General features: G+C 33.7%; 3 protein-coding genes across 5 annotated transcripts; all 3 read left to right on the plus strand.

The window, feature by feature from the left end:
• The first annotated feature begins 17,263 nt into the window (after nt 1-17,263).
• LOC123548116 (acanthoscurrin-2-like) lies at nt 17,264-21,135 on the plus strand. The gene is made up of 4 exons (XM_045335352.2): nt 17,264-17,352; nt 18,253-18,316; nt 18,975-19,448; nt 20,935-21,135. The coding sequence occupies exons 2-4, from the start codon at nt 18,253-18,255 to the stop codon at nt 20,952-20,954; spliced, it is 558 nt and encodes a 185-aa protein (XP_045191287.2). The 5' UTR covers nt 17,264-17,352; the 3' UTR covers nt 20,955-21,135.
• A 15,291-nt stretch (nt 21,136-36,426) lies between these two features.
• On the plus strand, nt 36,427-39,365 carry LOC123548117 (ctenidin-3-like). The gene is made up of 4 exons (XM_045335353.2): nt 36,427-36,490; nt 37,928-38,015; nt 38,523-38,846; nt 39,206-39,365. Exons 2-4 carry the CDS (start codon nt 37,949-37,951, stop codon nt 39,220-39,222), a joined length of 408 nt encoding a protein of 135 aa, XP_045191288.2. The 5' UTR covers nt 36,427-36,490; nt 37,928-37,948; the 3' UTR covers nt 39,223-39,365.
• Nucleotides 39,366-42,716: 3,351 nt separating this feature from the next.
• On the plus strand, nt 42,717-48,726 carry LOC123547435 (glycosyl hydrolase YngK-like). 3 transcript variants are annotated; one of them, XM_045334544.2, is made up of 4 exons: nt 42,717-42,792; nt 46,130-46,205; nt 46,875-47,102; nt 47,440-48,726. In XM_045334544.2, exons 2-4 carry the CDS (start codon nt 46,142-46,144, stop codon nt 48,618-48,620), a joined length of 1,473 nt encoding a protein of 490 aa, XP_045190479.2. In that variant the 5' UTR covers nt 42,717-42,792; nt 46,130-46,141; the 3' UTR covers nt 48,621-48,726. The 3 variants fall into 3 exon arrangements, with proteins under 3 accessions (XP_045190479.2, XP_045190478.2, XP_045190480.2); XM_045334543.2 differs by lacking the exon at nt 42,717-42,792 and adding an exon at nt 45,431-45,566; XM_045334545.2 differs by lacking the exon at nt 42,717-42,792 and adding an exon at nt 45,484-45,566 and having other exon boundaries at nt 46,130-46,344.
• Nucleotides 48,727-59,560: the final 10,834 nt, after the last annotated feature.

A 59,560-nucleotide genomic window follows, 5' to 3' on the forward strand; every position in this document is an offset into this window, starting at 1 on the left:
TAAGAAAATGAGTATTATACTTACATATTTCGTTCGTGCGATTGTACGAATTTCACTGCTAGGCACACAGCTAACAACAAACGTGTGAAAACAAAAGTGATATCAAGATATTCGCCGAAATACGAAATATTCTTACACGATCCGATTAATTTTCCTATTAAACAAAGAAGGCAGAAAACAGTGAATTATTATACAACAAATCACTGTTCTGACTTCACAATTATTACGTCATGGCATCAAACGGCATAGCGGCGCGCTGGAAAAGAAACCGATTGAAAACGGGCAAATACTTAATGAATGTCATCAAGGATGTACTTAAAAATCCTTGGTAACGTGATAGAATCGAAATAATATATCTCATTTAGTGATTTGCTCTTGAATAAATCATTGTTTGTCGTTTAGATGCGTATTATTATATCACTCGGGCTGCGCCCTCGTGTTATAATTCCTTCGCATCTGAACTCCAAACAATAATTTATTCAACGACAAATCACTGGATGAGATATATTATTTCTTAGATAAAGTACGAACTAATAAAACTGCTTAATGAAAAAAAAGGCTTTTTTTAATCAAAGAAAGGTAAAAAAAACAATAGATGTAGCATATAAAAAGTTTAGGATAAAATACAAGTCGGAAAGAGGACAATCAACTAAACAGTGGTCTTGGAAAAGAGAATTAATGGTTACACACATCTTTGGCCTGCGAATCACTGATCATTTTTACACAGGTCGGATGTTTCGTGTATTTAGTTTTACGTTGTTGTGCTCCTTTGAATATAGAAATTTAACCTTTAGCCTGCTGCCGACAGTGAACACACCTTTGAATGATAAGTGGTACTACCCAGATTGAATGATGGACCAGTCCATTTTAGAAATATAGCAGGGTAAAGGTTAAGAAAGGAAGAACAAATTCACAAATTCCGAATGTTGAACTGACTCCCATGCATTTTACTGAGGGATATGTTTTTTTCTGGAACACCACAGGCTTAAAAGAATAATATGGTAGGCGTAACTGTCCCCAAAATGGCTCTGCTGTAATGAAAATATCTCTAAATAATATTCCAATTTCTAATAACGTTTTGTTTGTCGTAAGCAAATCTATCCATTAATTATCATAAAACATATTCATAAATATGACTACCCCTTCGAATGTTAGTTACTTCATCTATTATCCAACTATGAAATGTAAACTTTGATTCCTGTCAAATACTTGATGAAAACATACATGAATCATTGTTTGTTCTTTGCGATAAGTATCAACATTCTATTTTGAAATAGAGCAAAGTCATACATGAAACGAAACGGAAAACCTGTTAAAACTACTATGGAAGAAAGAAACGAAGAAGTTCTGAGCGTAAAACCTGTTTTAATGTTTCGGTATCGATCTCATGGTGTTCGTTAAGCTAGCAACATTTTGCATAATACAATACACGCTGGTAGCTTTCCAAAATTGTTTTAGATTTTGACAGGAATCAAACCATAGCATTTAAAGCTAAGTAATACGTTTGAAAAAGGAAACCAATTATCTTAAATAATCTGCGTCTAACACCACTACTTACACAAATTTTAGAGAGAAGTAATTATGGGCATGAAATCCGACCTTCCTCTTGTGTGTGTGTGTGTGTGTGTGTGTGTGTCTTTTTCAACAATTTTTCAGTCGGTGTCTACTTGTAGGCCATTCATTACGCATACACTTCATTGAATGGAGAGTAACAGAATGGATTGGCCAATTGGAAATAGTGAAATCAAGAAATCATGAAATCGTGAAGTTTAATGGTAAAATCGTGAAATCGTGAATTCGTAAAGTGGAAGTCGTGAAATCAAGAAATCGTGAAATCGTGAAGTTTAAGCGTGATGCCGTGAAATCAAGAAATCGTGAAGTTTATTCGTGAAGTGAAAATCGTGAAATCAGGAAGCAGAAATCGTGAATTCGTGAATTCATGAAGTGGAAATCGTGAAATCATGAAGCAGAAAGCGTGAAATAATGAAGTTGAAATGTCACCACGGGTCTTTCGTACCCAACTTTAAAGTGCTGCCTCACTGGAATATCACTCAATAAGCGAGCAACGGCATAGGAAGCCGTAATTATATCTATCCGAATAAATCTCACATATTTTTCGCATCAAAGTCTTTTCCCTAAACACATCAAGTACACCGTGCCAACTTACGTTCGCAAATTTTCTTCGCTTGCAATGATTTTCGATGACAAAACGGCGGATGTAAAGAACGTTTTCTCTGGCGGATCCAATGTACGTACATCATGCATGACTTCATACATAGCGACAGACTCCACCCGAATCTTATCCGAATATAAACAAGCAGCTATCGCTGACGAAGAAATTTACCAAATCAAACTTAAATAGAAACCAGTAAATAACTAAGTAGGATTGAACCTAATAGTTTGCATTCAGCCTGTTCTGACTGCTTGTAACGTTATTTTTAATTGGCGCGTGCACTTGATGTGTTTAGGGGGAAGACATTGATGAGAAAATGTGTGTCCCTAAGACTGTTTCATACTCAGGGACAATACCTTTCAAAATGTCTATACAGCTGTTTCAAAGCATATTACCATGAATTATAAATGTTTTTTCGCGATGCTAATGAAATCTTTATTGACACGTGTGGTAAATAAACACTGTACAACTTTGAAGGCCAGCATTGCAAAGTATCTATGCTACAATTAAATGCTACTGCGTTCTTTTGCAGGAAACGGCGATGGTCATGAAAATCTTGTTGAAATAGCTAAGTCTCTTTCAACATATTTTCTGCATTTCAAAACTCGTTAATACTACTGTTTTCTTTGTAAAACTGCATTATTAGTTCGAGAGGTACACTTTTTTTTTTAAAATGGCCAGTTATTCAACTCGTTTTCCAACATATGGTGAAAGTTCCAAGCGAGAGACGTTCTATGTTATGTACCATTGTTGTAATCAAAAGGAATCCTAACTGTTACCAGACTTTTTATTTCCTTTTATTTCAATTTGCGTTTTGACCTTAAGGCCATTATCAGTTTAGCAATATTCAAGATACATCATTGTTGTCAAACAAAGAACAGTGAATGCTTTTACACTCTCTATTTTATTCTAGTTTTTTTTCTTACCTTTCGGCCTTAGAGCCTTAAAGAATGTAGCAATATTCAACTACAAACCTAAGTTGTACATCACTGTTGAAATATTAACGAAAACTAAATGTTATTAGACTCTTTCTGAAATATTCATGTATATTTACTACATATTCACTTTCTTTGTATACTATGTTGATTAAACTGACGTGAACTCCATCCATTTTGCACTAACAATTTCAGTCAGAAATCACGAAGAAACTTTGACCAGTGTTGGGTAGGAATAAAATGTATTTTGACCCTTACCCTCTAAATTTCTATAATGAACGTGTCTAGCTTTCAATTTGGACAGTACCATTAACTGTTAATAGGAGTGTTACCAAAATGATACTGACTGAATGGCGAACAGTGCAGATCATGATCAGACTGCATGGTCGCAAAGGCAGAATCAATCGTGTCCAGCATGATAAGGGTTAAAGTACATGTACCGGAGAATTATAAAAGTGTACATTAAATTAAACAATCTGATAATCTGTTAAGAGTATTGTAAGTTGAAACATAGTGTCTAAGCCTGAACAGTGTCGCTTTGATACAAGCCGTAAAAATTATACGATAATTTCAGCGAAAATGCCATAGAATAGTTAAAATTGTAGCTTGAATTACGTGGTAAAAGACATTCTGAAATTGCTACATGAAATAGTGCTTCTTATATTTTCATAAAAAGACAGAAAAAGATGTGAGAGTTTTCACATACTTTAGAAAACACTTTCAAGAGTTTGGGTGAAATGGACGAGCAAACAAAACAAAATGACTGAAGACGGCAAATAGCCTTTGAAGTTATACAAATTGCGCGCCAGTACTAAACAACGCTTTTTTTGAATGATGGTTATATACTGCTGTTCACTGAATCGGTCTTATAAGAATCAATGAATAATTTATTTTCAATTTGTCAAACAGATAGATAGATAATGAAAAATAATAAATTATACTACATATCAATCAGACTAATACTAATCTATCAGTTGAAAAAGTACGGTACACTAATTTTGTTTTACTTCAGTCAATGACAAGAACAATATGGCAGATATATTTTTTTTTATATTTCCGTAATAACTTTGAAAAAAAAAACAGACCTGTAACTTGTCATTTTAGTGTAATAAAGCTTTGACGTCGACGTCGTTTACAATATAGGAGACGTTGGTCAAATTGACTTGTTTATAATAGTTAAAGAAAGTTGATTTTTTTATGTTTCGACAGGAAAAGCTAACATGTGATAAAAAGAATATTACATTTGTGATTTTCCACATTGAATTTATTAAACTCGTTGAATAAAATTGATAAAATGCTCGGCAGAGCTTCGCATTTTATTATTTTATTCAACGAGTTTAATACATTCAATATGAAAAGACACTCATGTAATATCCTCTGTTTATTAGTAGTTTGATTTTGAGACTAATGTTATGTACAAAATCCATTAAAAGCGAATGCATTGATGTTTTATTATAGAACACGGAATGTATCACATGATCCCAAATCACAAACATCAAGCCAGTATTTATTTTACGACTGCAGCGTGCCACTTAAAGACTCCTGATATGAACGTTTATCAATTTTATATTTGTTTTGAAGAAATTAAAAGTCCGCGTAGAATACATGGAAACAAAGACAAATATCAAACAGGGAATGCCACGTACCAAAATCGCAACCTCCCCAAAACGAAATCTACAGCACGCAGACGTGCACACCACAAACACACACACACGTACACGTGCACACACACAAAGCCAACACATGAGGACAAAACGAACAAACAAAGGAACACACACACATACACGCGCACACACACAAAGCCTACACAAGAGGACAAAACGAACAAACAAAGGAACACAGTGGAGCACCGCCTTGGAACGGTCAGTGTCAAAACCACCACTGGGGAGCTTGAACCGGTTTATTGGTGCAAACCCAACCTCACTCTTACTCCTACCATGTTCCATAGATACTGGACAATGCAAATAAAAGTAATCCCCTCCAGGCGAATCTCTAACACGGAATGGAAACGAAAAGGCATGGCATGTAAAAAAAACAAAGACAAATATCAAACAGGGAATGCCACGTACCAAAAACGCAGCCTCCCCAAAACGAAATCCACAGCAAGCAAACGTGCACACCACAAACACACACACACACACACGCACACGCACAAAGCCAACACATGAGGACAAAACGAACAAACAAAGGAACACAGTGGGGCACCGCCTTGGAACGGTCAGTGGTAAAAACACCACTGGGGAGCTTAAACCGGTTTATGGTGCGCACCCAACCTCACTCTTACCCCCACCATATTCCAAAGACACGGGACAGTGTAAATAAAAGTCATCCCCTCAAGGTGAATCTCTAACACATGTATTGGTGGCATGTAAAACACAAAAATACTCTTGTATAAATATATAAAAAGCAAACCTTTAGAACCAAAAACGTGAAGTTTCCACTTTTCTCTATTTGATTGAGCCTGTTCATAACCTAGATCTATTAATACATAAATTCTGTTGAAAACTCAAAACCTTTTGAGATCTTTTAAATGATGTAGATCTAAATCTATATATACCTGACCCACAATTTACGAGAAAAAACAACAAACAGTTACGTATTGAATGGACGATTCTATGAAAAACAAAGACAAATATCAAGCAGGGAATGCCACGTACCAAAAACGCAGCCTCCCTAAAACGAAACCCACAGCACGCAGACGTGCACACCACAAACACATACACAAAGCCAAAACACACACACACACACATACACAAAGCCAAACACACACACACACACACACACACACACACACACGCACGCACACACACACACACACACACACACACACAAACACACACACACATACACAAAGTCAACACATGAGGACAAAACGAACGAACAAACAAAGGAACACAGTGGGGCATCGCCTTGGAACGGTCAGTGGTAAAAACACCACTGGGGAGCTTAAAACGGTTTATGGTGCGCACCCAACCTCACTCTTACCCCAACCATGTTCCAAAGACACGGAACAATGTAAATAAAAGTAATCCTCTCCAGGTCAATCTCTAACACACGTAATGGAAACAAAAAGGCATGGCATGTAAACACAAAAATGTTCGTGTATAAATTTATAAAAAGCAAACCTTTAGAACCAAAAACGTATGTACTCAATGCCTTTTCAGAAGACAGAGCAACAAGAGAAACACCCTTAAGAGCCCGACGAATCAGGCCAGAAGACAGGTATCAAAACAGTTCAGTCCTGGTAGGATTTAAAAACTGCTTATCATAGAGTCCTCCTCCTCTTCCGTCAGACACAATCAAAGAGGAATGCGTAGTGTCCAACTGTAAACGGGTTGAACACTAAACATGCGGTATGTCTCAAAACAGTTGGGTCGTAACCTCTTTTAATAAAACGTTTTATAATTTTACCAAATACATTTGGAAAATTACCATGACCCAAGATCTTACGAAGTTTGTAAACCACATCCCCATAAAAAACGGGTTTAGAAATACCTTCTCGCAGAATAGTCTTTAAATTACTATTGAATTTTAAAACTAAATCAGAATTACGATAGTAAAATTTAGCAAAATATTTACGCAATTTGTAATAACGGTAGCCTTGCTGAAGAAGTTTACTTGTAATATATTGATTACGTTCATTGAAATGCTTGACATGACTACACGCTCTGGCAAACCGAATTAATTGAGAAATATATACCCCGTAAGATGTAGCCTGAGGTACATCCCCATCCAAATGCGGAAAATTTACAATACTAAAATCAAAATCATCCCTCTTGTCATAAATTTTGGTATGTATAATATTGTCATAAATAGAGAGATGTAAATCTAAAAACGAAACGTCAGTATCCGAATTGTTAGTTTTTATTAACTGAAGCGTCCTAGGATAAATAGTACCCACCAATTGACCAAAAAACAGATTATCCATATTAAGAATATCATCCAGATAGCGCGATGTATTATTAAATGCAGTTATAATAGCTGCCTGCGTATCTGGAGAAAGGCTCAACATAAAGTCTCTTTCATAACAATATAAAAACAAATCTGCGACAAGGGGTGCACAATTTGTTCCCATGGGAATACCAACTACTTGTCTAAAAACTGCATTCCCAAACCTGATGTAAATGTTGTTCAATTAAAAGGAAAGGGCTTTACAAACATCGTCACAGGTCAACATTGTATAATGTTTAATAATATTGCTAGTAAGAAAAAGCTTTATCAAAACTGCAAGCGAGAAATGTAGCATTCTCTCTGGCAAAAGTCTTTTGAATTAGGGCAGTTAGTTTGTCATTTATTAAGTTATGTGGTAAAGTGGTATATAAAGTAGAAAGTGGAAGCCTCTTCTTGTGCATATTCTAAGACTTAGCTGTTATAAGTTCCTGTAAAATTCGTCCAATTGCTTTAGTTAACCCTTACATGCTGGACACGGTGGATTCTGCCTTTGCGACCAGTGTAAATCATGATCAGGCTGCAGTCTGGCCCCGTGATCTGCACTGTTCGCCATTCGGTCAGTATTTACAAAGATAGTTTCGATTTGCTCCTTACATCATAAAACATGACATGCTATGTTTCAATTTTAAATTTGAGGAACTGGAAAATTTTTCTATGCACAAATGTAACAGAATTATTATTCATCAAGAGATCCGACCTGTAATAATGAAAAAAATTGAAAACAAACATAGTTGCCACATTTCTCTTTAGTTTTTGCCTTTATCATCGTCTTTCCTTTGTGGGTAAGAAAACCGCAAATCTATTTTTCTTCCCAAAATATGCATCAAAGATAACTACCTAATTTTTTATCATTTATATTCGGACAAAATAGTAATTAACTTACGTAAACAGTCAGGTAAAAAAATGCATGGTGGGCGTTGCAACTGTATTTTTTGACAGTGATTATTACAGTTTTACTTTGTGCCAATTGTTTGAAAAAACCTCAAATGATCGAGAATAATGAATCGTTTTAAATGTATAAATACGAAGTTTTAGCTGTGTTACAACACTGCGCCGCTGTTTCATAAAGATAACATAAGGTAAGATGTTTTTTGGGGGAAAAATGATTTACTGGTACAATTTTCAGTAATATATAACTTGATTTACTGGTAAGTTGTGCTCCATAAAATGAGAAGATTTTATTTCATGTAATAAGTAAAATAATCTACTTTTTTTTTCAGATTTTCTATTCAATGTTTGAACTTTACATCTGATTCTTTCATTTTTATTTTATCTAAATGAGCATTTGATTTGAAACATTAAAATTGATTTTTTTTGAAAAGAAAACAAATATTATATTTGCTATCTCAATTCAGGTTATATTGTTAAGTTTAGGATTTTAGCAAAATGTAATTTCTTATTTCTTTTTTTAAACAATCCACGTTCCGAAAGAAGTAATGTTTCCCAGATGTTTTAGTCATGAACAAAATAAACATTCACAAATATCTGTATTTTCATTAGTTCGCAATACCAGATATACATTTCATTAAACTGTGTATAATTAAATGAAGATATTAATCTTTTGTAATAACTAAACTGTGAACGATCAGCTTTGAAACATAAATCTCTGTCTGATTTTATTTTCACAATTTTCAATCAAAGATTACTTGGATACATTGATATCCCAAATATTAAAGGGACTGATCTCCAGATCGTACGACAACAAAGAAAAAAGAAAGTTTTAAGATGCTATATTTGAAACACAGTTATTGATAGATTTAATGTTATGGAAACATAGGAGAATTGGTTATTTACTATTTTATCCATTCAACATTGAAAAGCGTTTGTCACGGTGCACTGAAAGTAAACTGCTTAAATTATAAAGCTTTATATAAACGCTTGGTCAAGATGGTAGGAAAGTTTTTACCGCCGTGGCAGGCCGAGTTCGAGTCCCGACTCAGACATCTTTGCATTTTCTAAAATGGTTAAGAAACAAAAACCTCATGTTCTAATGTCCATAATATGACCAAACTTCTACGTCGAAGAAATATTGAGCCGCACCATGAGAAAACAAACATAGTGCATTTGCGACCAGCATGGATCCAGATCCATGCTGTTCGCTAACGGTTTCTATAATTGCAATAGGCTTTGAAAGCGAACAGCATGGATCCTCACCAGACTGCGCAAATGCGCAGGCTGGTCTGGATCCATGCTGATCGCAAATGCGCTATGTTGGTTTTCTCATGATGCGGCTCAAATATCATTTTAGCCAAAATTTGACTCCAGTCCTTTCAAAGCATACGACGTAAAATAACAAGAAACTTGTTCCAAAAGATAAAATAATAAATTAGTTATGTATCATATTGTAAGGTTATTAAGGCGTAACACGCAAAGTAGCGTACCTGTACATAATTTATGCATTCGGAAATATGCTATCTTCCAAACTCACTATTTTAGCGAGTAAGATATGGAACAAAAAATGGCAGAGATGTTCCCGTTTGTGAAGAAAGCACCAAGTTTTGCATGAAATTACTTTAAGGTATCCCAAATCCTACAAGAGGAGGAGACGCTATATCTGTCCTGGAACCTCCTTTTAAATCAATTTAAAAAAAAGGGAGGTAAAAATGTCTTGGAAAAAAAATAATTTTCCTTTAAATTGAAATTTATCTATAAAGTAATGTTTCATATGATCTAAACATGGATAACATATCATTAGCATAGACAAACAACCATTTGGTATCGACAGATATACAAAGTTTTCTGCAAAATACTCTTATTTCTCAAGATACATACTAAAAAGGGAGGTAATCTTATTTTACTGTATGTTTAATTTCACAACTGCATGTAAAAAGATGTTTCTTATGAAGAAAGCATGAGAGTTTGAATTTAAGTATTATAAGGTATACTGGATCGGAAATGGACTACATATACAAAAATGTTAATTCATTACCTTTACCAATTATAACCCTTGACACAAAATTTATTCAATTACATTTTATACACATTCAATATACAAGACTCAGGAAAAATATGAGGTCCTTAAAGGGGAAATTGTTAAAAATCACAATTTAAGGGCAAATTAATTTATTTCAATCGTTAAATTTAAAAAATATTATATTACTGAACTTAACATAAATAAAGAAACAGAATTCATGGATCTTATGTATAACATATCACAAAAGTAAAACATATTCTCATGTTTAGGTCCACGAGGTTACCTTTATATCTGTAATTATTAGGGGGCAATATCTTTATATCAAAAGAGAGACCCTTCAATAGATTATTTTTGTATGTTATATGTATATGACGTGATCATGTTTTCAAATCAAACGGCTTATCCAAAGATCCATAAAATAAACGAAACTGATATTTACACCCTTTTGATATATATCCAGGAATTGTAATAGGTTTCCCAGCACTTCTCCTATACATTTGTTTGACAAATTTATATTTCTTATACATGAATGTGTTATTGCGCTGGCATTTAATTGGTTCTATGAAGTGTACATAGTAATGAAAGTCAAGTGTCATTACTGGTCAATCCAGATTTAACAACAGAATCAAGCAATACAAGGATCACTATTAAGGTATATAGACACTAAATTGAAAACTGGCGCGGAAAAAAATCATGGTAGTCGCAAAATGGCGCATTTAAAGAGTCCTCCTTCTTTGCTCTGTAAAGGTTTTTTCCTTCCCTTTTTACGTTTTGTTTTGCTGAAATCACATATCAGATCTATCCTTGGCATATAGGAAGCATTTTCGCAATAATATGATAGCATGACAGATTTATTAATTGAAATATTCTGTAGGTCATACAATTTGGGATATCATTTTTACTTGATATTGTAGTTGGTTTGTTTGACTGAAGAACATTACCCGCAATTTTCTTTTGATGTTCTTATTCAGCATCGACAATATTCTTTAATAAAATGTAAAAATGTAAGCTACAGACATTTAAAACGGGTCCTGCTCTGTGCTGTAGCCATTTGAAATTTGTCAATTTTATCTAGAATATGCCAGCTATTTAGTATGTTCATACCTTAATGACTCTCCCCAAACATGGCTTTATAATTATATAAATATTAGAAATGCCAACATGAGGTAATTTAGATGTTTTCATGCTGTCTATTTCCGTTAGAATCTAGAATTTTATCTGGCACAATTTACTTACAGCTTGATACCTTTGTTTATAACATGACCATGTGTTGTTCCAAAAGTTTGAAGTCACAACATGTGGTGCACTAACTTGTATGCGACATGGTACACATTTGTTTGATGCAGATGCATAAAACAAAACCACAAAGGGATAATCTTACGAGCAACCAACACTTATACACACTGTTATTTTCTATAGTAAAGCAGTTTTGCTAGTTGTTAGCTGTAGCTTAATTTGGCCGTTCAGAACAGTTCTGGTACATGCTAACTTATTCTGTGGTAATTAAAATCTGGAAAGTAGATGTAGAAAGCCGTTCTTTTGGAATAAAAACAAGGACAAAAATCAAACAGGAAAAGACACATCAAAGAACTTAGACTTAAAGCTAACATTCTTCATAATGCATCATCTGGTTGTGATACTGTCTCAATACGTTTGCAAGACATGACAACTGGAAGGATAGATTGTTCTATCATGCAAAGAAATATCAAAATGAGGCCAGAGAATATATTTTCTTAAACAATTAGACGTATTAAAAGCAACCCCGTAAGAGATGTTCACGTATGTTGCAAATAACATTGTATCAAGCAGGTTGTAAACAGGCATTTATAGCATAGTTACATTGACATTGCTAATCCTGTCAACTGGAAATGGTCAAAAGAACTGGTACTTTGCTTTGATTATGTAATACGCTTCATAATTAGCTGCTTTATGTTGGAGGAAACTCATCATTGTAACTACAAGAATACATACAAAGGCAGAAATAAATGTATCAAGCCGATCCTGTATTCTTAGACATTTTGAAGATATGTGTACTAGAGAGTGAAATAGGCAAACCTATTACAGTTTTAGTTAAATATTGAAAGGGTTGTTACGCCTAAAATTAAAAGTTGTTTGTTTAGGGTAACCTGATCGTAACTTTTCTTTCAACTTCTGTAAGTTCACGAAAAATGCTTGGGACATTACCCTAAACATGCAATTATTCTAGGACTTATAATTGCGCTACTGAGAGGTATTCCTTACACTGTATTGGACAAAGAGCACAAATCAGGTATGATTATAACTAGGACGGCCTGCAATAGTCATTTTACCGTTGCTGAATGAGCTCCATCGGCTATATCGAGATGCAGAGTATACTCAACTCTGACCCACATGTACAATGTTCTGAATGATCGTTTCTTTATCAGATACATGGTATCATTATTTAGGCCGATCTGAAACCTAAGACAGAAAATACACTATTTTATTATTTGTCAAAAGGCTTAACATGCAAGATAACTGTAGCTCAGTATATTTTAAGGAGACATTGTTTATAAACTAATCGATTAATCTTTACCTTAAAAATGTATATCCAAATCTATTTGGTGGAATTTAGACTGATTCTAAAACTTGAAATCTTAATCAAAGTCAACTAAATTTGGACGTAAAAAAATTGTTGTTTCCGGTATCCCGACCTACCCTAAATTTTTGGCCCGACCCTAAATGTTTTTATGGCCTTGGAGAATATTTTTTTCAACTTTTTAACAAGAAGTTGCAAAACTGCTCTTTTTATGCTTTAAACATGTCCAGTGATGTTAGAAATCAACTTACTGATGCTCTGAAGGCATTACCCCCTTATTTACATTCATTTTTTGACACAAAAATAATTTCTCCTTTAATAAAAAAAATCCAAAAAAAAAAAAAATTTCAGACCTACCTACCCTAATTATTTTGAGCATGTTACCGGAAACAAAGAATTTTTTTAGGCCATATGTGAACTTGTTTTATAAAGTACCCTTAATGAACCTCAGAATATAAAGAATGTTTAAATAACAGTTTGATATAATTGAATACTAAAATTAGTTTTGTTAAACTTTACCTGTGTGATATGGGCCTAATGTTCACACTTAAAAATAAAGTCATCCTGTAAATGAAATTTTTAAACAATTTCCCCCCTTTTAGGGCCTCATCTATGTCATTTGTCAGTGTCCTGTATATTAAAATGTGTATAAAATGTAACTAAATAAATAATATGTCAATAATGTTACTTATTTAGGTTATTAATTAACCTTTTAGACATTGCTTTCAAAAACATATGATTAAAATAAATAGAATATAGGTCCCTTTTCATGGCCTCATTTTAAGCTAATTGGGAATAGCGAACTGCATGTCTCCTCCTTTTTTTTGGATTCAGCATACTTCAAAAATAGTTGCATACAAAGTTTGGTGTTTTCTTCACAAAAGGAAACATCTTTTTCCTATAACCTACTCACTAATCTTATCTCCGTGCTTAAAGCCTTACATGCTACGCACAGACGGGCTGCATACAGAGGTTTAACCCTCCTGGTTAATGGTACCATCACTTATTATTTAAAAAAAACAACAGAAATACGACACACTACTCTACCCATACAGCCTGTACCAGCAAGTATGGAAAACATGAACATTTAGTTTGATTCGGGAACTAGAGTAGATAAAGTGAATAAAAGCGAGGTTATTTACATAGTTTCATTTAAAAGATAAGGTTAACGTGTTTTTAAATTGACTTAGGGTTTTGCGATTTCTCACTTCGTAGGAGAGTTCATTCCACATTTTGGGACCACCAACCGAGAACGACCTATCATATAACGCTGTTTTCGATGTTCGTTTGTGACCGGCCTTAAGGTTCTATTGTTAGAATAGGAATCATTTGTGATCAATCTATTAATGTATTGCGGTGTCATATTATTAAGTGATTTATAGCTACTTTGTCTTTTTTTCCTTCTGTTTTTCTTTAATTAATAAAATGTCATAAATGTCATGTTTTTCCTCCTGTTTTTCTTTAATTTATAAACATACTTATATGTCATTTATGTATTTTGTCTAGGAAAAAAGAGGCCAATTTGCATTTGCTCATTATTCTTATGTATTTCAGAGCTGTACTTGTCAGTCAGTCATTTAACCTTATGACATGAAACTACTATAAAATATAGTTTTTATGATCGAATGCTATTTATGTAAACTACAAAAATCATGATCTAGAAAATTGACATTCATATTTACGTGACAAGAGTCCTCTAAACTCGAACTGAGATACAAAAGAGCTTAAGGTATTGGACCCCTAATAGTAATGTTTAAAAAATGGCATTTTGCTTGATATATTCTTAAAGTTGACCATTTTCGCAGTGTTGCAAATTTTAAACAACTTTTACCGTGCCGTTTTTTTGTAAATTTTGTATAATTTATGGTATTTCCTCAAGCTCAAGTAGAGACAAATTTTAATGTGATGGCCACTATCTAATACGTTTGCAGAGAATTCATTACAGCATTAATTTTGATAAAAGAAACATCAAACTATTGTTAAACAATTATAAAATACAAAATAAAACTGTAAATCTAATTTTTCTAGGGTGCCTCAAATAAACAGATTTAATGAGACAGAATTCTAACTCCAACATTGAAAAAATAAGGTCGAATCCTATGGATCTGCTTTGAATTTTGCTCACTTCATTCAAAAATAACCTTGGGGCAGAAGTAAAACCTACCTGCATTTCTTCCACAATATGTAATCTAAAGAATGAAGGCAAAATAGAAAACTTTTACCACATGTAACCCAGTATTTTTAAAGATGTCTAACTCTACCCATCCTGATTCAGAGGTAAATTCACTTTAAATTGCAAAAAAATCGCTTATAAAATGAAAATTTTCCACTTTTGTACAATATATCCATAATAATTCTTGAAAGAAGTAAAAACTTAGTAGAAAAAAGGGAAAATATGGAGAAAAAATTTTGGTTCCAGTGGGGCTTGAACCTACGCCCCCTGAAAATTGCAGTCAAAGTAGGTACATGGTAGGAATTGAATACTCTTCAAAAAGGAGGTACTCTATTACGTTAATTTAAATTCCCTCAAACACTTTCTACCGCGGTTTCCAGATTTTCAAATTGTTATTTGTGTGTACACCAATGGATTAAATTTTTTATATACGTTTACATTGTATTGTATTTACATTTTTCTTTAATACGTAACTTGTTCATGTTAATGTCAAGACCTTTGATTGCTATACAATTCTAAAAGAATCTATATTTTATTTAATTTTATTAAGTTTTTGTGTAGGGTTTTGTTTCCTGTAATTTTGTTTGGTTACAGTTCCGGTTTTAAGTTGTTTCTGTTTTCAAAAAAAATATGCCAATTTCACAAGAAATATTTCAAGTCATGTCCGAAAATACCCTACAATGTGACATCTGACATATTTATTATAACTGACTTTTATGTATTTTGAAGGGCTGATTAATAACTTGATGATACTTTTCAATGTATTTGTTTTAATTGAATTCCCTTGTATAACGTCAAACAAATGGAAAACGTATGTTAAAATGATTGATTTTAGGGATTGTAAAGTATCATTGCCATAACTGTTAGCTTCCGGTTCAATAATGCACTAGCTGAGAAAATAAACATTATTCATTGATAGTTAAATCTATCGAATTAGGTTCTCCATAGCTGCGTTAAGGTCGCTGACTTCGAATCACTTGCCGCTCACTGCTGTGGGCCCAGACCCTCACTTGAGATGTGGAGTTCTTCAGTGTATAAAAGCTGTCTAGCTGGCTTACGGAAAGTCGTTACCAAAGTGCTCGATCGTGCCTGAAATAATACCAAAATATGTACCTGAGGTCTTCCTCTTCCATCAAAAGCTGGAAAATTCAATAAAAGACTTGAATTGCTACTTTACACCCGTAAACAACAAAACAATTTTATATAATAATAAGCTTATGGAAAATGGACTTTAGAACAAAACGGCCATTTTAATGAAATCACAGTTACTACTTATTCGAAATAGCATTTGATGTCTTTTTACCTGATTTTTACCATTCAATTTCAGAAACAACGATGTTAAAAAAAACATAGTCTTGCCTATATCTTTTGGCATATGACTTAAGATGATTTAGCAGATATAAAGAAGCATATTGAAGAAACAATGCATATTTTAATAAAGACATAGAGCACCTCTCATTTTCAAATTGTAAGAGGTCGAATAAAAAGAAAGTACAATTTAAGAACTAAATAACATAGTTTGAATTGATTTTATCTAATAGCATTCTATACATCTAAGACACCAATGATGCCTTAACACGAAATAATGAATGACAAACAGTGATATTTACAAAAGCTTCTAAAACACATTTCTAATTATTTCAATATGTGTGGATAAGATATAATGTAAATGTGGTAAAATTTTAACTAGCAATGCCGAAACAGAACTCAATTTGTTATTTTAAAAGAAGTATGTGTTTGCAACGAAAAATAGCAGATAAAAGTACTCCAAAGACCACAGAAAACTTTCGAAAAGATTAATGTGAATAATTTTTGTCGGCATAACATTTCTTGGTTTGGCAAAAATGATATTTCGCAAGGACATTTATTCAATCAAAAATGTCACTCTTCAAAATAGAAATTCAAAGACAGCGGTAGCCTTTTTAAAGTTGAATAAAATGCTTACAGCTTAGAAATGTAATATCTTATAGTGTACACTAAATAGTTCTTACTAACTGTTTGTTCATACAAACGTTTATTGACTCAGATGAAATTAAAATATTGGTTCGAATAATGATATACTTAGTAAGTGAATATGCCAAAATGAAAACAAAATATGACATATTACTGACATTGTAAGGAAACAAAGTAAACTTGACAAGAAACTACATGTCTTTAAATGCGAGCATAAAGAAATAATATCCCATTTTCTTACATGTGCAGATAGCATCTTTTTGCCTTTCGCACGCAAATATAAGAGTGGATATATTGCAACCATGACTAAATAAATCAAAAATAATCTATAATTGAAAGTACTGGGCCTAAAATTGACATGTATTGTAACGTTTGCGTCATAAGCATGACCCGACAAATACATGAAAAATACTTTTTCAATATTTATTTTATCAAAAAAATGACGTATTACATTATCGTTGACGAGCCGTCAAAATTAGGAACATACGTTACGTTGTCTATTACATGTAACATAACATTTAGAATATGTAAAACTGACCGCAATCCGTAACGGACAAAAACAACAATGATCAATAATAATTGTTTTATGATTTAATTTGCCATGACTACATAAAAAAATAGGCTGAAAGTATAAAAACGAGCCAACTGTATTTTGTAGAACCAGTTGCTTTCCTGCACCAGATCATCAAACCAAAGGTTTTTGTATTTCTTTCATATTTCTTTGATATTTAGGATGCATTTGATATGTAAATTGTTCTGGGGAATGATTAGTATAATAAGTATAAATGCAAAACAACTGAAAGATTTGCAAGCATTTGTTAATCGATTTGTGTACAATATGAATAATTATTTTATTTTTTCTTTGCCTGTTTCTTAACGTGAATGATCAGACATACATGTGTATTTCACATTTTCATTGAGTTTTTATTCTTAAAATTTAATTAATGAACGTTATTTTGAAATTGTATCCAATTTATATACCGAAACTAATAAATTCTACACAAAGATATAGAAAGTATTGATTATAAAACTGAAACAGCGACAAATTTATACGGTAGTTAAATAAGAAGTTATAACAATTATAAACATATACACTTCGTTAAGTGACTTTTTTTCACAATTATAAACATATACGCTTCGTTAAGTGACTTTTTTCACAAAGTTGGATTTCCGTTTTATATACAAATACTAACATTTAGATTTTCAACTAGTTTTAAGATCACATAAAGGCATCATTCAGAATGAAGCTTAAAAATTACGTTCTTGCTTAAAATCGCGATACAAATACGCTCCAAATCTGTACCATAAAACAATTTAATTTGTAAATGTTTCAGTACATATCACACCATGTTAAGTCATGAATAAATGCAATTTTGGTGAATGTTTCATCCAAACAATACAAACATATATTTGTATATTGCAAAATGTTATTTCTTAGATTATTTTTTCAGTAAATATCTATAATTATGAGATTATATCTTTTTTTTTTCAAAGATGTAAAATTTGCATTTTAAGAATGCGCTTTTGGTGCATGGCATTCCCTGTTTGATATTTCTCTTTGTTTTTATACTATATTTTACTCTTTTATGTTTTAAGATGAAGATTTTGCTAGTCCTAGCCGTTATTGTGTCCACAGCGACTGCCACGTACTATTATGGAGGTAGGTTAAGGTCTAATTCAATATGTAAATCAATTTACTCTCCAGTAATGTTCGGCCGAAAATTGACTTTTAAAATTGAAATCGCCAATTCCAATAGTGACTGAGCGACAATAGCTCATTTCTGGTGATAGAAACATGAACTTAAAACCAATATATCAAAAGCATGGCATGGTTTGCCGACGATTTCTACAGTCTTTGTCGCAATCTGAATCACTTTGTTGGTCTATGGATATTTAATAAGGATAGGATATGATTGATTAATACAATGCTTGGTATTCTTTTGAATAGCGGAGTACTAAGTAGTGATGGCTTAATGTTGCAAAAAAGAGAGTTTTTTGACAGCTCAAAATAGAAAAAACAAAAACAAAAAAAAAAAAAAACAAAAAAAAAAAAAAAACAAAAACAAAATGATGAAAATGAAGCATTGAAGTTGTAAGTGAAAATTGATGTCTATGTGAAACACTCATTGTAATAAACATGGTCAAGTATAAGATTATGGTTATATTATTACATTTCTCAAAACAGAATCCAATTTACTCTCTTGAAAATGTAACAGCGACTAAATATCTTTGGTTTCGGGTTTTGTAATTTATATTTGTTTTGGGTTTTATTAAGCTTGAAAGGATACATGTACTATGTTTCAAAATATCATTCAAAGGAATGGGCGGATATCGCGGAGGAATGATGGGCGGATATCGCGGAGGAATGATGGGCGGATATCGCGGAGGAATGATGGGCGGATATGGTGGATACGGAGGATATGGTGGTGGAATGATGGGAGGAGGATACGGTGGTTACGGAGGTTACCCTGGAATGATGGGAGGTGGTTATGGTGGATATGGTGGAAACGGTGGATATGGCGGTATGATGGGAGGAGGTGGCTATGGTGGATATGGTGGGATGGGAGGATACGGCGGCGGTATGATGGGAGGCGGCTATGGTGGATATGGTGGAATGGGAGGATACGGTGGTGGTATGATGGGAGGAGGTGGCTATGGTGGATATGGTGGGATGGGAGGATACGGTGGTGGTATGATGGGAGGTGGCTATGGTGGATATCGTAGATACGGCAGTATGATGGGAGGCGGTATGGGTGGTATGGGAGGATACGGTTATCGTATGGGAGGATACCGTAAGTGTATTTTATTTGCGTTACATTTTTGATTTGTTAAGCAAATAAATATCACGCTTGTTTAAAGTATTTTAAATATACTGAACAAAACAGCTAACACGCCCTTTGCTATTTTGCCTGTATTTTAAAAACAACTGAACGTCTTTTATCTAAGGACACATTTGAATCAACATATAAATATTATAACAAAATTTGTAATAACAAATAAAGCAAGTTTTATTCATATTCATTTTATTGGAATATCCCTGGTTTTAAAAATGCCCCAAACACACATAAAGTTTTGTTTGTTACAAAAGCGGTGAGTACCATTTATAGGGATGTAGATTTTGTTGATTTACTACAAAATGCATTTTTAAATACTACATATAAATATCAGACGCTCGCATTTGATAGGGCACGACAATAATGTTATTTGTTTTTGTTAGCATTTCCTTTTATCAAATCCTTTTCCGCTACTTCATTAAAAGTTTGAGTTTTTTTGTGACTTTTAAAAAACGGGTTAAAGTCATACAATGAGAAGATAATTTGTTAATATAGTTAGAGTCTTTTAAGTTTTTGAAATGTTATTTCCTTCATATTGCATTTGAAAGTATATTGATAAACACAAAGTTAATTCAGTATTTCTTAAGATATTGGCAAAATAATAAACTGTATAAAATAAAAGTACCTAGAAGGGAAACTTCAAAATGATTGACCTGAAAGAAAAACACTTACGCTACTAGCGTTAAATAATTTTAACCGAGAACAATACCCTCTTGGCGATGGATTCAATCAGGAATGAGGTGTCGAGAGTAATTAATATAAGTTGTAGAACTTGTTTCACAATCGACCTAAAACAAATTAGTATAAACAGAACAATTAGTCGTCGTCTTACAAACCAAGAGTTATATAGAAAATAAAATGATTTTATGTACACGTGCAAGTTATGTGAAATACTGGTATAAGTAAAATCCTGAATATTTGGAAGGAGGGAATGTTAGAAAATGTGCTGTAAGTCGTTGAAAGCACTTCATAGTTTGTTTGTTTCGAATGGATATAAAATATGGTGATAACGATTATCTTAGTTTTGTCGAATGTCAGTTTGTAACAATAACAATGGTAACATTAAGTAAACATAAATCAAACTTACATACTACATGTGCATAATTATGATGATGTTGATGGCATCACTAATCTACATTTTACGTATTGAGGATTTAAATGTACAAAAAGTCGTTTTGACGCATAGAACACAATTAGAGGAAATAATAACAGACTTGATTTGGATAATTCTGTCAATTAGAGGTTAAATAATTAGAAATACATCTCCCCACCCCAGCGCTTCTATACTCGAATAGTGTTGTATAGTCTCCAAGCTACATTTGCTAAGTAAAAAAATATTTGGAATGAATTACTTGATATCATTATTAATATAGCTTTTTATTCATAAACTATGTCTACACTTACAAAAGCTAATAATTCATCTGCATTTATTTTGGCATTACAGGTAAAAAAGGATACTACTAGACTGCTGCTAGGTGACCACGACTTGACTAGGACTTGACACGGACTTCCTACTGTACATACAAAAGTACCAGCGCTGGACGAATGGCATGTCATCATTACAGAATACAATTTGCGTTGCGTTCGTTGCCAGAGATTTTTTTATGTATTTGATATTATATGTTAATAAAGCATCCCAAAAATTTTACTGTGATGACATTGCACTGTTGACATTAAAAGGTCTGTATGATACTTGAACCGCACGTTATAGTAGTATCAATACCTCGAAAATATATTGCTGATAAACTGTGGTATTTTACTGGTACTATAAATTATTTGCACTTGAATAAACTATGTCAAGCTTAGAATACAACCAAGCGAATTGATAGCAGACGGAGTTTAATTGAATTTGTTCATGTGTGCAATCCCCATCACGACCCCAAACACCGGCTAAAGCCAGACTTTATTTTACATGAACATTCAATAGATTTCATGACTCCAAAGAACTAGAAAATATGGATCGAGTCCAAGAACGAGGATATCTTTGGCAACTAAAAGTTAATAAAGTCTGTATGAAAATCCTTTGGAACCATAGAAAGCAACCAAGCAAAATAATACTGGACTCGGTTTGAGTCTGTTCATGGGAGATAATTAAAAATGCGACAACTCTCACGCCCTAAACCTCTAACACTCATAAGCTTTAAATTGGTTCCATTATCCGAAAGTATTACATACATAAGAAATCATATTCACACATTATCTCCAAACAGTTTTCACGAGCTTGCACGTTATATCATGAATCGATATGCGTAGTAGTGCTTTGTGACGCTATGTTTCCTCTCATCTCTTCAATCATGTGTCATATGTAGGAATTTAAATCAATATAAATGAAGGAGAAATCAAAGTGTCATGTAAAAATGGGGTTAAACAAGATTTTATTACAAGTAAAATAATCACTGTTATATCAATATTACCTGTGAAAGGTGTGTCCTGGATGTTTTGGTTTCATTTTCATAGAAAATTCACAGAATCAGTTTTATATATGTGTATATATGTTGTATGCTGAATAACATATATGCACTAAGAAAGGTTCAAGTAGATTCAAAGGCAAATTGAGCCATATTTCGAAATGGGATGACCTAAGTTAATCGATATACCTAGTTCAGATTACCACCATTGCAGTTCTATAGAACGATATGCAGTATCAATAGCAATACCTAGTATTTTAGTGAGCTTGAGGTTGGGCAACCTTGCTTGCTTTAAACACAACATTTTTCTTTTTTAAACAGAATAATCTAATTTTAAAAGTTTATTGAAATCAAAATGTTGAGCATATCAAATGAGCTCTAATGTTAAAGAATATAGCGTCGATCAAAAACATGATCTAGCTAACAACTATTTAATTAACACGAGCTGATGGATAAGAATTATATTTTTATTTGCATTTTTCTATCAGAACTACACAATTTCTATTCTGTACTTGAAACCAAATGGCGGTCTAAAGATTGCACATTTCTTTTCCGATCGAAACATTAGACGACAAGTTTAACACATACATAAAGATCAACTGCAAGTAAAGACATGTTTGCTCTGTACCTAATGTTTTGAGCGCACATGTTTAAATTACTGTCTAATGTAATATGCTTGACACAGAGCTGACAACAAACGTGAACAGGATATTCGCCGAAATTACGAATTAATAAAACCGCTTAATGAAAAAGAAAAGATTTTATTTAATCAAAAAAAGGTAAAAAATCAATAGATATAGCATATACAAAGGTTAGGATAAAAAGCAAGTCGGAAAAAGGACAACCAACCCAGCGGTCAGTGGCCTTGGAAATGAGAATTGATGGGTAAACGCGTCTTTGGCCTGCAAATCACTGATTATTTAGTTTTACGCTTTTGTTTTCCTTTGAATATAAAAAATTGAGAAAGGAAGAACAAATTCACAAATTCCGAATCAACATGCTGCCAGTCTGTAAAACGTGTATCTATCTCCCATGACATCATAACGTATGAGACATTTAAATAAAATCGTTCTGACATATTATCGTTCAAAATAAGCAAAAAGATTGACCTTTAAAGCTGAAGAAAATACAAATACAAAAATGTCACATAATTAAATATTAACACGGCCGCTTTGTGAATTGCTCAAAGATTACCCCCGATCCATTTGTAATAAATCATGATAATTAAATACTTTTGACATATATTCTCGGGGGAAATTTCATTTTGTGCGAGTTACATGAGATTATTAATCAATATAATCTAAATTACCAGCTTTACTGCTGTAAGTGGTGTAACCACGAGCTTTCGTTTTAATTTAAGTTGATCATTCCAGTTACTTTGTACATATTGTAGAATTTATGTTTCATAGTTAGCATTTTACTGGGGGATATGTTTTTTTTCTGAAACACCGCAGGCTTAAAAGAATTCGGAATCAGTTATAACATAGTAGGCGTAACCGTCCCAAAAATGACTCTGCCGTTATTTTTTATTATTATTTTATCATTTTATTAGTCTCATCCATTTACAAAACATAAAATTTAACAGTATATAATACACAAATAAAAACATGTAAATGGCCATTCTTAAAAGAATTACAAGAGACTTTTAAAGTATATGGGACTAAAATCTATACATCGCCTTTAAACATAATATTACCAGGAGTATGTAAAATCAGTAATGTAAAAAGCATAAAATGTTGCTAGTGGTGTATGCGTACTGGTGTGTGATTTGTTGTTTTCGTAGTGTCTGATAGTATCAAATGTGTGTGAAGGTGAGAGTATGTACGGTAAATGTTAATTGCATGATATATAAAAATGAAAATGCCCGACTAGTACTATATGTACCGAAAAACAATTAATGGCAATGCCTATCCTGTTTCATCTATATGAAGAAAAACTACATATATAGTGAAAACAGGTATAACATAAAAATAAAAAATATTTGTGTGATACCTTGGCCTTATACCATAATGTAAAGCTTATGCAATGACTAAAATGACGTATTATTTATATTTCGTCTTTGTAAAATACAGTGACAGGTTTTGACTGTAACTTTTAACATCGAATTTTTACAGAGTATTAATTTGAGTTTGTCTGACATACTCATACACATAAAATAATGGTCCTTTTCAATGACTCTTTCAAATAAAACAGAACGATAATCATCATACATTTTGCATTCTAAAAGCACATGAGACTCGCATTCTATGATATTGCAGAATGGGCATAAACGGTCTTCCAACGCAAGATTTTCCTATCTACCAGTTTCAATTCTGATAGGGGAAACCCCACATCTGAATTTACTTAATGCCGCTCTGTGTCGTGGAGGTAATATTACCTTGCAATAACTTTCAGTGCAAAATTCAGATTTCAATGAGCTGTATGTTCTCAATTTATTTCCGCCCTTACCAAAACTGCTAACATTACTGTTGATTTGTCCCAACCAGCCTTGAATAAACTGATGCATTGACACATTCTCTACTTGCTTACAAATACTATATTTAGAAATATTAACACCAATATTACAATAAACACCAAGGTCAAATGAAATGAGTTTCTGTTTTACACAGTAAAACCAATTACGACAAGTTCTACCTGCATTTCCAACAGCCCATAGTGCAATTCGTTTGTTCAATCTAGACAAACTTAGATTTGATAAGCCAGACCAATACATAAATACAGATTTCCATTGTCTCACTTCAATAGGGAGCCAGCCCATTTCTCCAATTTACCAACACCCAAATAAAACCTCATTGCTCTGTTGAAAACAGCATTAATACAAGAAAAGGACCTAACACCAAACACTGGCAGACTGTAACTGATGACGGACAAGACAACAGAGTCAAACAATTTGGTATATACATCCAACGGCACCCCACCAACAGCTTTGCAGTTGGCAATTACTAGCCCTAATGCACGACTTGCACTCTGAGCTACTGCTTTCGCAGTAACATTCCAGTCAAGAAATTCATCTAAAAGTAATCCTAAATACATAAAGCTATCTACAACTTGTACAATTTCTTGGCCACATGTAAAAATGCAGTTGGTTCTAGTAACCGAGTTAGTACGAAAATAAACAATTTTACTTTTACTGCTATTAATTTCCATATCATTATTGGAACACCAATTTAATAAAACTCGGGGATGTGTTTTTTTCTGAAACACCACAGGCTAAAAAGAATTCGGAATCAGTTATAACATAGTAGGCGTAACCGTCCCAAAAATGACTCTGCTGTTGTGAAGGTATTTCTTAGATTAGATAATATTCCAATTTCTGATAACGTTTGTTTGTCGTAAGCAAATCGATCCAGTAATTTATTATAAAACATATTCATAAATATGACTACCCATTCAAATATTTGAGAGATACTTTAACTATTATCCAACTATGAAATGTTAACTCTGAAACCTAGCAAATACCTAATGAGAACCCACATGATCCATTATTTGTTCTTTGCGATTGGTATCAACAGTCTACTAGGACATAGATCAAGACTGGAATGTCACAATCATACATGAAACAGAACGGAAAACCTGTTAAAACTACTATGCAAGAAAGAAACGAAGAAGTTCTGAGCGTAAAACCTATTTTAAAGTTTCGGTATCTATCTCATGGCGTTCGTTATGCTGAAATGCTAGAAGGAGCAACATTTTGTATAGTACATTATACGTTCGTATCTTTCCATAAATTGTTTTAGATTTTGACTTGCATCAAACTGTAACATTTAAAGCTAAATAATACGTTTGCAAAAGGAAACAAATTATTTTAACCCTTACCCTGCTAAACTTCTATAATGAACTTGTCAATCTTTCAATTTGGACAGTACCATTAACTGTTAAAAGGGGTGCTTACCAAAAAGATACTGACGGAATGGCGAACAGTGCAGATCATGATCAGACTGCACGGATGTGCAGGCTGGTCATGATCTACACTGGTCGCAACAGCAGAATCAATCGTGTCCAGCATGATAAGGATTAAATAATCTGCGTCTAACATCCCTACTTACACAAATTTTAGAGAGAAGTAATTCTGGGCACGAAATTGGACCTTCCTCTTGTTTTAGCATTGTAAAGAATTTTTACGTCTCCTTAATAATTTAAAAATATTACGGATAACTAAAATGTAAAAGGATGAACCGTAAGTAAAGACTTAATCAAGATATTGAAGTGTTAGCCCTCGAAATGCAAAGGTTTGTTTTAAGCATGAAGAATGCCTAAAATGACTGGAATCCCAAAATGAAAATCGAACCGCTACTCTTCAATATTCTAAAACTCAAAAGGTTTATAAAGACCAACGCTTAAGACTACTAGCGACAAAAGAGCTTTAATAAACTAATACGAAGAATATGTTTTATAACTCATACATTTTACCGGTTTTTGACTATACATCAACTATATGAAGAAACTGCTCTAAAGGAAATATAGAAAAAATCTTTAAAATTCAAAAGAGGGCAGCTCGACTTATATTGAAAGTACCCTTCCAGACATCACCCAATACTCTCTTTTGTGAACTTAAATGGTTAACTTTCCCAAACAGGATTCAATACAATATTAGTGTTTTGGTTTATAAAGCATTAAATAAGCTTGCACCTTCTTATATTTGTGCCACAGTTGAAAATTGTAACAATACATACTATAGCCGTCGTTCTAAAACGAATTTTGATCTACAGCACCTTCGACCTAAAACAAATTTTCTTAAACGTTCGTTTCCTTTTATGGGTGTAGAAATTTGGAAAGACATACCTTACTCAATTAGAAATGCTTGCACAGTAAATTAATTTAAATATTTACTTAGAAAATTTCTTTTAATTAATACTGTGTAGAGTTTCACTGTTATGTGACTGTTAACATGCGTTTATCTTCATTTACAAGTCTGCTCTATGGAATGACTGTGACATTTTCATTTGTATGTGTAAATGGTTTTGTGTTTATTAGAGGGCCTCATTGAAAAAGACAAAAGCCAAAATTATTTATCATTCAAATATTTAATAAAGCATATTACAAACTTAAACGAATTGGCCATAATAATGAAAAGTCACGGGTAGTTACTTCTCGCTAATTTTAAAACATATCTTAGAATTATTATTAAAGTGATTTACACTAAATATTACGATGCAACCTATCTGAAGTTATATAAAATATGATATAAACAGGGGGTGTTTGTAATACACATATGCCCCCATGATGGTTTGTTGGAGGCAAAGGGAAATGTAATTTTATGACCTTGACCTTTAACCTAATTAACGCCAGGGGTCTTCTACTGACTACAAACAACTACATTTTAAGACGATCGACAGACAAAACCTTCCTTAGTTACTGAGCAGTAATCAAGTAAAGTCTTGAGGTACCTGTGACCTTCATCCTTGATCAATTGTCGCAAAACAATATTGCCCATTTACTGACCACAGAAAATCATTCTTTTAAATGTCACTAAAGAGGAACATGCAACATGCAGATTGTTTGTTGCATTATTGTACGAAAGGAAAAAATTTCGTGGAAGTACAGATGAACATAGAGCTCATGTATTTGCCCTTAACAAAAGGAGACCTTAAATATCTTACACCAACAGAAGATTCCTTTAGAATTCATGTTTTACGAGCGGCATATCAGATATCCGTTTACAAGTCTGCATATGTATCGAGTTTGATATTACCCGACCCAATACAACTTGGACGTCATCTATGCAGTGGCCAGTTTGTCTCAACAATGATGATTAAGCCTTCAAAGCCAGACATTGTAAAACAAACTTTATTCTGTAAATGCACGAAAGGAAAGTGTTTAAGAAATTGTATCTGCGGTAAATCTAATATTAAATGCACTGTATCCTGCTTGTGCAATGCAGTGCCTGAAAAGTGTCCCAGAATAAAACACAGACTGTATGACACAGAATTAGATGAATTTGATTGATACTAGTGTATAAGTTGCGAATAAGACATATTGAACTGTTGTAGTCTAAAAATCACATATTGAAAGTTAAAACAACATAACGTTTATTAGTTATAAGATTACCACATACACTGGCAGTGTAAGTTATTTTTATACAGTATGAGATAAAATCAATTTTTGTGGTAGCCGTAAAGTATAAATTGATCACAAGTATTTGTATATACAAATTGGAAAAACAAAATAGTTACGCATGATATTATAGAGTATTGCATTAATGGCTACTTAAATGGAATACACAGATGTAACTAACTGTCGTTAGTACTGCATGTATGTGTAACTAAATTGATTGTTTGTGCTCCAGATGGACCACATATAAATAAATAATTCATTGAAATTCAGATGACAATTTTAGCCTTTAGTGCCAAACCGGTAAATGTTATCTAAAATGACATGACTCCTTGTATAAATACTCGGTCCATGGCTGACGCCTTGTATAAATACTCGGTCCATGGCTTGTATAAATACTCGGTCCATGTCTGACGCCTTGTATAAATACTCGGTCCACGGCTAATGCTAATAGCCGTTTTATTATTCGACACTAGACTTTGTTGGTCAATTCGTGAAGAAAAAAAAATAACACAAATGTTTAATTCTCATGTCATGTAATAAAACACTAATTGAACGGCTTGCCTGTCAATAGTCAAAATTATTTGTCGTCTGTCATCCAGACCTAGGGCAATATATTAAGTACTTTATAAGTAATGACCAACAAGTCATTCAATAAGTTTATAATTTAGAGCATTTTCTGAGACAAGAGGGTCATGATGACCTTATATCGCTAACCTGTTATACTAAGCCTATGAATCATCAAGATAAACATTCTGACCAAGTTTCATGAAGATGGCTTTTCGTTTGATTTGAGTGGTGACCTAGTTTTTGACCCCACATGACCCAGCCAGTTTCGAACTTGGCCTAGGAATCATCAAGAAAAACATTCTTACCAAGTTTCACCAAGATAGGGTCATAAATATGGCCTCTAGATTGTTAACAAGCTTTTCCTTTGATTTGAGCGGGTGACCTAGTTTTTGATCCCATATAACCGAGTTTCAAACTTGGCATAGAAATCATCAAGATAAACATTCTGACCAAGTTTTATGAAAATATGGTCACAAATGTGGCCTCTACGATGTTAAAAAGCTTTTCCTTTGATTTGACCTGGTGACCTAGTTTTTGACCCAACATAATCCTAGAGATTATCAAGATAAACATTCTGTGCAAGTTTGTGCCGAATCAAAGCATAAATGAAACCTCTATATGGCTGAAAGGGCAAAAATAGAAAATTTTGCCCTTTTCAGGGGCAGTAACTCTAAAAACCCATGATGAAATCTAGCCGGTTTTCAAAATGAACTGAGATCTTATTGTGACTTAAGTTGTAAGTAAGTATGGTTAAAGTCAAATGTATAATGTAACTTCTATCGTGTTCTTAATGTAAAAATTAACAACTTTTGGCACTTTCAGGGGTCAAATAGGGGCCGTAATTCCAGAACCTATGAATGGATCTACGTATTCATCATGGAATCCAAGATCTATTGTTGTTAAAGATATTTTGCAAGTTTGTATCAAATCAAACCATAAATGAAGTCTCTATGTGGCTACAAAAGCCAAAATAGCAAACTTACCATAACTCGGGACCATAACTCTAGAACCCATCATGGGATCTAGCCAGTTTTTAAAAAGAACCGAGATATTATGCCAATACAAGTTGTGTGCATGTTTGATTAAAATCAGTTGCAAAATGTGGTCTCAACCGTGTTCACAAGCCAAAATAGAAAATTTTGGCCCTTTAAGGGGCCATAACTCTGGAACCCATTATGGGATCTGGCCAGTTTTCGAAAGGAAACGAGAAATAATTCCAATACAAGTTGTGTGCAAGTTGATTAAAATCAATTGTAAAATGTGGTTTCTAACGTGTTTACAAGTAATTGTGGACGGACGGACGGACGGACGAAGGCGATCGCAAAGCTCACCTTGTCAGCTAGGTGAGCTAAAAACACTGATAGAATCTATTTGCATTATATATGTTGGAGGGGGGGGGGGGGGGGGGGGTAAATATAATTACCACTGTTTTTGTAGAATTTGTAAATTTTCCTGAATAGTGTTATAATGAATTACCATTTCATTAAATAGTTTAAAAATTAGAATCAGTTATTCTTCTGTATAGTAAAGATTATTCAATCACATGAAAAATGTCGCATTTTATAAACATTAAAGTTACACATTTTGTCAAATTTCTACTTTACATTCAACATATTAGAACTACATTCCATCTATCTGTTTATTATTAGAAATGTAAATCAGATGTATACAACACCGAAGCAAGCATTTATACTTTGTTAATTGTCGCAAACTGTATATGAATCGATCGATCACATTTTATGCATAGTTTTAGGTGGGTGGGGTAATTTTCATTACCCGACATTTTGTTGGTTTTTGACAAAATTGCACAAAAGAGTATTTAAATCAGTTACTTTCCAAATGAATAGTTAGCTAGTAAAGGTTTCATCGCCTTTTATTAGTGTTGCTTGTATTTATTAAATGGTAAATAACGGGTTGTTAATTCTAATTATCGGTTGTAAAATACATACATTTTCCTACCCCCTTTTTCTATTTAAAATCTTTTAAATACCCGTCATCCATCTTTAAATTGTCATAAATATAGATTATATTGTAAACGTGATAAAAAGAAGATATCTCATTGATTTTTGGTCGAATATCTTTATTATACATTTTTTTTCATTATATAAAGTGGGTGGGGTACATAGAACACCCCGGATTTGCGTATTTCTTAGCCAAACCTTAACTATATTGCACGAAAGAGTATTTAAATGAATTAGTTTCCAAATGAATAGTTTGTAAATAAAGGTTTCATCGCCTTTCATTAGTGTTGCTCGTATTTATCAAATGGTAGATAACGGGTTGTTAATTCTAATTATCGGTTGTAAAATACATACATTTTCCTACCCCCTTTTTCTATTTAAAACCTTTTAAATACCCCTCATTCCTCTTTAAATTGTCAAAAATATAGATTATATTGTAAACGTGATAAAAAGAATATATCTCCTTGATTTTCGTCGAATATTTTTATTATGCCTTTTTTGCATTATATAAAGTGGGTGGGTACATAAAATACCCCGGATTTGCGTATTTCTTAGTCAAACCTGAACTAGATTGCACGAAAGAGTTACTTTCCAAATCAATAGTATGCAAGTAAATGTTTCATCGCCTTTCATTAGTGTTGCTCGTATTTATCAAATGGTAAATAACGGGTTGTTAATTCTAATTATCGGTTGTAAAATATATACATTTTCCTACCCCTTTTCCTATTTAAAATCTTTTAAATACCCCTCATCCATCTTTATTGTGTCTGAAATCATTAGTCCTCCACCTCTGATTCATGTGGGGAAGTTGGCAGTTACTTGCGGAGAACAGGTTTGTACTGGTACAGAATCCAGGAACACTGGTTAGGTTATCTGCCCGCCTTTACATGACTGAAATACTGTTGAAAAACGGCGTTAAACCCAAAACAAAACAAACAAAAAAATCTTTATATTGTCAAAAATATAGATTTTATTGTATACGTGATAAAAAGAATATATCTCCTTGATTGCTGGTCGAATATTTTATTCTGCATTTTTTGCATTATATAAAGTGGGTGGGGTACATAAAATACCACAGATTTGCGTATTTCTTAGCCAAACTTGAACTAGAGTATCTAGATTATTTTCTATTCTTACGGACTATTTCGCAGTGGTATTAACAAATGACTTTGAGAAATAAGACCATTTAAAAGGTTACTTCTTCATACTGTAATTTTTACGTTAAATATTTTTATTTTATTCTCTGATATTTTAGATGTCAAATTTTATAATAAAATGTACATAAAATGAGTACATTTTGCATATTTTTCAACCATAAGCCTTATGTGTAAAACCAATTTACATATTTGAACTGATTTTAGAAACATGATGTCATGTTTTGTTAGTAAAAAAGCGTTTTGAATCTTAGAAAAACTGCAAATATACAGAGTTATCTAACCCTAATATTGTCAAATTTCGCAAGAGCTTTTGTTTTGCAGGCCCGATTTTTCTAATCCACAAGACATTGTTCTTTCATAATATGTATACAAACAGACTATAGCATGACCGGACAGGTAAATCCATTTTTTTCATGCCTTTGCTCCCCGGCTATAATGTAACTTTGATACAGGGGGAAAAACACCGCCAAATTTAATACAGGTGACATAGGCCTTTATTACACTGGTCTCATACACAGGTGGAAGTAACGTATTTAGGATAATTTATGGATCCATGAGCCATATACTCTTTAATATATTACAATGATAATATATTCTGAGAACATATACATTGCCACCAGGTCCGCACTTTTTTAAAAATATTTCCTAATCAATGATTGGTCGTCTTTTGGGCAAGTGAATTAGAATTTTTTTGTTTCAAAGCCCAGTTGCAAGCAATATTCGCACAACAATCGATCAACGGCATACAAATAGGGTAGTTATCTCTATATCTGAATAAATCAGAAGTCTTCCCCCTAAACACATCAAGTTTACCGTGCCAACTTACTTTTGCAAATTATCTCCGCTTGCCATGATTTTCGATGACAAAACGGCGGATGTAAAGAACGTTTTTTTTTGCGGATCCAATGTACGTTTTTCATACATGGCGACAAAATCCGAATCTTATCCGAATATAAACAAGCAGCTATGTCAGGCGAAGGAGACTTACGAAAGAAAACTTAAATAGCTAACCTGTAAATAACTAAGTAGGATTGAACCTAATTCTTAACCTTGTTAGCTTGCATTTAGCCTGTCTGTTCTGACTGCTTGTAACGTTATTTTCAACTGGTACGTGCATTTGATGTTTTTTAGGGGAAGACTTTGATGAGAAAATGTGTGTCCTTAAGACTTTTTGATACTCAGGGACAATATTTTTCAAGATGTTTATACAGCGTTTTCAAAGCATATCCCCATGAATTATAAATGTTTTCTCGTGATGCTAGTGAAATCTTTATTGACATAATTATGTGATAAATAAATACTCTACAACTTGGAAAGCCTGCATTGCAAAGTATTTATGCTACAATTAAATGCTACTGGGTTCTTTTGCAGGAAACCAGCGATGGTCATGAAAATCGTGACTCTTTTCAACATATTTTCCGCATTTCAAAATGCTTTAATACCACTGTTTTCTTTGTAAAACTGTATTATTAATTTAACATCCACACCCTCGAAAGGTACACTTTTTTAAAATGGTCAGTTATTCTATTCGTTTTCCCACATATGGTGAAAGTTCCAAGCGAGAGACGTTCTCTATTATGTGCCATTGTTGTAACCAAAAGAAATACTAACTGTTACTAGACTTTTTATTTCATTCTATTTCAATTTACGTTTTGGCCTTAAGGCTTTTATCAGTTTAGCAATACTCAAGATACATCATTGTTGTTATACAAAGAACAGTAAACGTTTTTACACTCTCTGTTTCATTCTAGATATTTTTAACATTTCGGCCTTAGAGCCTTAAAGAATATAGCAATATTCAACTTGAAACTTTAGATATACATCACTGTTGAAATATAAACAAAAAATAAATGTTATCAGACTCTTCATGAAATACGTTTCAGAATTGTGTCTATTGTAAATCTAGCATTCTAACATGGCTCGATTTTAAGAAGTAAATCATGAGATTGACGCGCGGACCTGTAAGAGAGCATTATGACGTCAACTGTGACGTCAAATTGCCGCATGACGTCCGATACATTACTCCTCGGGTAAATGAAGACCAGCATAATATTTATTAAAATTTGTCAATGAGAATGTCAGAATGAAAATAATCAAGGCCTTCTTGTGATTTATCGTCTAATTTACCACGGTTCATCGTTCAGATGCTTCAGTATTTAACCAACTCTGAACCGTGGTAAATTAGACGATAAACCACTCGAAGGCCTTGATTATTTGTAAAATATTCAAGTACATTTACTACATTTTGATTTTCTTTGTATACTATGTTGATTAAACTGACGTGAACTCGTAACATTGGTATCAGCTCTATCCATTTTGCACTAACAATTTCAGTCAGATATCACGAAGAAATTATGACCAGTGTTAGGTAGGAATAAAATGTATTTTAACCTTTACCCTGCTAAATTTCTATAATGAACGTGTCTATCTTTCAATTTGGACAGTACCATTAACTGTTGAAGAATCAGAGATCATGTTCTGCACTGGTCGCAAAGACAGAATCAATCGTGCCCAGCATGATAAGGGTTAAAGTACATAACATAGACCGGAGAATTATACATGTGTACATTAAAACAATCTGATAATCAGTTATGAGTATTGACATTCAAACTTTAATTTGAAACATAGTGTCTAAAATAAGTGCCCAATATTAACATGTCAATCCTTTGAAAGTATTAAATGATAAGACTGTATACTTGAATCTGAATAGTGTCGCTTTGATAAAAGACGTAAGGTTAATACGAAAATTTCAGCGAAAATACAATAGAATAGTTAACCCTTAGCCTGCTGCAGGCGGATTTAACAGCCTTTGCAAACAACTTGGAACCAGATCAGACGCCGATTAAATCGGCGTCTGATCAGGTTCCAAGCTGTTTGCTACTCTGACAATATTTCTTCCAATTTTGGAGCAAATTGAATGAACTTTACAATTTAAGCAGAGGACATTTCCAGCAGACGACAATTTATCTAGCATGCTAAAGGTTAAACTATGTAGCTTGAATTACGTGGTAAAAGACATTCTGAAATTGCTTGAAAAGACAGAAAAAGATGTGATAATATTCACATACTTTAGAAAACACTTTCAAAATAGTTTGGGTGAAATGGACGAGCAAACAGAATAAAATAGTGTTTTTCATTGGACTGAAGACGGCAATGACCTTTGAAGTTATACAAATAGTGCGCGATTTTATTTGAATGATGGTTATATACTGCTGTTCACTGAAGCGGTCTTATAAGAACAAATAAATGATTTATTTTCAATTTGTCAAATAGTATACGATAATAAATTATACTACATATCAATCACACTTTATTTCTAATTTATCAGTTGAAAAAGTACGGTATGCAAATTTTGTTTTACTTCAATCAATGACAAAAACCATATGGCAGGTATATTTTATATTTCCGTAATAACTTTGAAAAAAAAACAGACCTGTAACTTGTCATTTTTCCTGAACACGCAAATCAAGTGCTCTGCCCTTATTGTACAGGAACGTACTTAAAGATACGTTTAGATTTAAATATGAAACTATATATGTATTGCATATCTTGCATGTTCAGATTAATAAACCCGAGTGTTGTTTTAAGACGTAGATACAATAACCTTAAAATTTTCACGATTGGTGTATCCATTCCTTATCAAATGAGAACGTGGTTTGGAAGCATAGAATGTATCAGAACAAAATTGTAGCAGATTTAAAGTAATTTGATTTTCAGACTAATGTAATGTACAAAATCCATTAAACGCGGATGAATTGGTGTTCTATTATACAACATTGAACGTATCACATGATCCAAAATCACCAACATCAAGCCAGCATTTATTTTACGACTGCAGCCTCCTGGTATGAACGTTTATCAACTTTATAAGATTTTTGAAGAATTTAAAAGTAAGCGTAGAATACATGGAAGCCTCCTCTTGTGTATATTCTAATCTTTAGCTGTTATAACTTCCTGTAAAATGCGCCCAATTGCCTTACCATGCTGGACACGATAGATTCTGCCTTTGGGACTAGTGTACATCACGATCAGCCTGCACATCCCTTTTAACAGTTAATGGTACTGTCCAATTTGAAAGATGGACAAGTTCATTATAGAAATTTAGCATGGTAAGGGTAAAGTAACCGTTTCGTATACATTTTGAACACGTTCATGGATTTATCAAAATGAATCTACATCTGTAAAGAACTTTTTCTTATACCATGTTTGTACATGTACAAAGATAGTTTCGATTCGTTCCTTACATATGCTATGTTTCAAGATTAAATTTGAGAAACTGTAATATATTTATATACACAAATGTAACAGAATAATTGTTCATCAAGAGATAAATGATTTTAGATATGCTTTACATTTTTACATAAATTATTTTAGATATGCTTTACAATTGGCGTTTTCAATATAACTTCTTCTCGGCGATATATGACCATTTTATGTCGATTCGCCGTAAAACCCAACTCACTCACTCACTCACTCGACCAGTAATAATGAGAAAAATTGGAAACAACCACAGTTGTCACATTTCTATTTAGTTTTTGCCTTTGTCATCGTCTTTCTTTTGTGGTCATGAAAACCGCATATTTATTATGCATTAAAGATAACTACCTACTTTTTTATCATTTATATTCGGACAAAATAGTAATCAATTTACGTAAACGGCCAGGTAAAAAACGCATGTTGGGCTTTGTCCTGTATGTTTTTGACAGTGATGTATTAATTATAGATTTACTTTGTGCCAATTGTTTGAAAAACCTCAAATGACCCGGAAAATAATGAATCATCTGTAATGTATAAATACGACTATTTTTGCTGTGTTACAACATTGCGCCGCTGTTTCATAAAGTTAACAAAAGGTAAGATGTTTAAAAAAATATTGATTTACTGGTACAATTTTCAGTAATATATTATTTGATTAACTGGTAAATTGTGCTCCATAAAATGAGAAGATCTTATTTCATGTAATATATTATGTATTTTACTTTTTTCAAATTCTCTCTCTCTCTCTCTCTCTCTCTCTCTCTCTCTCTCTATATATTATATATATATATATATATATATATATATATATATATATATATATATATATATATATATATTGTTTTTATTGTTATATATTTAGTCACACTGATGAGCCATTCACGGTGAAACGCCATTTTATAATTTTACGATATTTTGTTGCCGTTCCGGGTTCTTTTTTGTTCTTAATATATATATATATATATATGTTTTTGCCTTTGATTCTTTTATTTATAATTAATCTTTATGAACATTTGAATTTAAACATTAAATTTGATTTTTTAAGGATAAAAGGCGGTAGGAAAGCTTTTACTGCCGTGGCAGGACGAGTTCGATTCCCGACTCGGACACGTGTTTTTCTTGCTTTGCATTTTCTTAAATAGTTAAGAAACAAAAACCTCATGTTCTAATGTCCATAATATGACCAAACTTCTACGTCGAAGAAATATCATTTTAGCCAAAATTTGACTCCAAATCTTTTTAAAGCCTACGACGTAAATTAAACAAGAAACTTGTTCCAAAAGATAAGATAATAAATTAGTTATGCATCATATTGTAAGATTATTAAGATGTAACACGCAAAGAAGAGTAACTGTACATAATTTATGCATTCGGAAATATGCTATCTTCCAAAGTGAAATATTTATACTCACTATTTATTTTAAATAGAAAGAAGAAAAAAATCATTTATTGGCACAATAATATCAATGGAGCTGAAGTCGTCCACAAAAACATTAACATTAACAAAATGGCGTCATTCGAAAACAGCAATCAAAATTTCAAAACGAACATCAGTAGTAGCTAAAACTTAATTGGCACGGCTATGTGACTTGGATATTTGAAATTAAAGTCAGGAACTGTATTTATATCTACATGTGAATTACAATTTAACGTGTGCGAGTCCTTTCGGCTGTTATGTTATTTTATTGTAAAGATTGATAAAAGAAGATTCGCTATGATTTTAAAATATCTTTTAAAGAAACTTTAGATCTTCTTTTTATAGTTATCTACAGTAAAATGTAAAAAGGGCTTACTATTATTTATTGTACGTTTATACAGGTATAAACCGAATTTGTCACTTTTCGCAGAACATCCACGAATCGCGTTTTGCCAGGAGTTCCAGTATGGTTTATACCCCTATAAACGTACACAAAGTAACATTGAATCCTTAAATAAATGTATTGGATTTACCGGAACAATATTTTTGTTGTAGTGAAAACTTTTTCTTCTTCTTAAACTTCGCTTTCTATTACATTTTTAACTTTCAATTACAGGTTCAACAGTCTAGTAGCGAAATGAAGATCTTAGTTGTTCTAGCAGCTGTCTTGTGCGTGGCTATTGCCACTCCTCCGTACGGAGGAGGTAAGGTCTTTGGTCTTATTTCAGAATTTGAACGATGGTTATATTTTTGCTAATGTTCGTTTTCATTGCAGATTGCAAATTCAAAGAAATCGCGAAGATTTGCTTTCATTTTACAAGTTTTCTGTTTTTTAAAGATGACAGCTCAAGTTTTATAACATTTTGCATCGATATAGCAACAGATACAGCAAAACCGATTATTGTTTTTGTCATTTGTTTGAAAACTTCAATGCGTGTTACATAACATGAAGCAAAATAAGTAACGGTACTTGTTTAATGCAAAATATATACTTTTGAATATTCAGCTGCCGTGAATAAATCCACATCCCATAAATCTGAAAAAAAAAATGATGCGAAATTTCCACATTCGACAGTGCTACACATACGAGATGGTTCAAGAGTTTCAGATAGATTTTAACATGTCATTTGCATAGAACAATTTAAAATACAACTTTATTTAAGACAAAAAATGTGTGCATTTATTTTCAAGACGCTATAATACGTTTCTAGGTGGTTATGGTGGTGGCTATCGGTACGGCGGCATTCGCGGTCCACACGGCGGAGTGATAATTGGTGGCGCCTACGGAGGTTATGGGCCATACGGTGGCTTTAGAGGAGGACGTGGTTTCTATATGGGATATCCTGGCTACGGCGGCATTTATGGCGGTGGAATGTATGGTGGCTATCCACACGGTGGTGGCTATTACGGCGGCGGCGGATATGGCGGCGGGATGTACGGAGGTTATGGAGGTTATCGTGGCGGGATGTACGGAGGTTATGGCGGTTATGGTGGCGGGATGTACGGAGGTTATGGCGGAGGTTATGGCGGTTATCGTAAGTAGAGAAACGGTTAAATCGTCATATATGTTTGTAGAAAAGCATACAATTCATTATTTTTGTATACCTATAAACTTGAATGTAAAGTGAAGAAATCTCAAGTGTATTTTCCAGTGGTCATCGTTTGCTTTAACTTGCCGCAGACGTTTGTAATTGTAAGTTACATACATGTTACCAATACACATGAAAAAGGCATATGCATGTCCACTACATAGCGAGACAATCTAAAATTTGCTTTTACTAATAACAAGAGCTCTAATATTTTCATTGAGATGATTTTTGTAACTCTTAAAATTTATAAAAAAAAACTATAGCATTGGTGGTTTTTAATTTGAATGTTTGTTTAATTTCTGTAGGAAAAGGATACTATTGATGAAAGGCTCTAACACATACCAATTATTTGCGATGACGTACAGACTAGTTTACATATTTATTGCGGGTCCCGACCACGTGCTTTCTTTTCAAGATCACTCCTATTTATATTATTAGAATAGAATAAAGCATTCCAAAAATCAATGAGTTTTTAATTGTGTATCATTGCGTTGCGTTAACCAATCCCATTTAAAGTAAGTTCTGGACTGAAATGAAAGTCAAATTTATATCTCCAAGCATAATATTATTTATAACAAACCTGTGGTTTGTTTGAGTCTGTTAATGAGGTGCTATGAAGTGCACAAAACTGCTAAGTAAAGGTTGAATTCTTATTCATCCCTATAAACAAACCAATTTCAAGATTACATAGGCTTAGCTGAGTGTTTAGTTGGTTTAAACATATTTTATTTTTGAATTATTTTCACAACATGAATACATATATACAATATAGGATTGGACAGGAAGCTTTAAAAGCTTAAAGTTGCCCTCTCTCTGTTACAACAATGTGTATACATAGTTTATGACAATATAAAACTTCAAATGAATTGGAAAATTACAAGCTTTTACTAAATGAAAGTTATATAGCGGCTATCTATAAAGATTTCCTTTGTTGGAAATATAATAGAAAAAAACAGAAATAGTAAAAAATTTACAATAAAACTAGCGGCAATCACATGCTTATTGTTACTATCACTTGATACAGACATGCTATTTTTCACGTAAGCTTTTTCTGATATGTGCACATCTTGTTGATCAAAATCTTTTGGATTTAACAATGTAACACTGAACAGCAGTAAGGCAGGATTACCTTGTGACGTAACATTTAATGTAGGAGTGCAAACTGGGATAAGAAATTAAACAATTGTATTCTCAAGTGAGAGTATCTCGGGCATACGAAAAATTAGTGAAAAGGAGTTTCTACATCCCCACAGTCACAATCTGGAGTCTCAATAATGTTTTTAGCATAAAAATCAGAAGATAGAGAGGTGCATTGTGTACATAGCCTTGTATGAAGTATCTGAGTTTTTCTTACTCCTGTCAGAAAGTACTTTGAAACAGTGGGAATATCATTATTTAACATATCCTCGCTTTAAGGACGCTAAAGAACAAGCGTTACATATTTCATCTGGAAGCGCACTGAAGTCCCTTATGACTGATGGAAGAAATGAATTGTAATAAAATGCAGTATGTATGAATGTAGTCTGATGTTTTTTAGCTTTTATAAGGGGGTATCTGTGGTCTCTTCCTATATGAGATGGAACAAGATCTGAAAGATAGGATGGTGTGAGATTATTTTCATTTTATAAAACAGAACTAACTTATCCTTTTTCCTTCTGCTAGCAATGGTCTCCCAACCAACTGCGGATAACAGTTTGTCAATGGAAACGAGTTTCATTGTTCCAGTGCTGCTTCATGTTGATTTTTTTTTCAATTTCTTGCTTTTCGTTTTGTGTGCAATTGTCGAAAAGAGCACCGCCGTATTCAAGAAAAGGTCTTATGAATGATTTCAGATTACCTCAAGAGAATTTCTGTCTAAATGAAATTTCAACTTTTTCATGACATATATTCGTAGCCAGGCTTTTTTGGTTATGTAGTCAATTTGTGTAGTCCACCTAAGATCATTGTAAAGAAGAATACCTAAATGTTTATGATTATAAACTTCGTTTATTTGTTTACCTTGCATTGATAGTGGAGGATGATAAGCTCTATCAGAAGGGTTTAAGTTCACTAGCCATCTTGATGTCCAGTTTGAAATCGTCTGAAGATCGGAATTTAAGATAGAAAAAGCAGTATTTGGGAATTCAACTACAGTTGAAAGGCTCGTATCATCTGATCGTGAATATCTAGGACTATGTCGATGTAGATGAGAAATAAGAGGGGGCCAAGGATTGATCCCTGAGAAAACCCCTTCAGTGATTAACTTTTGAGCTGATTTGCAACCAGGGAGTATAACACTTTGTTTCTAATTATGCAAGTATGAGGAATATCAGGATAATAAGGATCAAGAGATTCCAATAGACTTAAGTTTATAAATGAGGCCCTTATGCCAAACACGGTCGCATGCCTTACTTATTTCACAAAATGTAGCCCTTATTTCTTTACCAGAATCGATAGCTTGTGAACATAAGTTGTAGATATATGTAAGTAGGTTGTATGTGTGGTAGCGGGGTTGCTGAGTTTTCATCTACACGTGTTTGACCAATCAAAAAACATCGTTCATCAAGTTGGCTTTATCAGGCATATCTTCAATAATTTTATCATCATATAACAGGGGAGAAATAGAGAATGGCATAGATGGTTTTATGAAAGATTTTAGACAACGCCACCAACTTTTGTTGGTTTTGGATTCTGATTTTAACTTTTTAGAATGAAGATCCAACAGTTGACTCTTTGCAACACGGATTTTATTAAGATTTTATTGAGTGTTTAGTTCAGGTTTAAGTATCTGCAACAATTAATTTCATGCAATAGTTACGGTCTTCTCGCTTATGGTATATCTTCACTCAAATGCCTTTAATCTATGTCCATTTGTAGTAGTAGATTTCCGTGTGATTACATATTCTCGTTAGGCAAACTGGCATGCTTCGGATGTAAATGCAGCTAAACGTGCGAATGACTTTCTGTAAAAGCCGGAAAATACCGAAATCGCATATGGAGAATACGAAGTTTGCCGATTCCCATTACAGGCCCATTATCTTAATAGTAGACAAGTATAGCTTTTATAAAAGCTAGAAAGTGGCTTGCTTAGCTCTTGTTATGAGAGAGCAGGCATGGATCCTAAAGTGATATGCCATTGAAAAAGCGTCTATGACCTCAATATTAGATAAGAGTCCACATAGTCCTGATGCAAAGTTTGTCATCACTCATTATTACCACCAAAGAAGCAACCTGAATCATTCTGCCTAAGAATGAATATAAATATGTATCCAGTCCCTGGAATATTTCCAGTGTTAAGATATCATCCTAATGGCATTCGTTTCAAATACGTAAGCTTCTAAGTGCTCAACCGGCTCAGTTACCCAAAATTTCCCTATCTGTTAAGTTCGTTTCTGCAATTAGGGAGAAGCGATTGATGCAATATTCTACTTGCGATAGATTGGTCCTTTGCGTGTCTTTCTTCTGAAAAGTTTATCGCAATAGCCTGGAGTTTTCTGGAAACAAAAAGCATATCTAGAAAAAATGTTGTTGTTTTTTTTTTCAAAAATAAGCAAAATCTTTACTTGAAAATTTAGAACTTCACCGCGATAGCTACCAATCATCTCGTGAAGTTTCAAGCGTTAACGCGAAATTTTGTGCCACAACATTTTCAGGAAAAGATAAAATATCTAGAAAATATCATTCATCGCTAAAATGCTTTCAGAAAAAAATATGCACACCTTTTCTGGAAAGTTTACAATATTGTCGTTATAGTTACCTAGGTATCTCGTGGCAAAAATATGCCACCATACTACCGTTAACCTAATTTATACCTTAGATAAATGCCGGAAGTTTTCAACTAAACAGAAATTTATGCGATAAGGAAAAATGTAATACATATTTATCTGTGTCAAGGCACTGTGACAAGTTTAAGGTAAAAGTTATTTTAGCATGGTCTATACTTCATTGTTTTCTATTTTTCCCTATACAATTATTTTCTTCAGTTTTGATGAGAATTAAGTACTTCATTAAATGTTTGAAATAAATTTTGTACCATAGTTCTGTTGAGTTTTTTTTTTTTGTGCTAACTAAAACCTGATACCTAGTATAAAGGCCCTTCTTTAGCCTATAACTTACACATTTGGCACCTACGTGTTATCATTCCTATCTAGGTAATGACTTCACAATTGTATTAAACAAAGCAAATCAATTGCATGTCTCTGTTATATACCTTGTCATATCATGTACGATATCCTATAACTTTATAAAGCAATATATCTGTTACAGTCGGAACTTATTGCTACAAACGTACATGTCATGATATCAGCACATACCATTTGAGCCGCGCCATGAGAAAACCAACTTAGTGGCTTTGCGACCAGCATGGATCCAGACCAGCCTGCGCATCCGCGCAGTCTGGTCAGGATCCATGCTGTTCGCTAACAGTTTCTCTAATTGCAATAGGATTTGAAAGCGAACAGCATGCATCCTGACCAGACTACGCGGATACGCATGCTGGTCTGGATCCATGCTGGTCGCAAAGCCACTATGTAGGGATAATACACGTTTTTTTGTGTATTAACGTCCGTAGAAGCCCGCGGGATTGTTTGTGACCGAGACCGAAGGTCAAGGTCACAAACATATCCCAAGGGCTTCTGCAGACGTTAATACACAAAACAAACGTGTATTGTCGCTATTCTTGCATAAAAAAGTATTTCACGACGATTTATGTATTGTTTTCATATGTGATGACTTGACGATTCCGGTACATTTTTTATTAACCATTCCTGTTGGTCAGAGACCACCAATTCAAAAAAGTACAGGGAACTGATTGGGAATGAGGTAAGTGTATACCTGGGAATAAGGTAACGTCTGTGCGTTCTGATTGGTCAGTCATGTAAACAAACCCAGGAAGTGATTATTTTTTCAAAATTGATATTTTTTCACTGCATTTACAGTATTTTATTATACATTTTGACAAAATTTGCTACATTTTATGTGTATTGAAAAAAAGTTTTATCAAAAGAATTTCTCCCGCCATGCCAACGATGTAAACAGGGGGTCATCTCATTCACACGAAAATTACTTAAATAAAGTATCACTATTCATATGTTTTTCGTCCGATATTTTGGTAGAACTAAGATAGTTCTTGAAAAATATGTAGTTAGATATACATGTTTCGATGTATGGAAGGCCGTACACGCCATAATGTTATAATGTAAGTCTATGGGGAAACAATTGGTGGTCTCTACCCTGTTGTTCTTGGAAACGGTAAACATGTTTTAAATATCCGTATCCAGGGCCCGGAAATAAACAACACTATCAAAAGCACATCCTGAAGGTTTTTAAGCGATTTTTTATGTCTCATTATTACAAACATAAAACTACCAATAATTGTTCATATCATTTCACAATTTGGTGGACTCGATCACAATTTCAAGAACAATAACTTTACATTCGAGTTATATTGAGTACGGACACGATGTTGGAGTACGGATGAGTACGAACGTAGTGTCAAGTTTCCAAGCTGTTTATATAAATTCTTCCAGAAATTAGATAAAAACATACCGACTGGTACTTACCAAAATCATAAATATAATACCTAAAAACGAACAATAGCACAAGTTACACGCGATACTTATTTATTCACAGTTATTTACAATAACTGAACAGACGCTTTGTAAAGGGAGTGAACTCTAAGAGAAGCTAGTGCGTACATTGATGGGGCCAGTACGTTTGGGGTTGGAAACAGATATAGCTAAACAAACTATGGATTACATTGTATCTATAATGCTACAAGAAGAGGTTGTTCTGGAAGAAACAAGACGCAGATGCCAAATATCAGTGTGCGTAAAAATACATACATATATCCCTGGCAAAGCATTTCAAAAATAAAAATCATGTATTAACAGCACGTGAATTGTCTTGTTTGCACACGATTTTTCTCCCGTTTACACATGGGCGGATCCAGTGAAAAAAGTAGTTTTTATGCAAGAATGTTGGTTTTCTCATGGCGCGGCTCATTTTATTTTAAGGTAGTGGACCCGCAATGATAATCGGCAAATTAAGTAAGCTCCGTATGCGCTTTTGGCATTCTCCAGTTTTTACGGAAAGCTCTGTGCGCGGTGAGCTAGACGTGCGTCCGAAGAATGCCGAAATGCCTAACACGAATCCGTAATGACACGGAAATTGCCAAGTTTCAATACGGGTCCACTACCTTAAAATGAAAATACATGGGTATGATGTCTGCGCCTAAATATATATCCTAACATTACCCTCAGTATGGTTGATAAAGGAAATATCAGAGTAATAACGCACGCAGATTATTCTAGTAAGAAACAAATGTGTGTCTTAAATTTTTTTAAAATAAAATATAAAAAAAAAACAACGATATTTTTATAATTGACCTGTATCACCCATTAATAAATAAAGTTCCACTAGTCTATAAATATGAACATTTTTTCCCAAAAGTGTCAGAAGCTGACATATATTTCCACGGGTTTTATATTATTCAAGTGACAGAAAATCCAACAAAAATGTGTTCTACCTTTTAGGTATTTATTAATTGATATGAATGACTGAACTTTAAAGCGGTACTTGAAAGGTTTCGATATTTACTTCCTGATGAGAATAGTAAACTACACCTTAAATTATTTGTGATTTTCAATACAAAGGCGACTAATCTTAATGAAAATGAAGACTTAGGTCGTAAGTAAACGTTTATAAATACGCTTTTATATGTATAGCTAACATTTATACTGTTGTGTATGGTTGTTCATTAAACGTTTTTATTTCTTTTATTTGTATTAACTATGTATTATAATGTAATTGTTAAACTGTAGAATGCAGGTATATGTTAGTGCTAGAGTTACTAAAACATTTTATTGTCAATTTACTTTTGATCAGCTTACAATCTACTAAATGAACTTGTTTACCAGAATTAACGCTATAATGAAAATGTCATTTATTTGTAAAGCCATAAGCCACAACAGTTTTGACTACCTTGACTTTTTGAGCCGTACCATGAGAAAACCAACATAGTACGTTTGCGACCAGCATGGATCGCATCTGCGGCTCATATATTCTAGTGACAATCGTATACAGTTGATACATTTTGAAAGCTAAATTAGAATTTTCTCAACGGATTTATACATGCTAATAATATATTTAAAATCAGTAAGCATCTGTTTTTCAGTTCTTGGGTCCAGCTTTTCTTGGACAAATGTATATAAACTGAATTATGTAAGAAATTTCATCAATCCACTTTACAGACTGGTCTTACAATGCAGGCAGCCATACTTGGAGTTTTCGTGTTTGGTGTTCTAGCTGACATTGCTGCAAGTCAAGGTAACAGGGGCCAGGTTCTTGATGAATTTATTGACCCGACCCGAAAAGTACCTTTTTGTCTTTAAAGAGGAGTCTTACGTTAGAACATCCTGTTGAAGAACTCATATTGGCAAACAGTAAATGGCCGCCATGAATACCGGTATATATACATATATAAATATAATTGAAATGCTACTTTCAAACTTTCATTTCTATAAAAGACGACAATTCATGATTTTCAAACGACTTTTGCGGGATTTATGGTCGATTCTCTGCATATTTGGGATCCGTCTGAAACAAAATGTGAAGATAATTCGCATAATACATGGAATCGCATGATAGGAACAAACGTCAAACCATTGTTTTGTTACAATTATATTTAGAATTATTCCTAAATAGGTTTCCCTACATAAAAAGCGGCATGCCGTGTCCTTCTTGGGTTCGTACATTGCGGGTAAGAACCGCACTTTCTAACACGTACGAATCGATTGGCGGTAGTCTATGTAAAACAAAATTTCAATATATTATTTAATCGTAATTTATATTACATGAATATGTGTGTAGTAAAACTATTGTAATTTATTCAGTTTTAATTAATCGTAACTTATACCATAAGAATAGACTTGTAGTAGTACTATCAAGATATATTATGCATTTAGCCGTTATGTTATGCATTCAAAATACTTGTAGACTCGCAATGGCCTGTGCGGGAGTTCCGCGGTGTTTGGGTGGCTACGGTTGCAAACATTGATTGGCCATCTTCCCGCCATTTATCCACCTCTCAACAGCAGCATGAACTTGACCTCATTATTCAGACAGTGCATCACCTGAACTTCAACGCCATTGTGTTCCAGGTTCGAACTTCAGGAGACGCCATGTATAATTCATCACTAGACCCATGGAGCTATTATTTGACTGGTAAATACAGAAAAAAGATTGCCGATAAGAAATCCTTTCCTAGTATGCAGGTGCTCGCAATCTTTCTTTGCTTTTAGGACACTTTACTTTCATAGACGCAATACAAATAATGCAATTTATTTTCGATCTTCAGATGTTGAGTATCAAGATTGTGTATCACTAAAATTTGAGATTTGACAGGTTTTACGTTTGGTACGACGTTCTTAGTTTAAGGTTTATTACGTAAACGCACAGGATAAACGTCCTGTAGAATAGCCATCATAGTTTGTTTGAATGTATTTCTGGACAAGTTTGAGACCAGACAAATACTAACTTCATTATCAAATTCATTTGACAGGAACACAAGGAAAAGCATCTAATCCGTTTTGGGATCCACTTGCCTACTTGATAGAAAAGTCTCACATCTATGGAATAGAAGTACATGCCTGGTTTAACCCATACAGAGCTCATGCCGGGAGTAAATCACACAGCGGATTGGCTCCTACAAACATGGCAAACCGTTTTCCCCAGTACGCTTATGGTTACGGTAACAATCTCTGGATGGATCCTGGCGCAGAAGACGTCCAAAACTATATAATTTCTGTTTTTAATGACGTTGTTAGACGCTACGATGTGGACGGAATACATATAGACGATTATTTCTATCCTTATCCAGTTCAAGGTCAAGCTTTTCCGGACACCCACACTTACACAGAATACAAATCAAGAGGAGGAACGCTTTCCTTGTCAAACTGGCGAAGAGAAAATATAAATAACTTTGTACAAAGGGTGAATAAAGAGATACATGCAACTAAACCGTACATCAAATTTGGAATAAGTCCATTTGGGATCTGGAAACCAGGACACCCGGCTGGTATTCATGGGTTTTCAGCATATGACTCAATATATGCGGATTCCAGAAAATGGCTCGTTGAGGGTTGGGTAGATTACTTAGCACCTCAGTTATATTGGGAAATAGACCCTCCTGCACAGAGTTATCCCGCTTTGCTTGACTGGTGGTTTCAGCAGAACTCGAAGAACAGACATGTTTACGCAGGTAATGAGGTGGCCAAGGTTGTTTCAAAAGGTTGGAGTGTGCAAGAGATAGCCAATCAAATAAAAATATCTAGAAATCGTAGAAACTCATTAAGTTTGGGAAATATTCAGTTTAGTATGAAGTATTTCATTAAAAATAGCCATGGTATATCGGATGCTTTTAAGGTATTATATACAGCTAAAGCTCTTACACCTGAAATGACTTGGATGAATGTCAGCATTCCGGCAGTTCCAAAGAATGTCAAAAGACATTCAAATTCACTTACATGGTCACCTGACACAACTGGTGTTAATAGATATTGGTCAATATATAAACAGTATGCTGACGCGTGGAATCTCCTTAACGTAGTGAAGGCAGATGTGACATCAGTGTCTAACATCGGAGATGGGTACTATTCAATAAAGGGGGTGAACCGCGCTGGGATTGAGAGCAAACCAGTTGTAATTCATATCAACGGTGCTCAAGGAGTAATTGTGGGATGAGAAGGGAGTCAAGTGAGAAGGGACATGAAATGAGTAGCTATTTTTGCGTATTATTTTTGTTCTGTTTTTGATTGTTTTAAATGTAAAATAAAATATGTAAAAGAAGTACGATTGCTTTTCATTAAACCAAAGGCATAAATATTATATTCCGTTTCTTTTTAAGTCCCTGTGTATATCTTTAGATATTAAAATTCATCAGATAACCAAATGTAGTTGCCAGAATATCTCTACATCGCCAGTTTTTACCCACCTTTTCATTCAAGGGATATTACTCTAGCATTTGATGATGTCACAAATAGTTCATAATTACCAATCCGATTAATGTTTTCTCTCAGACACAAGTATGCGCTAATTTGTGCTAAAACAAGATTACGATCAGTTACGTACTTTTAACTTGTCAAATACTACACTGGCCATAGCTTTCGCAGAAACGGTGGTTCCAACGCGGTGGAGGATTCGTCGCAGAAGCGGTGGATAAATGTGGCCGGCTGACTACATTACGGTAAGTTTTCTGATGAGTTTTCACATATTTTTTCACGTTTGACTGAAAACAACCAATGAGACTGGAGCCCATATGTGTACTCTTCCAGCCACAAACACTTGTTCAGTGCAATTCTTTGTCATTAATATGAATACTTTTGTACAGTTTGATGAGGGACGCCGTTTTTGTAGAATTTCCATCAAACAATGGTAAAATCTTGTACTAAGCGACCCCTGATCATGTTTGCATCAAATCGTAAGTATGACGCTGTCAAGCAACCGCTATTTCTTCGTAATCGGCGAATTTTTATTGCAGGCATATAGAATAATCGACCAAAAACTGACTTCAACCCAGTGTGCGGTGGGTACAATTGCAACGCATTACGGTGTACCTTGTTTCTTTAATGTTCGTTATGGACTTTTAACTTGACTAAACAGCACTTTCCCTGGGATTTTGATTAGGGTAGGTCCATGAAATCACTTTGACATTAGACAGCAATAGAAACTGAATGTTTAGTAATTTGCACTTCTGCAATATCCTTTTCTTTTCAGAGGATTACCAAAGGATTTCAAAATGTCAAGAAAAATGTTTAGATGTTTTGTTTTAACATTGAAAAATAAACGGAGAAACAAATTACAAACAACTAACTAAAAAGACAAATGTCCCTTACATAACATCGCTGTGCTTCTTTAGCTGGAGACGGTAAAATGGTACAATTGTTCTATCTTACATGAGATGAGGAGCAGTGCGATGTTATGTAAGGGATATTTGTCTTTTTGACAAGGTTTAGAAACATAGTGAAAAAATAAAGAATCCTCGCCTCAGAAAGTATTCTAAGAACTTCTTTATTAGATCCTATTTTTAAGAATTCCTTTTCATCTGCCGATGTTTCCTCTGAAATTTCATCAAATAAAACATCGTCATCCATTTCATGTTCTCTCGAATTATCGAATCTTTCTTTGTATTTTGACGCCGTATGAATCAGTTGTTTCTTTCTCGTCTTCTTGGTACTAGAACAAGGAGTTAAAGGTCACTTATGTTTGATTGGCATTGTGACAGTTTTAATAGGTGAATGAAGTTTTTATCTTTTATTTGTTGTATAATTGCTTTCTGTTTGTCTTTTGTTAGTTGTTTGTACTCTGTTTTTCCGTTTATTTTTCAATCTAAACTTTTTTCTTAACATTTTACAATCCTTTGGTAAACCTCTGAAAAGAAAAGAATAGTGTAGAAGAGATAAATCAGCCTACTTATAGAGATAGTACCTAAAATTTTAATTTAAGAAAAGCAATTAAAAAATAACTTTGGTTGTTTAAATATAACATTTAAGACAGAATTTAATACTACGTTTTGATTTGATTATTATGAAGCATGCTGTTTAAGATTTTCTTAAACTTTTTTATTTAATTTTCGTGTACCCCCTCTTGCAGATAGTCCTACCTATCAAGTCATTGATCAATAGTTAATCCCCCATTATTCCTGGATTATTGCTGAAAGAACTTAACTCAATGCAAAAAAAAATATTGTAAAATACATGATTATTGTATGACATCAGATAATGTTTTAAGTCTAATATTAAGATAAATTCAGATCCACTATTTAAGCTAAATTGATTTCTACCATATCAAATGTTTGTTTCCGGTAAACATGCTAAAACATTAGGGTAGGTAGGTCGGTAATCAAACTGTACCGAAGTGTTTATATTAATGACAAAGAATTGCGCTGAACAAGTGTCAGCCGGCCATATTTATCCACCGCTTCTGTGACGAATACTCCACCGCCGCGGCGTTGGAACCACCGCATCTGCGAAAGTTATGAGCAGTGTGAATACATGATTAACGAATTAATTTCATATAAATAATACGCGAGAACTGAGGTTAAAAGATCTGGAAATGACACATTTACTATTCGTATTTAAATATATTACTTATGATTATTTGCGATTCAAAATAAGCTAGTTTTGCTCTTTGGCTTTATCCACGACCTTACGTATGTACCTACATTAACTCAGCTGTGGGACTTAGGTCACGACAGTGCGATAGCGCGATGGTAAACCGCTAAAACACGATGCTAAAGAGCGATGGTAATTTCGCGTCATCGCATCGTGTCATTGCGTTTTCGCATAGTATTATCACTCCAAAGCATCAAACTATCACGTCTCCACGTCGTGTTTAACATGATGTTTAAGCGCTTTCGGCGGAGGTCTGATTTAGAGTTGAACCGTATGGAATGTATTTGGGTGTAATTAACGTTATATAGTAATAGACATACCGGTATTCTCTTCGGGGTGTTTTATCGTCCTCCAAATTCTGATACTATTCACAATAAACTTATTGAAAAAACTTATTGAATTATATCTGATGTCATAATAACCGGTGACTTCAACTACAATGTATTCAGTCCGGTTACATATCGCAAAATTATGTCAATCACACAACAATTCAATCTTGAGCAACTAATTGATCAATTCATTTTCCCGAACACTCCGAATCTCTGACTGGTCCTTTTTTGTTTCCAATCAGAACAACGTTCTCTATTCTGGTGTTGGTGAACACTTTCTTGACCAAGAACAAAGATATCATATTCCTGTATTTGGACTTCCAATTCCAAAAACCAAAGCAACATTGATTTGATAGTGTGTCTGGGAATACGACTGCAGTAACTATGATAGCGAGATGCTGTTAAAAATCATCAATGGGATAACTGCATTGATGTAGATATCCACATATATGCCAATAATGTAATAAAAACTACATCTGTCATTGCAAAACAGATCATTCCTAACAAGTCTATTCAAGTAAGACCCCTTGATGTACTTTGGATGACAAATGACATAAGGAGAAACATACGCAAACGTCCATATAGAAAGGCGAAAAGAACACCAACACAACATTATTGGCAAAAATTCAGAACAGTTCGAAACGGAACAATCTTAATGATACGCGAGGCCAAATCGGATTATTTTCTTAAACTTTCTGACAAACTCAAACGGTTCTCTATCGTCTAAGGACTGGTGGAAAACTCTTAAATCTTTGATTTCTAAAACAAATAAGAATAATATTCTCCCTCTTCAAGACCTTAACACAAACCATACAACATACTCTGAGCTTGATATGGCTAATCTCCTTAACGACTACTTTGTTAAACAGACGAATATGGAGTGACGACGACATTAGAGAGGCACCTGACCTTGGCCCTCCCAGCTCCTTGTCCTTTCTACCTGGGTTAATACTACACCCCGATGAAATCGAAGATATCCTCAAATCATTACAAGTTGACAGCAGCAGGACCAGATAGTATCAGTAACAGACTCCTACGTGAAATTTCGCATGAGTTCTCCTTCCCTCTTTATAAATTATTCAATGCATCTGTACAAACTTGTACACTGCCGTCTATTTGGAATGAGGCTCATGTAACTGCTATTTACAAGAAAGGCGATGCATCACTCCGAACGTCTTCGAACGTCTAGTATTTTAGCATGTCTTCAACCATTTTCAAGATATCAACTTTCTAACTACAGCTCAGTCCGGTTTTATTCCTGGTGACTCTACTGTCAATCAAATTGTCCTCATTTACGACAAACATTGCAAAGCTCTTGACAATGGGCTGGAAGTTCGTGTCGTCTTCTTCGACATAAGTAAAACCTTTGACAAAGTATGACACAAAGGTCTTCTATCCAAACTAGAACATGCAAGTATTACTGGGTCTTTGCTACCTTGGTTTCGAATTTATCTCTCAGACAGGCGTCAACGGGTTATACTTCCAGGAACCCAGTCATCATGGACACATGTTAAAGCAGGTGTTCCCCAGGTGTCAACCTTAGGCCCTCTGCTATGTTTCATCTTTATTAATGATATTGTACATGAAATACGATCTTGTATAAATCTCTTCGCAGATGACACTAGCCTCTATGTAATAGAACAACAATCTGAGTCAGCCCCAACATTTTTCCAGTCTGATATCCAAACATCTCGTCCTGGGTCGACAAATGGTTAGTGACATTCAATCCATCGAAATCTGAATCTCTTCTTGTAACCAGAAAACGTAACCGTCTGCAACATCCGCCTCTACAAATGTTCAACCAAGAAATACTAGGGGTCCTTGAGCATAAACACCTTGGTGAGTGTACATGGCACAAACATCGACCATATCACAGACAAGGCATGGAAACGGGTTAGAATCACGCGCAAAGTAAAGTATTCCCTAGACCGTAAATTCCAAGAAGTTATTAACATATAAATCATTCGACCAATATCAGAGTATGCTGACATTGTTTGGAGTAGTTGTGCTCTGTGCGAATTTGATCAGCTTGACAAAATACAAAACGAGTGTGCACGGTTTGCTTTTGGAGCAACAAAACTCATTTCATTGGAAAATCTATACCAGGAAATAAATTTGAAACCCCTATCGAACAGAAGATATAAGCACAAGCTCGATTTATTTGATAAAATGCAGGCAAATCAAACACCTGATTATCTCTCATCTTTGATTCCTGAAGCTGGTAACTCACGATACTCATTAAAAAACTCTGACGACATACATGGTATACACGCTAAATCTGCTTTATATTACAACTCCTTTTTACCTTCAGTCATTCGTGATTGGAACCATCTACCAACAGACGTTCGCAATTGCTCAACTTTGTCAGCCTTTAAAAGTCAAATTTACAAGAACAAAACAAAAACACCACTGTATTATTACGTTGGTAGCAGAAAACTCCAAATTCTTCACACACAGCTTCGCGCTAAATGCAGTTCTCTCAACCAACACCTCTTTATGAAAAATATTTGTCCGTCTCCCTTATGCACGTGTGGAAAAATTGAATCAAACCCTTATTATTTTCCGAATGTAGATTATACAGTGTCTGCCGTAACGTCTGTCTTCTTAATCTACAAATTTAGAAGATTGATTTCACCACAGTGCTCTTTGGAAACCCATCCCTTACCGACCAGGATAATACTACAAGATTTAGCTTACCAAAAGGTTCCTTCTAGCGCATATAAAATATTCTTTTTAAGAGATATTGTTTTAATAGCATAATGTTACAAATGTTTAATAATGCAATGAGAAAAATATGTTCTGTCATTTTTGGTACAAACTTAACTATTTAAGAACTAATCTAATTTTTTTTTTTTTTTTTTTTTTAATACATTGTATAAGCAAGTGCAGTACATATTATGCTATTTGGAAGCATTTGTCTTGCAGTCTGTATTTCCGGATGTTTTCATCACGCGACTACACCAGCGTGTACATGCACACTTAACACAAAGAAATTTCATACATGCATTTACGATTCGAAAAACAAATCAGGAAGGGTAAAAAAGTACGTAAAAGAAAGCACTTGCAAATCTGAAACTTGTATATTGAAATGTTAGAGGCTAAAAAATTACGTGACCAGGGACAATTAATTTCATTACGTAAATTTTTATTTGGCGGGTGTCTCTTCATTAATCTAGATTCTTTACTATGATATATTCAATTGAGAAGTTACATGATTTAAACTTTATTATTGTGTCTTGTTACGTAGTTGTATTGCACTATAGATTGAAAAAAGATTGATTATGCGTAAACACATATTGGGCTAGAGGCTATTTGTAATGAATATGCATGAGTCCAAGATGGAGGCGCCCTACGGGAATTCGGATTCCTCTGATGATAGCCTTGTATCTATTACATGCTCAGTCAAGTGTGACATGTTCACCTTAAGTGTTCATTCCCTTGAGAAGGAACAATAATATTCACGCATGTCTGCGAGTAAGAGGTTTTCGTGATACATTGCTTTCTCTTTGGAGACAGTATTCCCCCCAACCTTGCTCTGTCGTTCGTCTTTCTAATTACTTTAGACTTTAATACTTAACGCTGTTCTTTTTTCTATTTTTAATTGTCATTATTATTTTATAATATACAGATACTTGTATATGACCACTTCCCACTACGAGTACAATATAACGCTCTCTTGTATTAACATACAAACCGTATTGTCGCTTAAGGAGAAGAATTCTATAAGACATGTCTTTCATTTTTATCCTTTCCTTAATATCATGTTAACTATTTGTTGTAATTATACATATCTATGGTATGTACTCTTGGGAATAAATATGTTTAAACTAAACTAACGTTTGCTTTGATCTGTACGTTATGGTCAGTTGCATAAATAGATATTGTCCGTAAGTATTGACCTGGCACTCATGACTATTTCGTACATTTCCGTAAATTAATTATCGGTGTCCGAACCAAAATAGCGATATACCTATTCCATATATAATTCTTAATTGATATAACGGACAAAGCGTTTAGCTGCCAATCACAGGCGTGTGGGTTCTAGTCCTACGTCTGACCATATCTTCTTTTTAACAGATTTTATATGCAAACTTATCACTTATCTGGTCAAACTTATCGTGATTTTATGGTTCATTTATTGAAAGTTATCATATTTAGAAAAAGTGGAATAAAAATTGTTTTAAAAGTATCAAACAAATACTACAGAGAAAACTATTGAAATTCATGAAATATGATACATAAAAGAATGTAAGAATAAAAGTAGTATCGATAACATCATATTACATGACATTAAAAAATGATCTAAGGTAATTTTGAACCCGTGGTAAAGTGCTTGGAAGTCAGACACCTTACCACTACGCCATCGTGTCATCGGCTAATAGTATAGATTACTTTAGTAAATAAATCAAATAAATAAAATGACTTCACATGACTTTAGCCGATAGGCGAAACTAGTTTGTATTTTTATAATTAAATACTGTTGGAAAGGCATGTGAAGTCATTTTATTTATTTGATTTATAGACTTCAATCTTGTGCCGAGTCTTTTCATTGTCAAGATTACTTTAGTAATATAGATATTTTCAGGATACAATTATTGCGTAAATTAACGAAAACGTCCGAAAATATTGGCGAAGATTAATGAGAGCCAATACTTACCCTCGTTTTTCGCATTAAGTAGCGGTTTACTATAAAATCAGCTAAGCGTTGTCGATTTTATTTTGTTACTTTTACAATTTATGAACATATCTGTAGCATTTAGATTTGTAATTGATTTTTTCTTCTTTCTCTGCATGACAAGGAAGATACTATTGCTGAAATGATATACTGACACAGTGGTGACAACCTCTTACACAGACAACGTAAAACGGATAGATTACATTGCAGTATAGATGCCATTTCTTTAAAGATTCGTTGCGGGACCAAACCAAGTGCTTTCCTTCCAAAATCAGTCCTTTTTATGACATTAGAATATAATAAACCGTTAAAAAATCAGTTAGATCTTAGCTGTTTCGTATTGCTTTTACCAGTCTTATGTAAAGTATTAAAGTATAAATGAATATTTCTACCTGAATTAAAAACCAAATTTATAAGGAATATCCATTTGAAGCTTAGAATACAACTGTTTGATTCAGTCTGTTCATGAGATGCAATGTAATGCACTCCCTTGCATCACCTAGCACCGGCTAAGTCAAGGTGGAATTATTATTCATCATCACCCGCTTAGCACAAGCATGCACTCATTTGTCTTAAAATAAGATAATGATCAGTTAATCAAATACATGGTTAACGAATAAATCATATAAATATATACTAGAATTGAGGTTTTGTTTGATTTTGGAAATTTCACTTTTATTATTAATATTAAAACCGCGAAAACATGATGCGAATATACTAGTAGGCAAAAAGTTTCCTACGGAAAGAATTTGTTTAAACTTTGTGTACTGACTAAGAGTCAAGTTTAAAACGGAAATATGTATTAAAAGTCATAGGTACCCAGGCTTGATCTTGAATCATCTGCTCTTGAAAATCAGAAACTACTAAAAAATCCATTTTTGAAGGGCAGATAAGTCAATATCAAGGCAAGGAAACTGTGCATTTTCATTTATATTTCTGTTTCAGACTTCATGTGCAGTCAGTATACAAAGTTTAAAGAAATTTGGTCCATGCGAAAGACCAGGACTTTGCAGTATCATTTTGTCATGTTCACAGTTAAGGACATTTGCCACAGTGTCTATATTGACATGGGGCAAAATTTTCTTACGGACAGAATTTCTTCTTTAAGCTGTGTTTACTGACAGAGAATCAAATAAAAAAATGAAATAAAACAAATCATAGGTACCCAACCTTGGTCACGAATTATTTGCCCTTTAAAGTCGAAAAATACTGAAAAAAAATCTATTTTCAAGGGCAGATAATAAAAGATCAAGCCTGGGTACCTATGATTTCCGTTTTAAACTTGATTCTCACTCATTACACAAAGTTTAAAGAAATTCTGTCAGTAGGAAAAGTTTTGCCTATATACATATAAAAAACTGTGCGATATGTCTTTAACATTAATTCATTAAAGTCTGCACATTTCTCTGCAAGACACTGCTCTATTTGACGTCTTGACATTTACGTACTAGCCTGTTTGATTGTCTTTTTCCATCTGTACAACAGGTATATGGTAAAAACATCTGTAAGATCATACTTTTTGCATGACTCGGTATAAGTCCGGTATAAATCCTTGCATCTGGTTGTCGTAATTAATCAAATGGACGAGTCTTTGATTGAACAATTTTTTAGGAAGATTATATGATGGAAGGCGACATAGTTGACCAAGGAATTGTAATTTCAGTAGTTAATTTCGCACTCGACCGGGCGTGTGCCTATCGCCCACAATGTGAATTCGGTGTTTATAGAAACATGTAGATGTGGGATATATTTCAAACAAAATCTATGTGCACGTTCGAGCTGCAACATATCAGAAAAAGCGTAGTTATTCCATAATTCACACCCGTACAACCCTTTTGTTAGAACTATGGATCTGAATATTATGTCAAGCGTAGTAGAATTTAACCTGTAAGGATGAATACCGCTGTTAGATATACTTAATAAAGTTCCACGCAGTTTTACGCCCGCATCAAACTTAACTGTGTTAATGCCAAGGTGTACATATTTCTGTACTTCTGATATCCGATTATCGCCAACAGCCACTCTTTTTGGTTAACATTTACTTGTTGATTGTCATTAAATACGATTACTGCACATTTATCATAATTGTATACATACCGCCGTTTGCGGGAGTACCTGTGACATATATCAATCATGATTTTAAAGGTGTTCAATCACATTTAATCAACATTTAATGACATTTTTTACTTTTTGTATATTCTGGTAGAGAATTATTTAAGGAACAAAAAGACCGATTACATAGAGTTAGATTCCTATTTGAAATGTATATTTTATTATCTTTATAAAATTTTGTAATTACTCCCCTTTAATATGAAAGTATATAAAAAGCTGGGTATTTCTTTTTATTTCGATACAATGTCTACTTTTACATTTGCATTTGATAGACATATCAACTATTGAACAATCTGAACCAAAATGCAAGTTTAAAAGTTGTATGTAGCTTCTGAATTTATTTATTTCCAATCTATCTTGGTTGCGCAACCAAGATAGGCAAAGGGAGGTAATAATATTTTTTCAAACTTGCGTTTCTAATGAATCCCATCTAAATACATAATTTTTAATGCAAATATTTTACAAATATATTACAATATGTCTAATATTTATACATTTCCTTAGGCAAAGTATGTTTATCAAATTTATACTTATGATAAAATAACTCTATCTTGGTTGGGCAACCAGGATAGGAAAATGATATTTTAAAAATACCTCCAGTGTAAATCTAATTTGTATTAAGTGTTAAGTGAACATAAATGAGTGTAAATGATCAGATGCTAAAGTTTCGAACAAATCCGTTACATGGCCAAAATCTGATTATCCACCATTAAGACCTCCTTGCAAAAATGACACAAGAATCATATCGTCAGCTGCGATACCAAAAAAAAAAAAAATATACAAATAAGGGGGTTATGCCTTTAGAGCATCAGGAAGTTGATTCCTAGCATCACTGGCCATGTTTAAAGCATAAAAAAATGCAGTTTTGCAACTTTTTGTTAAAAAGTTGAAAAAAAAAAATCTCCAAGGCCATAAAAACATTTAGGGTCAGGCCAAAAATTTAGGATAGGTCGAGATACCGGAAACAAACAATTTTTACGCCTAATGATCAAATATAAATATTCCTCCAATACTCGAAAGTTTAACAATGTCAAGTGGAAGCTTATAAGAACAAATTAATAGTTTTCTGCCTACACTTAATTAGTCATGAAGCAATCAGTAAAGCAGTGAATGTTTTAATGTGTCTATATAGCCAGTGCCTGTGACTCTGCGGATGGGCTTTGGGCCTATATGATCGAGCGGTTAAGGTCACTGACTTCAGATCACTTGCCCCTAACCGATGTGGGTTCGTGCCTCACTTGGGACATGTGAGAAGCTATCCAGTTGGCTTACAGAAAGTCGGTGGTTCTACCCAGGTGCCTGTCCGTGATGAAATAGTGCCCGAAGAGGTTCCTGGGGTCTTCCCCAACACGAAAAGCTGGAAATGAGCTGACCTATAACCCATAACTGTGCTAG

This window comes from Mercenaria mercenaria, chromosome 9, assembly GCF_021730395.1.
Source record: "Mercenaria mercenaria strain notata chromosome 9, MADL_Memer_1, whole genome shotgun sequence".
In the NCBI taxonomy this organism is placed as follows: domain Eukaryota; kingdom Metazoa; phylum Mollusca; class Bivalvia; order Venerida; family Veneridae; genus Mercenaria; species Mercenaria mercenaria.

Coding starts and splice junctions, on each gene's coding strand:
- LOC123548116 (XM_045335352.2), top strand. CDS start 18,253: ATGAAGATTTTGCTAGTCCTAGCCGTTATTGTGTCCACAGCGACTGCC. Junction 18,317..18,974: donor TGCCACGTACTATTATGGAG/GTAGGTTAAGGT, acceptor TATCATTCAAAG/GAATGGGCGGATATCGCGGA. Junction 19,449..20,934: donor TTATCGTATGGGAGGATACC/GTAAGTGTATTT, acceptor TTGGCATTACAG/GTAAAAAAGGATACTACTAG.
- LOC123548117 (XM_045335353.2), top strand. CDS start 37,949: ATGAAGATCTTAGTTGTTCTAGCAGCTGTCTTGTGCGTGGCTATTGCC. Junction 38,016..38,522: donor CACTCCTCCGTACGGAGGAG/GTAAGGTCTTTG, acceptor ATACGTTTCTAG/GTGGTTATGGTGGTGGCTAT.
- LOC123547435 (XM_045334544.2), top strand. CDS start 46,142: ATGCAGGCAGCCATACTTGGAGTTTTCGTGTTTGGTGTTCTAGCTGAC. Junction 46,206..46,874: donor TGACATTGCTGCAAGTCAAG/GTAACAGGGGCC, acceptor AAATACTTGTAG/ACTCGCAATGGCCTGTGCGG. Junction 47,103..47,439: donor ATGGAGCTATTATTTGACTG/GTAAATACAGAA, acceptor TTCATTTGACAG/GAACACAAGGAAAAGCATCT.